This window comes from Triticum urartu, chromosome 7 (assembly GCF_003073215.2).
Source record: "Triticum urartu cultivar G1812 chromosome 7, Tu2.1, whole genome shotgun sequence".
Taxonomy (NCBI): Eukaryota; Viridiplantae; Streptophyta; class Magnoliopsida; order Poales; family Poaceae; genus Triticum; species Triticum urartu.
The window spans coordinates 109975464-110047552 of NC_053028.1; the positions used below are offsets into that span (position 1 = coordinate 109975464).

The 72089-nt window shown below is 46.8% G+C and overlaps 1 pseudogene; it reads left to right on the forward strand.

Moving 5' to 3' along the window:
• Positions 1–25907: 25907 nt before the first annotated feature.
• LOC125526146 lies at positions 25908–26046 on the forward strand (annotated as a pseudogene).
• Positions 26047–72089: the final 46043 nt, after the last annotated feature.

Here is a 72089-nt window from a genome sequence, read left to right on the forward strand (position 1 = left end):
CACGTATGTATTGATGAGAATCCCGTAATAAGGGGGAGACGATCTCTACTTTGGCAAGACGTGTCAGGAAAACCGCCTTGCGATATGTGCAGTGCTGGTTGAGAAAAACGGTTCGAAATAATAACCGGGCCATGACATGATGTCATGCTGTCGAAACATGTCAGTAGATTAGATTTGTGGAAATATTATTCTCTCTACGGTGGTATGTGGAACTTGTTTTGCAGAGCCAAACACTATCCTTGTGTTCAAAATCTTCTATGGATTATTCGGAGGAGGAACCCGCCTTGCAATGTTCAAGACAAAACTGCGCGCCGGACTCATCGTCATTGAAAGCCTGGTTCAGGGGCTACTGAGGGAGTCCTGGATTAGGGGGTCTCCGGGCAGCCGGGCTATATCCTTTGGCTGGACTGTTGGACTATGAAGATACAAGATTGAAGACTTCGTCCCGGGTCCGGATGGGACTCTCCTTGGCGTGGAAGGCAAGCTTGGCAATACGGATATGAAGATCCCGTCCCTTGTAACCGACTCTGTGTAACCCTAGCCCCCTCCGTGTCTATATAAACCGGAGGGTTTAGTCCGTAGGAAAACAGACAATCATACCATAGGCTAGCTTCTAGGGTTTAGCCTCTACCATCTCGTGGTAGATCAACTCTTGTAATACTCATATCATCAATATCAATCAAGCAGGACGTAGGGTATTACCTCCATCAAGAGGGCCCGAACCTGGGTAAACATCGTGTCCCCTGCCTCCTGTTACCATCCGCCTTAGACGCACAATTCGGGACCCCCTACCTGAGGTCCGCTGGTTTTGACACCGACACACACCCTCACCAGTTGTAGTGATTTCAGTCCCATGTTTTGCAAGGTTGATCATACGCAGTTAGTCCCGGTTGGTGGCTCCATATAAAATAACAAGGTTAATATATACATGGCTTAAATGTCTTGACATAGATGAATACAGCAGAAGCATCGGAGAAGATAAGAGAGAGATGGTGTATGACATAAAGTTAGAGGTACTATGTGGTTTCTCTGATGGAAGGACTCCTTATGCCGAGCCAAGTCGAGATGAGGACTGCAGTTACATGAAGGCGATGTGTTAACTGGCAAAATTAAGAATGTGAATAAAAATAGGTTCACAGTTTACCTAACCTGCAAGCAGAGTGAAATGCAGAGATGGCCATTCTAGAGAAATAACCATGATCCATTGGTGATGGAACTTTTGAAAATCCTGATGAGGTTGGTTTACATACAAGATGATTTGCATAGCATGCTCTCTTATCAAAAATTCAGGAAAGGGGTAAAAGGGGAAGTTGATGATATGTTGAGGGTTTAGAAATCAGATAATCCTATGAGAACAGTCTGTTGTTTTGGCATATCTGATGAACATCCAGGCACCTTTATGTTAGCATACATCAGGAGTACAAACCCACATCATGAGTACATTGGGTTATACCCAAAGGGCTTTAGATTTAGGAAGAAAGATTTTGATGACATTGATCGCCTGGTGTCATATTTTCAAAAACATTGATAGAACTATTTGTCACTATCTGATGAAAATCTATATAATCAAACATTGCATTCATATAAGCATTCACTCTAGCAAGCATTGTAGCAATGAAAATACAATCAATGCATAGAGAAATAAAGAAAATAATAAGAAAAAGCAAATAGAAAGCAAAACAAAACTTCAAGGAAATGTAAATAGAAACTCCTAAGGGAATGTAGGACTTAACTACAAATAATAAAAGTGGTTTTTGCCCTAAATTAAACTTAGTAGCAAAGAAAACTGCTAAAATAATAACTTAACAAAAAAGAAAAATAAACTAATTTGGATGTTTAGTCCCGGTTGGTGGCTCCAACCGGGACTAAAGGCCTACCACATATTTTCACACCCGTATTAGTCCCACCTCGCCAAGTGACGAGCTAGTCGACCTCCTTAAATATCTAAGTCATCACTACAAGAAATATTCTAACTTGTGACCATCAATATTGGTCGCTGAATGTTCATTCTTTTTCGTTTGCGACCTTTTTATGACCAAAAACAATTGGTCAAAAGTTGACCATCTTTAGTGAAACTTAACGACCTTCTGTGTGATATGCGCGTAGAAGGTAACGACCAAAACAAAAGGTCGTTGGTTCTACGACCAATTGTTTTGTTCACTGGCAGTCATCCCAGGCCACGTCAGATCCGACGTGGCAATCTGAGTTGGCAAAATTGCAAACAATTGAATTGCTCGTTGATAAGAATCAGTCAGCACTAGAGGGAACGGATGGCCGCCTCAGCCGCCGCGCCTCCACGGCGCGAGAGGCGGAGCGCGAGGCGCAGGGGTGGAGTAGAGCAGGGGCCAGTGGAAGGGATGGGGTGCTGGGGCTGGGGGAGGTGTCGGCGGGAGAAGGGTTAGGGATTGAGCGATGTGGAGGCGGCAGCGGTGGAGGGGATGATCTGAATCGGGGGAGAGGATGAGAGGGGATAGGAGTAAGGCCGTAAGGGTTTGAGCGATGTGAGGGGGTTGTGGGTCTGAGAGAGATGGGATTTTTTTTCTTTTGCAGGAAATGCAAAGGCAACAGCCAACCACATACGAGGCCACGGTTCCTCCCTTAGACAAATCCTGAACATCCACACCTCCTACATCCAACGTTCCAAAACCCTCTCCTCATCCCACACTTCTCTCTCTCTTTATTGTTCTTTTTTCTCAAAACTTTCGCAACAAAAATTAGGTTTTTTCTGAATAAACTGCCAAATATTTGTTCCAAAATGGAAATAATCTATGGCCGCATGCATGCCATAGTTTGTTCAAATGGTCCAATATTGTGCACAAGGGTGCATCTTGGAATGGAAAACAATGTTGCCTAATGAAGTTTTCATTTTTTTTGCACGAAAAATTCATTTTCCATTTTTTGAGTGCCCAAAATGAGTTTTTTTTGTGAAGGACCTACAATATATTTGTTTGAAAATTGGACCAAATCATTTTTCTAAAATATTAGGCCATATTTAATGTAAACCAAATGCTTGGGTGTCAGAAGCTTTGATCCGCCTCTCGTGAAAAAGACAAATTTTCGCCAATTCAGTTGGAAGTGGGTCAAATTTGAACTGCGGCTGCCTCATAGTTTACTCATGGTTTTTTCAAAAAAACATTTCTAGGTACAAAAGTATCTATTTCATTAGAGAAACACCAAAATTTTTCCAAGATTGAACCACTAGCTAGGAACGGTCATGCCCGCCGTTGTGACCGCATTTTGAAGTGGGCATGAAAAATTCAAAAAAATTGTGGAAAACCTTCGCATTGTATCATTATATGTGGCCAAGTGTGACTGGTACAAGGACAACATCAGTGCACATACTACAATTTTCTTCACTACACAGAGCCTAACTAAGAATGCAATAACCGACCCTAGGCTAGTGCCTTTTCCTATACTTCCTGAAAACTACAGCCACATCTCCTATAATTCATGGGATGATGCAAACCTGCTACTTGGCCATTGTTTACACATTCTTAAATCTGACTGCTCCAGCATTCATAATATACATGTATCCGGTTTCTGACTTGGAGTCTTCCGGATCTATGTCGAAGCTAGCATCGATGTAACCGTTTACGACGAGCTCTTCGGCACTTCCATAAACAAGAAACATATCCTTAGTCCTTTTCAGGTACTTCAGGATATTCTTCACCACTGTCAATTGTTCCATTCCAGGATCACTTTGGTACCTCCCTACCAAACTTATGGCAAGGTTCACATCAGGTCTGGCACACAGCATGGCATACATAATAGAGCCTATGAGGGAGGAAGGGAGGGTGAGAAACAGAGTTTGCGTAAGGGATGGCACTCACATTTTCTCTTTCTGCTGCCGAGGTCGAGCGTTGAGCTGTGCTCAATCTCATACCTTGCAATATAGGCAAGAACCCCTTCTTGGACTGATCCATATTGAACTTCTTCAATATCTTGTCAAGGTATGTGCTTTGTGAAAGACCAATGAGGCGTATCGATCTATCTCTATAGATCTTGATGCCTAATATGTAAGCAGCTTCTCCAAGGTCCTTCATTGAAGAACACTTATTCAAGTAGGCCTTCATGCTTTCCAAAAGTTCTATATTATTTCCCATCAATAGTATGTCATCCACATATAATATGAGAAGTGCTACAGATCTCCCACTCAGTTTCTTGTAAATACAGGCTTCTCCATAAGTCAGTATGAACCCAAACGCTTTGATCATTTCATCAAAGCGAATGTTCCAACTCCGAGATGCTTCCACCAGCCCATAGTTGGAGCGTTGGAGCTTGCATACTTTATCAGCATTCTTAGGATCAACAAAACATTCCGGCTGCATCATATACAGTTCTTCCTTAAGGAAACCGTTAAGGAATTCCGTTTTGACGTCCATTTGCCAAATATCATAATCATACAATGCGGCAATTGCTAACATGATTCGGACGGACTTCAACTTCACTACGGGTGAGAAGGTCTCATCGTAGTCAACCCCTTGAACTTGTCGCGACAAGCCGAGCCTCATAGAAGGTCACATTACCATCCGCGTTCGTCTTCTTCTTAAAGATCCACTTATTCTCTATGGCTTGCCGATCATTGGGCAAGTCTGTCAAAGTCCATACTTTGTTTTCATACATAGATCCTATCTCGGATTTCATGGCTTCAAGCCATTTGTTGGAATCCGGGCCCGCCATCGCTTCCTCATAGTTCGAAGGTTCACCATTGTCTAACAACATGATTTCCAGGACAGGGTTCCCATACCACTCTGGTGCGGAACGTGTCCTCGTGGACCTACGAAGTTCAGTAGCAACTTGACCCAAAGTTTCATGATCATCATCATTAACTTCCTCTCTAGTAGATGCAGGCACCACCGAAACATCTTCTTGAGCTACGCTACTCTCCGGTTCAACAGGTGGTACCTCATCAAGATCTACTTTCCTCCCACTTACTTCTTTCAAGAGAAAGTATTTCTCCAGAAAGGATCCATTCTTGGCAACAAAGATCTTGCCTTCGGATCTGAGGTAGAAGGTATACCCAATAGTTTCCTTAGGGTATCCTATCAAGACACATTTTTTTGATTTGGGTTCGATCTTTTCAGGTTGAAGTTTCTTGACATAAGCATCGCATCCCCAAACTTTGAGAAACGACAGCTTAGGTTTCTTCCCAAACCATAATTCATATGGTGTCTTCTCAACGGATTTAGACGGTGCCCTACTTAAAGTAAATGCGGTTGTCTCTAAATCATAACCCCAAAATGATAGCGGTAGATCGGTAAGAGACATCATAGATCGCACCATGTCCAATAGAGTGTGATTGCGACGTTCGGACACACCATTATGCTAAGGTGTTCCAGGCGGTGTGAGTTGTGAAACAATTCCACATTTCCTTAAGTGTGTGCCAAACTCGTGACTCAAGTATGCTCCTCCATGATCTGATCGTAAGAACTTTATTTTCCTGTCATGTTGATTCTCTACCTCACTCTCAAATTCCTTGAACGTTTCAAAGGTCTCATACTTGTGTTTCATTAAGTAGACATACCCATATCTACCTAAGTCATCAGTGAGGGTGAGAACATAACGATAGCCACCGCGAGCCTCAGCGCTCACTAGACCGCATACATCAGTATATATTATTTCCAATAAGTTGGTTGCTCGCTCCATTGTTCCGAAGAACGGAGTCTTGGTCATTTTTCCCATGAGGCATGGTTCGCACGTGTCAAATGATTCATAATCAAGACACTCCAAAAGTCCATGTGCATGGAGTTTCTTCATGCGTTTAACACCAATGTGACCAAGGCGGTAGTGCCACAAGTATGTGGGACTATCATTATCAACCTTACATCTTTTGGCATTCGCACTATGAATATGTCTAACATCACGTTCGAGATTCAATAAAAATAGACCATTGACCAGCGGGGCATGACAATAAAACATATCTCTCATATAAAGGGAACAACCATTATTCTCGGATTTAAATGAGTAGCCATCTCGCATTAAACGAGATCCAGATACAATGTTCATGCTCAAAGCTGGCACTAAATAACAATTATTGAGGTTTAAAACTAATCCCAAAGGTAAATGTAGAGGTAGCACACCGACGGCGATCACACTAACCTTGGAACCATTTCGGACGCGCATCGTCACCTCGTCCTTCGTCAGTCTCCGCTTATTCCGCAGCTCCTGTTTTGAGTTACAAATGTGAGCCACACCGGTATCAAAACCCAGGAGCTACTACGAGCGCTGGTAAGGTACACATCAATAACATGTATATCATATATACCTTTGGTGTTGCCGGCCTTCTTACCCGCTAAGTACTTGGGGCAGTTCCGCTTCCAGTGACCATTTCCCTCGCAATAAAAGCACTAAGTCTCAAGCTTGGGTCCATTATTTGGCTTCTTTTTCCTAGCAAATGACTTACCGGGCGTGGCAACTCCCTTGTCGTCCTTCTTAAAGTTCTTCTTACCCTTGACTTTCTTGAAACTAGTGGTCTTATTCACCATCAACACTTGATGTTCCTTTTTGAATTCCACCTCCGCTGATTTCAGCACTGAATATAACTCGGGAATGGACATCTCCATCCCTTGCATATTGTAGTTCATCACAGAGCTCTTGTAGCTAGGTGGAAGCGACTGGGGGATTCTGTCAATGACCGAGTCTGTAGCGACCAGACCTCAAACGGTCCAATCTCTGTGCTCAGGCATCATCCTTGGATCAGTAATGCTGACACCACACAGTACTTGAAGGATTTATAACATAGTAGCAATCACACACTTATTACATCGAGTGTCTCAATAGAGATCTTATTACAATAAATATGGCTTAAGGCCATCTAATAATGATAACAGCGGAAGGCTTGGAAGATAAGTGAGTCCATCAACTCCAATGGCATCACTGAGTATAGAACCACGACCTAAAACTCCTTAACCGTCGTCTGGAAAGTCTGCAACATAAACATTGCAGCCCAAAAACGGGTCAGCACATGGAATATGCTGGCAATGTAACACATAGGGAGTAATGGAATGAAATAGCTATACTATATGCATATTTGGCTGGTGGAAAGCTCTATGGTTACAGTTTTGCGTAAAGCCAATTTTTCCCTACTGCAAAGGAATAAAATTATTTAACTATTATGGTGGTTGTTGAACATTGAGAATGGTTGGCAGCATCCTGAATCCCAATTAAGTAACATCATTAAACAAACCCGTCAAATTAAATTTTATAGTAACATGTTAAGATTCACATGATAATCCAGGTACTAGATACTCAAGACATCCATAACCGGGGACACGGCTAATCATGATTAGTTTATACACTCTGCAGAGGTTTGGGCACTTTTCCCCACAAGACTCGATCGCCTCCGTTTGGTTTTTCGCACTTCACGATGTTTGAGAAATGGATGACCGAGACATAGTCTTTCAGAAGCGCTAGCACCTTACGATGGGTAGACCGTACCACCTACATCCCCTACATCTGCTAGTCTACCACTGTAACAGTTCGCACGACTTAGTCAACTATGCTAGAGCCCATAATAGCTTGTGGCTGCACACGGAAGTTTCTAGCCTGAAAAATCTCATGATCCCTTTGAGCCTGGGTGGCGGTCGAAAATAAAACAGGCAATCCTGGAATACCCAGGTACCTCAATCCACCCAAATGTGTATTTAAGTTGCCACCTTAGATAAACCATTGATTTAAAAATCTCACATCTGTCATGGATATCACTCATCCAATCCACGTCTACTAGCATAGCATAGCAGTAATAAGAAAACGTAGAAGTAACTCCCAAAGGTTTGATAATAAACAGGTAATAGGTACTACCTCAACTACTTCCCAAACCCACAATTTAATTAGATCCTAATCATGCAATGTGTAAGGATTGATCTAATGCAATAAAACTGGGTAGTAGAAGGTATGATCAAAGTGTTACTTGCCTAGCTGATGATCTGAGAAACCTAGTGATTCGAAGTAACAAGCGGCGCACTCCGGGTACTCTATCGCAAACAAACAAGAATACTATAAGTACTCAACTAATGCACAGGTATAACTCAAATAAGATATCTAACCAGAAAGTTCAACTTAAGAACTCCGGTTGGCAAAAAGAATCAAATCGAACAAAGGAACGAAAGATAAACGGCAAAACAAACAGGCTTCGTTTACTATTCTGGATCTAAGGCAATTTTTACAGAAGCAAAAAATTGTTTAAGTTGGTTAAACGGAAAGAGGGTTTCGAGACGAAACTCCAGGCGCTTGAATCGACTGATTCCAATAAACGAGCGAGAAGTTATACTAAAACGAAAATCGGATCAGAAATCGCGATCGGAAAAATCGCAGATTTAATCTGAGAAAAAGAAAAACGACAAAGAGTTTAACGAACGAATGTTCGTTAACTGGGTCTAAACGACGAGCATGTTCGTTAAAACGAACGAACAAGCGAACACTCGCTAAATAGAATAAACCGAAAAAAACCGTTCTAATAAAAAAATGGATCTAAAAAAATAAAATAAACTACGGCTTTTAAAAAAACGGGCGGTTTTCTAAAGAAAACCGCCGGCGACGGCGGCTACCTCGGGCGGCGGGTCCGGCGAGCGGGCGGGGCGGCGGGGCGGCGGGGCAGCGGCGAGGCGGCGGGGCGGGCGGGCGGCAGCGCGGATTAGGCGCTAGGGTTTCGGCCCGGGTGGGCTGGCTCGGGCCCCGGGCGGCGGCTTATAAGGGCTGCCCCGGGCGGAGTGCAGAAAAACAAATAAAAGAAATACTAAACGGACTGCAAAAATCCCGAAATAAATTTTCCCCGGCTTCTAAAATCAAGCCTCATAGGATGAACATTTATTTGGGGCCTAAATGGAATTTTGGAAAAAGCGCATTTTTCCTAAATTCAAATAAAATAGCAAATAAAACCAAATAAAATATTATTTGATTTTTTTTATTAAATCCTCAATATTTCTTTATTTTGGGAAAGTCATTTTATTCCCTCTCTCATATTTTTGTAATAGAAATTATTGAAGATAAAATAAATAAAATCAAATGATCCTATTTTCAAAATTTGAGACAACTCAAATATGAAAATAACGAAATCCCGAACTCTCTTTGAGGGTCCTTGAGTTGCGAAAAATTTCTAGGATCAACTAAAATGCAATAAATATGATATGCAATGATGATCTAGTGTATAACATTCCAAAATGAAAATTTGGGATGTTACAAACCTATCCCCCTTAAGATGAATCTCGCCCTCGAGATTCGGGTTGGCTAGAAAATAGGTGAGGGTGGTCCTTCAGCAAATCTTCCTCTTGTTCCCAGGTGGCTTCATCCTCCGTGTGGTGGCTCCATTGAACCTTGCAAAACTTGATAACCTTGCTGTGGGTGACTCGACTGGCACATTCTAGAATCTTAACTGGTTTCTCCTCATAGGTCAAATCATTGTCCAACTGAATTCCTTCCAGTGGTACCATATCTCTCAGCGGTATGTCAGCCATCTCCGCGTGGCACTTCTTCAACTGGGATACATGAGACACATCGTGAACTCCTGATAGTACTTTGGGTAATTCCAACTTGTAGGCTACTTCTCCCGTACGTTCCAACACTTTGTATGGGCCTACAAAACGCGGCGCTAGTTTTCGCTTAACTCCAAAGCGCTTAACTCCTCGAAGTGGTGATACTCGAAGATAGACTCGGTCTCCGACTTCGTAACCTGTCTCCTTGCGTTTAGAATATGCATAACTCTTCTGCCTAGATTGAGCTACCTTTAGCCTATCGCGAATTAATTTCACTTTCTATTCAGATTCCTTTATCAGATCCGGTCCAAAAAACTGGCGATCTCCAACTTCATTCCAGGACAATGGGGTCCTGCACCTCCTTCCATACAGGGCTTCGAAAGGGGCCATCTTCAAACTGGATTGATAGCTGTTGTTGTAAGATAACTCTGCATATGGCAAATTCTCATCCATACTAGATCCGTAATCTAGAGCACAAGCTCTTAGCATATCCTCCAAGATCCGGTTGACTCTCTCAGTCTGTCCATCTGTCTGCGGGTGGAAAGTTGTGCTAAACTATAGTCTGGTTCCCAAAGTCTCATGCAACTGATTCCAGAACTTTGAAGTAAACTGGGTTCCTCTATCCCATACAATGCTCCTTGGAACTCCATGCAGACATACGATCCTGGTCATATATATCATTGCCAACTTTGCACTGGTATAGGTAGTCTTCACTGGAATGAAATGAGCTACCTTTGTCAAATGATCGACTACAACCCATATCGAGTCATAGCCTGAACGTGTTCTGGGCAATCCTGTAATAAAATCCATGCCTAGCTTATCCCACTTCCATTCGGGTATCGGCAATGGTTGTAGCAATCTTGCTGGCTTCTGATGCTCTGCCTTCACTCTCTGACATACAACACAAACTGCTACGTACTCCGTAATATCCTTCTTCATTCCGGTCCACCAGAAAATATCCTTCAAATCCAAATACATCTTGGTATTTCATGGGCGAATCGAATATGGTGAATCATGGGCCTCTTGCAGAATTAGCTTCCTAATCTCCAGATCATTTGGCACATAAACACGGTCTTCAAACCATAAGGTATCATGCTCATCCTCACGAAATCCCTTAGCTTTTCCTTTGCTAATTTTCTCCTTAATAGAAGCAATCTCCTTGTCAGTCCTTTGGGCTTCTCTGATTTTATCCATCAATGTAGACTGAATCTCCAATGCTGCTACATAGCCTCTCGGGACTATTTCTAAACATAACTCTCGAAGATTTTCGGCTAACTCCCTTGGTAATTCTCCCGTCATTAGGGTGTTGACATGGCTCTTACGGCTTAATGCGTCAGCTACTACGTTAGCCTTTCCGGGGTGATAATGCAATTTCATATCATAATCCTTGATGAGCTCCAACCATCTCCTTTGTCTGAGGTTCAACTCCTTCTGTGTGAAAATATACTTCAAACTCTTATGATCCGTATACACTTCGCAATGGTTTCCAATCAGAAAATGTCTCCAAGTCTTCAGTGCATGCACTACGGCTGCTAACTCCAAATAATGCGTAGCATAATTCAACTCATGAGGCTTAAGCTGTCGTGAGGCATATGAAACAACTCTCCCTTCCTGCATAAGCACTGCTCCAAGTCCTCGACGTGAAGCGTCGCAATACACCTCATAATCCTTGGTCTGGTCTGGCAAAATCAACACTAGTGAAGTAAACAAACGTTTCTTCAACTCCGGAAAACTAGCCTCACATTCCTCCGTCCATATGAACTTGGTATCCTTCTTCAACAACTCAGTCTTAGGCTTCGCAATCTTTGAGAAATTCTCAATAAACCTCCGGTAGTATCCTGCGAGTCCAAGAAAACTCCGGATCTCTCCAACTGTGGTTGGTGCTTCCCACTTGGTCATGGTATCAACTTTAGTGGGATCTATTGCTATACCTTCTCCGGATATAACGTGTCCGAGAAATCCAAATTCCTTCAACCAAAACTCATATTTGCTAAACTTGGCATATAGTTGATGTTCCCTGAGCTTTCCAAGAACCAAACGCAAATGTTCCTTATGCTCCTCTTCATTCTTTGAGTAAACCAGGATATCATCAATGAACACTACGACGAACTTATCCAAGAACTCCATAAACACTTTGTTCATCATGTTCATAAAATATGCAGGTGCGTTGGTCAGACCAAATGACATAACGGTATACTCGTACAGCCCATACCTGGTGGTAAAAGCTGTCTTGGGTATATCCTGTTCCCGAATCTTCAACTGGTGGTATCCTGATCGCAGATCGATCTTGGAAAATACCTTAGCTCCTTGCAATCGATCAAACAGATCATTGATCATCGGTACTGGGTACTTGTTCTTGATAGTTACTTCATTCAATCCTCGATAATCTACAACCATCCTTAACGATCCATCCTTCTTCTCCACTAGAAGTACTGGCGATCCCCAAGGTGAAGAACTTGGGCGAATATATCCTTTATCCAGTAACTCCTTAATTTGCTTCTTAATTTCCACCAAATCCTTTGCAGGCATCCTATATGGTCTCTTTGATATTTGCCCTGTGCCTGGCAATAGCTCAATCAAAAACTCAATATCTCTATCCAGTGGCATGCCTGGCAACTCTTCTGGAAATACTTCGGGGAAATCCTTCACTACTGATACTTCCTCTTGCACAACTCCTGTTAAGCAATTTACTTGAGTCCTCTTTGGCACATCTCGGGATACATGCTTGATCCTTCTCCCTTCTGGGGTGGGAAGCAAAATTGACTTACTAGCACATTCAATATTCCCTTCATACTTTGATAACCAATCCATGCCTAATATCACATCCAATCCTTGGGATTCCAATACTATTAGGTCTAAGGGAAAACATAGTTACCAATCCTTAATGGTAACCGATCACACCATAGACTAGCCATATATTCTGCTCCAGGCGAGGTTATTAACATGGGTGACCTAAGGGCTTCGGTTGGAAGTTTATACTTATCCACATATCCCTTTGATATGTATGAATGCGATGCACCAGTATCGAAAAGAACGAGTGCAGTAAATGACTTAACCAAAAACTTACCGATTACTGCATCCGGCTGCTCTTCAACCTCCTCCACATTAACGTGGTTCACCTGTCCCTGTTGAAAGGGTTCGGCTTCTTCCCAGAGCTTCCATTGCCATTTCCATTCTGTGATTCAGGACATTCATTGGCAAATATGTCCGATCTTCTGGCACTTAAAGCAAGTGACTTGGCTTAGGTCTTTCTTGGCTGGGGTTGATGGGTTGGTACGGTTCTGGCCGTTGCTTCCTCCATTCCCATTACCATTCCTGGGGCCATTGTGATTGTGCGAGCTTCCTCCTCCATGGGTATGCTGAAAATGTCCTCCCGGTCTAGGGGTAAATCGTGGCTTCTACTGAGCTCCTGAATTGTTCTTTCCTTGTGCATACTTCCTCTTGCGATTTTCAATTTGTTGTTGCTTCCCTTCAATCATAAGAGCACGGTCTACCAAGTCCTGGTAGTTGTTGAAGGTTTCTACCATCAACTGCATGCTCAACTCATCATTCAGTCCTTCCAGCAACTTCTCCTGCTTAGCTGCATCCGTAGCAACGTCATCTGGGGCATAACATGCTAATTTACTAAAGTCCTCCACATACTGGCCAACGGTCCATCCTCCTTGGCGCAAGTTGCGAAACTCTCGCTTCTTCATGGCCATAGCTCCTGCTGAAACATGGGTAGTTCGAAAAGCCTGCTGAAACTGGTCCCATGTGACAGTATCGACAGGGAAAGTGGCTGTGCAATTCTCCCACCATGATGCTGCGGGTCCTTCAAGCTGATGTGCGGCAAACTTCACCTTCTCCGCATCCGTGCATCTTGCTGTGGTCAACTCTCTAGCTGTCTTGCGGAGCCAATCATCTGCTACTATCGGCTCGGTGCTACTGGAAAACACCGGCGGATTCAGCCTAAGAAAACGGGCTAAGTGATCAACAGGTGGTGGTGGTGGTGGGTTGTTGTTGTTGTTCCCCTGATTCTAATTCTGGACTAGCAACTGCATCAATGTGTTTTGCTACTGGATCAACTGGGTGAGCTCCGGTGGAAAGGTAAATCCGGGGTCACGTCTCGGAGGCATCTGAGGGTTTAGAAAAGATGAGATTTAAGAATAGAGGGGGGCTAAAGAGAAAACATTACGCATATGCACATGAGGCAAAAGCAAACAATTCACTTCATTCAATCAAACAAGGGCATACAATCGATCTAACTATCGCAAAAGTGCTCGGACTACTATATTTACATGGTGGACTACTACTACTGATGAGGTGGGCTACTAGAAATATTCTTCGGTTGCAGACTCCATGATATCTGCTCCAGCTTCATCAACATATGTAGTGACCAGACCTCAAACGGTCCAATCTCTATGCTCAGGTGTCATCCCTGGATCAGTAATGCTGACACCACACAGTACTTGAAGGATTTATAATAGAGTAGCAATCACACACTTATTACATCGAGTGTCTCAATAGAGATCTTATTACAATAAATGTGGCTTAAGGCCATCTAATAATGATAACAGCAAAAGGCTTGGAAGATAAGTGAGTCCATCTACTCCAACGGCATCACTGAGTATAGAACCACGACCTAAAACTCCTTAACCGTCGTCTGAAAAGTCTACAACATTAACGTTGCAGCCCGAAAACGGGTCAGCACATGGAATATGCTGGCAATGTAACACATAGGGAGTAATGGAATGAAACAGCTATACTATATGCATATTTGGCTGGTGGAAAGCTCTATGGTTACAGTTTTGTGTCAAGCCAATTTTTCCCTACTGCAAAGGAATAAATTTATTTAACTATTATGGTGGTTGTTAAACATTGAGAATGGTTGACAGCATCCTCAATCCCAATTAAGTAACATCATTAAACAAACCCATCAAATTAAATTTTATAGTAACATGTTGAGATTCACATGATAATCGAGGTACTGGATACTCAAGACGTCCATAACCGGGGACACGAAAAATCATGATTAGTTTATACACTCTGCAGAGGTTTGCGCACTTTTCCCCACAAGACTCGATCGCCTCCGTTTGGTTTCTCGCACTTCATGGTGTTTGAGAAGCGGATGACCGAGACTTAGTCTTTCAGAAGCACTAGCACCTTATGATGGGTAGACAGTACCACCTACATCCCCTACATCTGCTAGTCTACCACTATAAGAGTTCGCACGACTTAGTCAACTATGCTAGAGCCCATAATAGCTTGTGGCTGCACACGGAAGTTTCTAGCATGAAAAATCTCATGATCCCTTTGAGCCTGGGTGGCGGTCCAAAAGAAAACAGGCAATCCTGGAATACCCAGGTACCTCAATCCACCCAAATGTGTATTTAAGTTGCCACCTTAGATAAATCATTGATTTAAAAATCTCACATCTGCCATGGATATCACTCACCCAATCCACGTCTACTAGCATAGCATAGCAATAATAAGCAAACGTAGAAGTAACTCCCAAAGGTTTGATAATAAACAGGTAATAGGTACTACCTCAACTACTTCCCAAACCCACAATTTAATTATATCCTAATCATGAAATGTGTAAGGATTGATCTAATGCAATAAAACTGGGTAGTAGAAGGTATGATCAAAGTGTTACTTGCCTTGCTGATGATCCGGGAAACCTAGTGATTCGAAGTAACAAGCGATGCACTCCGGATACTTTATCGCACATGTAAAACTCAAATAAGAGATCTAACCAGAAAGTTCAACTTAATAACTCCGGTTGGCAAAAAGAATCAAATCGAACGAAGCAACGAAAGACAAACGGCAAAAGAAACTGGCTTCATTTACTATTCTGGATCTAAGGCAATTTTTACAGAAGCAAAAACTTGTTTAAGTTGGTTAAACGGAAAGAGGGTTTCGAGACGAAACTCCAGACGCTTGAATCGCCTGATTCCGATAAACGAGCGAGAAGTTATACTAAAACGAAAATCGGATCAGAAATCACGATCAGAAAAATCGCAGATTTAATCCGAGAAAAAGAAAAACGACGAACAGTTTAATGAACGAACGTTCGTTAACTGGATCTAGACGACGAACATGTTCGTTAAAACGAACGAATGAGCGAACGCTCGCTAAATAGAATAAACTGAAAAAAACCGTTCTAATAAAAAACGGATCTAAAAAAATAAAATAAACCGCTGATTTTAAAAAAACCGGGCGGTTTTCTAAAGAAAAGCGCCGGCGACGGGGGCTACCTCGGGCGGCGGGTTCGGTGAGAGGGCGGGGCGGCTCCGGCGAGCGGGCGGGGCGGCGGCGGCGCGGCAAGGCGGCGGGGCAGCGGCGAGGCGGCGGCGCGGGCGGGCGGCGGCGCGGATCGGGCGCTAGGGTTTCGGCCCGGGTGGGCTGGCTCGGCCCCCGGGCGGCGGCTTATAAGGGCTGCCCCGGGCAGAGTCCCGCTCCGGTACGGCCCGAAGTCGGTTCGCGTTTTTTTAATAATAACACGCAGAAAAAGAATAAAAGAAATACTAAAATAACTCCAAAAATCCCGAAATAAATTTTCCCCGGCTACTAAAATCAAGCCGCACAGGATGAACAGTTATTTGGGGCCTAAATGCAATTTTGAAAAACGCGCATTTTTTCCTAAATTCAAATAAAATAGCAAATAAAACCAAATAAAATCTTCTTTGGTTTTTTATTAAATCCTCAATATTTCTTTATTTTGGGAAAGTCATTTTATTCCCTCTCTCATATTTTTGTAATAGAAATTGTTGAAGATAAAATAAATAAAATCAAATGATCCTATTTTCAAAATTTGAGACAACTCAAATATGAAAATAACGAAATCCCCAACTCTCTCCGAGGGTCCTTGAGTTGCGAAAAATTTCTAGGATCAACCAAAATGCAATAAATATGATATGCAATGATGATCTAGTGTATAACATTCCAAATTGAAAATTTGTGATGTTACAGAGTCATCTGGAAGATTCACTCCTAGCTGAGACAAGCGGTTGTGCAACCCAGACATTTTGAGTATATGCTCGTTGACAGAATTGTTTTCCTCCATCTTACAACTGTAGAAATTGTCGAAGACTTCATATCGTGGAACATCTCATATGCTCCGTGTTGCTCAAAACACATTTGCAGCTCTTGGAACATCTCATATGCTCCGTGTTGCTCAAAACACTTTTCGAGCCCCCTGATTCTAAGCTATAAAGCATGCCGCACTAAACTAGGGAGTAATCATCACTACGCGACTGCCAAGCGTTCATAATGTCTTAAGTTGCTGGGAAAATGGGTGCGTCACCTAGCGGTGCTTCAAGGACATATGCTTTCTTGGAAGCTATGAGGATGATCCTCAAGTTACGGGCCCAGTCCATATAGTTGCTACCATCGTCTTTCAGCTTGGTTTTCTCTAGGAACGCGTTGAATTTGAGGGTGACATTAGCGTGGGCCATTGGATCTACAAGATAGATTGTAAAGACAATTTTAGACTAAGTTCATGATAATTAAGTTCATCTAATCAAATTATTTATTGAACTCCCACTCAGATAGACATCCCTCTAGTCATCTAAGTGATACATGATCCGAATCGACTAGGCCGTGTCTGATCATCACGTGAGACGGACTAGTCATCAATGGGGAACATCTCCATTGTTGATCGCATCTACCATATGACTCATGTTTGACCTTTCGGTCTCTCGTGTTTCGAGGCCATGTCTATTCAAGCTAGGCTCGTCAAGTCAACCAAAGTGTTTCGCATGTGTAAATCTGGCTTACACCCGTTGTATGCAAACGTGATAATTTATCACACCCGATCATCACGTGGTGCTTCGAAATGAAGAACCTTCGCAACGGTGCACAGTTAGGGGGAACACATTTCTTGAAATTTTAGTAAGGGGTCATCTTATGCTACTGTCATTCGAAGAAATAAGATGTAAACATGATAAACATCACTTGCAAATCATAAAGTGACATGATATGGCCAATATCATCTTGCGCTTTTGATCTCCATCTTCGAGGCGCGGCATGATCACCATCGTCATCGGCATGACACCATGATCTCCATCATCATGTCTTCATGAACTTGTCTCGCCAACTATTACTTCTACCACTATGGCTAATGGTTAGCAATAAAGTAAAGTAATTACATGGCGCTTATATTGACTCATAGGTCATACAATAAATCAAGACAACTCCTATGGCTCCTCCCGGTTGTCATAGTCATTGACATGCAAGTCATGATACCTATTACAAGAACATGATCAATCTCATGCATCACATATATAATTCATCACATCCTTTTGGCCATATCACATCACATAGCATTCCCTACAAAAATAAGTTAGACGTCCTCTAATTGTTGTTGCATGTTTTGTGTGGCTGCTACGGGTTTCTAGCAAGAACGTTTCTTACCTACGCAAAAGTGCTACCTCTTGAGCATGCGTTGGTTTTCCCTTGAAGAGGAAAGGGTGATGCAGCAAAGTAGCGTAAGTATTTCCCTCGGTTTTGAGAACCAATGTATCAATCCAGTAGGAGACAACACACAAGTCACCTAGTGACTGCACATACAATCAAGAACCTTGCAACCTACGCCATAATGGGGTTGTCAATTGATAATCTCCAAGTGCAGGGAATCATCATAGAAATTCCCAATTGTGGAAGTGATAAGTATGGAGTGTCGAACCCACAAGGAGCTAAAGGTAATATCAATATTCTTTCAAGCCCTATCTTCCACTGATACGACTCTATGTACACCAAACGTTTGCTTCCAACTAGAAACGAGAAATAAAACTATGTTGTGGGTATGAAGAGGATAGCTTTGCATGGTATCGAAGAGATAAAATATAAAAGTAGGTGTTGTTATCATAAAGTTAGAATATATTACTAAATATTATAAATAGCGAGTGTGGAATAATGATGGGTCGGTGTGCGGAATTGTCTTAGGCAATTGTTAACAAGACCGATAGTCGCCACTGCAATTTCATATGAGGGAGAGGCATAAGCTAACATACTTTTGCTTCTTGGATCATATGCACTTATGATTCAAACTCTAGCAAGCATCTGCAACTACTAAAGGTCATTAAGGTAAAACCCAACCATAGCATTAAAGCATCAAGTCCCCTTTATCCCATACGCAACAACCCCCTTACTCGGGTTTATGCTTCTGTCACTCAAGCAACCCACTATAAGCGAATCATGAACATATTGCAACACCCTACAGCGGGAATCCCTCACGCTTGCGCAACACGGAGGGCACAATAGGACAGCACGAAAATAAAACATACAACTCGTACCAATCTAGATCATCAATCAACCCATGGACAAAGGATATCTACTCAAAACATCATAGGATGGCAACACATAATTGGATCATAATATGTGGCATAAAGCACCATGTTCAAGTAGGGATTACAGGGGGGTGCGGGAGAGTGGACCGCATAAAAGAGATGAGGATGGTGATGTTGATGAAGACGATCACCGCGGCGATGATTCCCCTCCCGATGGCACTCCGGTGCCACCGAGAGAGAGGAGGATAGGTTCTCCCCCTTGTGCTTCCTCCTCCATGGCCTCCCCTGGATGGGGATAGGTTCTCCCTCTGGTCCTTGGCCTTCATGGTGATGATGGCCCCTCCGGGATCCTCCTCCATAGCCTCCGGTGTTAATGGCCGCTCTAGCAGGGTGCCAGAGAGGGCCTAGATTGATTTCTCGTGGCTACAGAGGCTTGCGGTGGTAGAACTTCCGATCTAGGTTATTTTCTAGGGGTTTCTGTATTTATAGGAATTTTTGCCGTCGGTTTCACGTCAGGGGGGTCTCCGAGTCGTCCATGAGATAGGGGCCCACGCCCAGGGGGGTGGGGCGCGCGCCCCACCCACGTGGACGACTCGAGACTCTTCTGGCCCAACTCTTTTACTCTGGGGGCTTCTTTTGGTCCATAAAAAATCATCAAAAATTGGCACATCAGTTGGACTCCGTTTGGTATTCCTTTTCTACAATACTCAAAAACATGGGGAAAACAGAAACTGGCACTAGGCTCTAGGTTAATAGGTTAGCCCCAAAAATCATATAAAATAGCATTTAAATGCATATAAAACATCTAAGATTTATAATATAATAGCATGAATACTTCATAAATTATAGATACGTTGGAGACGTATCAGCATCCCCAAACTTAATTCCTGCTCGTCCCCGAGTAGGTAAATGAGAAAGGAAATAATTTATGAGGTGTGAATGCTAGCAAGTTTATAAGTTTCATCAATGATAGTTCCAATCACTTTTTCTAGCATCACTATATATCATAACAATAGCTCAACTCATGAAACTTCTCATGATCAAGTAACAAGCTATTCACATGTTAAAGTATAGGTCATAAACTTTCTTGAAAACTAACAAACAGTGCTCTTAGTCATCAAAAAATTGCAATTCATCTTATTTTCGGGAAGGGTCTATGTAAGAGCTTTGATTCAGCAAACTCCACATACTCAACTATCATTTAATCTTTCACAATTGCTAACACTCATGTGATATTTATGGGTTTAAAGTTTTAATCAGAGAGAAAGATAGGGGCTTATAGTTTCGCCTCCCAACCTTTTACCTCAAGGGTAATGTCAACAATAATACTTTATGAGAACCTACATCCAAGTGGACATATATATCCGGATTGATCCAACACAAAGTGCTTGCCAAAGGAAAAAGTGTAAAAAGGAAAGGTGATGACCACCATGACTCTTGTATAAGGGTAGAAGATAAAAGTAAAAGATAGGCCCTTCGCAGAGGGAAGCAGAGGTTGTCATGCGCTTTTATAGTTGGATGCACAAAATCTTAATGCAAAAGAACGTCACTTTATATTACCGCTTGTGATAAAGACATTTATTATGCAGTCTGTCGCTTTTATTTCTTCCCTATCACAAGTTCGTATAAAGCTTATTTTCTTCGCACTAATAGATCATACATATTTAGAGAGCAATTTTTATTGCATGCATCGATGACAACTTACTTGAAGGATATTACTCCATCCATAGGTAGGTATGGTGGACTCTCATGACAAAACTGGTTTAAGGAATGTTTGGAAGCACAAGTAGTATATCTACTTGGTGCAAAGAATTTGGCTAGCATGAGAAGGAAAGGCAAGCTCAACATGTTGGATGATCCAAGACAATATAACATTTCGGATATAGGAAAACATAACCCATTAAGTTGTCTTCCTTGTCCAACATCAACCTTTTAGCATGTCATATTTTAATGAGTGCTCACAATTGCAAAAGATGTCCAAGATAGTATGTTTATATGTAAAATCTCTCTTCCTTCAATATTCTTTCATGAATTGTTCAAGTGACCAATTCTGCGTTTGCTAACTTACAATAAGTTTACTACCTATACTTATTATGTGTCAAGTCATTACTCCCCATGTTGTAAGCATAAGAAACATATATAAATTCAGATTTATGATATTCAATTCATTTAACCATTTACTCATAGGATATATGTGAAGCACGTGAGTAAATGACAAACTACTCCAAAAAGATATAAGTGAAGAATACTGAGTAGTCAAATAATTAAATAGCCATGGGAGGATTCTTTTTCATTCAAGATTTCATATCCAATGGTTTTATTAAAACAGCAAGTAAAATTGAAAATACGCTCCAAGCAAAACACATATCATGTGACGAAAAAAATATAGCTCCGAGTAAGGTATATTGATAGTTATGAAGACAAAAGAGGAGATGCCTTCCAGGGCATCCCCAAGCTTAAGCGATTGACTCTTACTTGAATATTACCTTGGGGTGCCTTGGACATCCCCAAGCTTAGGGTCTTTCCACTCCTTATTCTCCTCATATCCATATCTCACCCAAAGCTTGAAAACTTCAATCACACAAAACTTAACGGAACTTCCTGAGATAGGTTAGTATGATAAAGAGTAAACATTCACTTTGGTACTATCAAAGACAAGGTTCATAATTGTTCTCTCATAATTCCTACTGTACCATATCATTTCTACAATTTATATTGAGAAATATAAGCCATGGAAACTAGAAAACAAGCAAACTATGCAATGAAAACAGAATCTGTCAGAAATAGAACAGTATGTAATGATCTGAACACCAACCATACTTCTGCTACTCCAAAAATTATGAAATAAATTGGCAGACGTGAGGAATTTGTCTATTAATCTTCTGAAAAAGGAATCAACTCAATCTCACTCTTCTGTAAAAAAAATGATAGTTAATCTCGTGAGCGCAAAGTTTCTGTTTTTTATAGCAAGAACACATTAACTTTCACCCAAGTCTTCTCAAAGGTCTTACTTGGCACTTTATTGAAAAAAGCTATAATACATGATTAATACAGTAGCTTAAATGATGATAACACACAAAAACAGTAAGGGTAAATATTGGGTTGTCTCCCCACAAGCGCTTTTCTTTAATGCTTTTTAGCTAGGCATGATGATTTCAATGATGCTCACATAAAAGATAAGAATTGAAACATAAAGAGAGCATCATGAAGAATATGACTAGCACATCTAAACCTAACCCACTTCCTATTCCTAGGGATTTTGTGAGCACACAATTTATGGGAACAAGAATCAACTAGCATAGGAAGGAAAACAAGTATAACTTCAAAACTTTAAGCACATAGAGAGGAAACTTGATATTATTGCAACTCCTACAAGCATGTATTCATCCCTCATAATAATTTTCAGTAGCATCATGAATGAGTTCAACAATATAACCATCACATAAAGCATTCTTTTCATGATCTACGAGCATAGAAATTTTAGTACTCTCCACATAAGCAAAATTCTCCTCATTCGGAATAGTGGGAGCAAACTTCTTCTAATTCCACTTTAGATGATAGTATTATTCATACTCCAAAAGATGTAAGTGAGGTTCATGTAGAATTATACAATTAATATAGACTAACCAATATCCAAGCTCAAATATATTAGTGAAGCACACGAAGCATTCTATAAAACCATATTCAAAAGGTTTAAGTGAAGCACAAAGAGCAATTCTATAAGATCATACTTAAAAGATATAAGTGAAGCACATGAAGTATTCTACAAATCAATAAAGGGATGTCTCATAGACGGCTTCCTCAAAATTCTAACACAAGTATGACTGCTGTTGCCACGATAGGAAGATCTTTTTCTTTTCAATTCAACTCAACATTTTTCAAATTCAAAAACTTGCGCAAACTCATCCGTGTACACCGAAAATCTAAAGCCTATGTACCAGCCATGACAGTTTTTAAATCTTCCAGCCATGTAAGCTAGGAGAGCCATGTATGCCAGGGGATGCTTGGGCATAAGTTTCAAATTCAAAACAGCGGGCATTTCAGCGTTGCAAAAATAGATCACAGGCAAGACATTTGATTGATCATCAAAGCACGAATTGAAATAAGTTTTCATGACATTTTCAACTACTTCCCATGGGTTCTGATATGTGAAGCAAGCCTATGCTTCGGCAATTCACGACATTGCACACACGTAGGTCTCCTAACTCTACTAAGGTCTTTAAGTACAAATTCAAATAAGGTCCATAAGTTTCCATCACAGACTACTTCGGATTTTGGTTTCTCCAAAAAACCCCAATGCTAAGGGGTGCACTTAAATGAACAGACCACACACGTCGCGCACGGACAAAACATGCTACCAGCCCACAAGTAATCTAAACCATGATTCATTCCCCATCAGTCAATTATCTCCTCGCACTGGAAAACCGGGAGATCGCCCTTGTTTCCCATCATGGTCACAACATCGTATGCAATCTTCTTCCGAAGGTGATCTAGCTTCTCTCGTGTCTAACAAAAAAACATCAAGAAGCACGGCTTAGTCTACTGACAGCATTGTTCATTTTCGGTGTTCTTTCAGTTCATCACTCAAAGCATTTTTTTCTTTTTATGGGCTTAGCAATGAATGAAGCTAAAGCCCAGTGAACTTCGTTATGTAGTGGACAATGTACACCCCGATCTCCTCCTTGTTGGCAATGGTATTCCCATTAGTTGTCTCGCCATATGAAAGGCACATGAAGTAATTTTATTTCTAAATTATTTCTGGACAAACTCACCTCATACACGGTTCGTGTTGCGCAACTATTGGTAAATAAAGGTCCACCCAGTAGTCTCGACCAATCCAGCACCAAACATGTCGTTGAAGCGGTTGCAAAATCTGTACAGCAATCTCTTTGCCAAAGCCTCATGCTTTATCTTCATCTCATTTCCTGGATCTATCTCAGTTGGATCAAGCACCATAACTTCCTTCTTCTCGATGTATAGAATGTACAGCGACCAGCAGTCCATGAACGGCACTGGGGAGGATGAACTGCGATCAATAGCAAGTACAGGTTACTAGCCGTCACAGGTGACAGACATCATACGATGCAAAGGTAAAGACACAGCCCACTATGTTTACTTTCTTCAACCAGTCAATTTTGTAACCCATTAGTGCTTACCTTCTTCAACCAGTCAATTCTGTAACCCATTAGTGTAGAGTTCATCATCTCGATGTAATCCCTATCCACTTCGTTATCTGGCTTGCAAAGCTCATCCTGCATCATCATCGACACTTTTTCATGCATACTTCCCAGCAAAACAGAATTAAGAAAAAGGAATGCTAGTGGTATATCAGATGCAATCACATTTGCCATGGTGGTATGCTTGTAATTTAGCTGGAAACATGTTTTTTACAGATGCTCCCACCACTCACAAGCCTCTTGCATGCAATTTTATCAGATGTTTAAAGACACTGAAAGCAAACCCAGGTCGGTACAAAAAGACAATGTTAGGGCTCATGAATGTTGGCCCATGTGCTAGATCGAGTTGGACGCTAACATCTGGTATCAGAGCCAGCATCGCCATACCTTCCCGAGGGGCTTCTTAGGGGGATAGGGTGTTAGGGCTGCTGTCCACCAGTGGAGGCTGGCTTGGTTTAGTCCCACCTCGCTTATGGGAGGAGGCCATGACCAACTTATAAGGGAGAGTATCCCTCCTCCTTTCAGTCCGGGCTTTTGGGATGGAGTTGGCTCTTCATTGAATGTTGGCCCATGTGCGCATAAACGTCCAGAACGTAAGTAGACTGTGGGCTAGATCGAGTTGGACGCTAACAGACAAGCTATGTATACATAGCATGCCGACAAAATACAAAATCCCGATTCACACTTTATGACGGACATATTTGACTTCCTCATTTATACACGTAGATGATTTGAACAGTTAACTAAATATACGAGGATACCAAGTTAGCAAGCATCAATATCAGTAGGTATTTTTCTGGCAGCGTCTATGTTCAGCATGCAAAAATTATATTTCTAAGTCCCGACAAAGATCATGGCGGCCAGCTGAAGTATGTCGTAAGGGAAACACAGTAGCACTCAACAAAAAAATTCAGAACAAAGACACATAATGGTTTCAGGGCGCACCTTTTTGTCCATCCTGGACCCTTCGGATTCACCCTGTTGGTCGACTGTGCGGACCTCATCAGCGAGCCATCCCGCCGGCGTGGCCCGATACCCTCTTGCCGCCCCTGGCTAGCACCGCCAGCATGTTGCTCGTGTTAGAATATGATATGAGTTTTAAGTTAGAGATAGTAGATAGAGATATGATAGGTTTGAACCACGTGTAACTTGTCCTCTACTCCAGGTCTCTACCCCTCCGTTGTACCTCTTTATATACCCCCACAAGGGTCAGATCAATACTGTTAAACATGATATATAGTTAGGCGAGTAGGTAGGAGAATATTGTGTTTTATCTTTTGTATTCTTATCTCCTCCTATCGCCTCCATGTAAATATCTCACGGTTGATCTACAACCGAACCTTGTACTCCAAGCCACAATCAATATATAAACATGCGGGCTCCTATGTATGGGAGTTGAGACGTTTCACGCAACTTTCACATGGTATACACAGCCTACCTCTTCCCCTACTTCTAGCCTCCTTCCCCCCTGCCGCAACCCTCCTAAACCATCACCTTCCTTACCGCACCACCATGTCTTCCTCCAACCAAGTCGTCTCCCCCGGCCTCAACTACACAACCTCAGAACCCCTTACCAGAACCAACTACGTTCTCTGGCGAGCCCAAGCTCACTCCCAGATCATGGGGGCAGGGCTATATGGGTATATCGATCAAACAACCCCCAAGCCGTCCAAAACCATAGTCACAAAAACCACCGATGGGAAAGATCAGATCGCTCCCAATCCTGCCTACAAACCTTGGCTAGTCCAAGATCAACAAATAGTGGCCTATCTGCTCCGAAACCTCTCCAAAGAAGTCCTAATTCAGGTTGCCTCCCTAGAAACATCACATGCCATATGGTCTGCCCTCGCAAACATGTTCGCTGCACAATCTAGGTCTCGCATCAACAACTACCCCTTGCTCTTTCCAATGCCCAAAAGGGAACCCAGTCTGCCGCTACCTTCTTTGGCCACATGCGATCTCTCTCAGATGAGTTAGCAGCCGCTAGCAAACCCATAGGCGAGGATGAGCTCATCTCTCACATCATAGTCGGGCTTGATATGGACTATCAGCGCATTATCTCTGCCCTTGACGTCTGAACTGACACAGATTATGTCGACGATCTCTTCGCGATGGTGTCCAACTTTGATCAGCGCATGGAGATGTTCCACGGCACCGGGGCTGGCGCCTTCAAATCCTCCGCTAACGTGGCCTCTCGGGGTCGCGGCGGCAGTGGTCTCCATTCTCCCAAGAATGGTTGTGGCAACGGATCTCGTAATGGCGGAAATCAAGGAGGCGGCGGCGGCTATCACAACGGCGGTGGTGGTCGCGGCCACTACAACAACAGCAGCGGTGGCGGCGGCAGCTACCACCAAAACCCTGGTGGTGGTGGCGGTGGCTACCAGAACTCCGGCGGCAATAACAACTCCAGGCAGCGCTCCTTCTACAACAACAATAGAGGGCGTCCAGCTTTTCAGGGGTATGATGGCTATGAAAATAAATGTCAGATATACAAAAAAACTAACCATATTGCTAAGGACTGTGATTGGCGCTACGTGGAAGACAACTCTCGCAAGAAGGTTGCTGCAGCCGCCGTGGACAACTCCTATGGGGTCGATACCAACTGGTATGCTGACTGTCGGTGTCAAAACCGGCGGATCTCGGGTAGGGGGTCCCAAACTGTGCGTCTAGGCCGGATGGTAACAGGAGGTGAGGGACACGAAGTTTTACCCAGGTTCAGGCCCTCTCAATGGAGGTAAAACCCTACGTCCTGCTTGATTAATATTGATGATATGGGTAGTACAAGAGTAGATCTACCACGGGATCGAGGAGGCTAAACCCTAGAAGCTAGCCTATGGTATGATTGTTGATGTGTATGTTGTCCTATGGACTAAAACCCTCCAGTTTACATAGGCACCGGATAGGGTTAGGGTTACATAGAGTCGGTTACAATGGTAGGAGATCTGCATATCCGTATCGCCAAGCTTGCCTTCCACGCCAAGGAAAGTCCCTTCCGGACACGGGACGGAGTCTTCAATCTTGTATCTTCATAGTCCAGGAATCCGGCTGAAGGTATAGTCCGACCATCCAGACACCCCCTAATCCAGGACTCCCTCGGTAGCCCCCGAACCAGGCTTCAATGACGACGAGTCCGGCGCGCAGATTTTCTTCGGCATTGCAAGGCGGGTTCTCCTCCAAATTCCATCTACCTGTCGCATAAAGTCCGGTTTCTTGTAGATGTTGCGCTCCTTGGCTTCTGCGCCCAATAATGGCCGCTTCCCACGTGTCAAACGAATATGAAAGGTCTGAGTGTTTTTAAATTCACACCCCTAGCCGCGTAAATGAGCTGACCTATTTAAGGGGACGAGGATTTAGATCCAAACCACACCTTCCCCCCTTCGCGAGTGTTCATCAGAGCGCATTCGACAAAGGTCCATTCCACCATGGCCAGCCGTCACGACTCCTCCTCTCGCTCTTCCAGCCCTAAGCCTGGATATTGGGAAAGATGCTCCATCCCGCATAGCGAGCTAGTGACGCTCCAGACCAAGGGATTTCTCCCCTCGGCCTATATGATCCCGGTTCGAGCCGGTCTTGCCATCTATAACGGCGGAGAGCAAGCGGAGAGTACCCCTAATCCCTCCAAAGGAGAGCGGGTGTGCCTCGTCCCTTATTTAATAAGGGTGCTCAGATTTCCAATCCATCCATTTCTCCAGGGGCTGCTAGAGTTCTACGGCCTCCAGCTACATCATCTCAAGCCTCCCTCAGTATTGCATATCGCGGGCTTTGTAGCCCTCTGCGAGCTATTCTTGGGTGTTGAAGCTCATTTCGGACTGTGGAGGGAGCTATTTTGCCTCGTGCCCCGTTCCAAAAAGGGGTCAATGTATCAAGTGGGCGGAGCCAAAGTATGGCGCATCGCCGAGACCGGATATCTGTCTGGAACCCCAAAGAAGGAGTCCGAAGACTGGCCCTCGGAATGGTTTTATATAGAAGACGTCCCGCTGCCGGATCCTGTCCGGATCGGCCTCCCTGAATTCAACAGTGCTCCCTTAAAGAAGCGCCTAAGCTGGCGCCCACGGAGCCCTCAGAGGGAAAGTGACAGGGACGTTGTTTACCTGATGGGCCTGATAAGATTGTTAGCTCAACCGGACTGACCATGATCGGGGTCATGGCCGCATGCATCATGCGAGGGGTGCGGCCGCTACAGTATAGAGGCCACCCCATGTGGGATTTCAACGGGGAGGACAACACCACCCGCTACGGCCGTAAGGGGCCAGATTCGGCTGTGGCTCTAATAAAGACCTTGTCCGCTTTGTACAAGGGAGAAGAGGAGGATTTTCTCCGCGTCGACCCAAAGGGTGGATTTTCCATGTACAATCCACCAAGCTGGGTGAGTGGTCACATCTTGCCCATCCGTTTTATATCCCCATTGTTAAATATTCAATCTTAGTGATTTTGACGCAGGAACTGCGCCAGGCTGTTAAAGAAATAAACAGCCCTCCTCCACAACCCGAGGACCCAGGACGGTCCCTCGACCCGGACTCTCAAGAGGATCCGGACCTTTCAGTGGATCTGATTGATGGAGTGTTCCATCAATTGAGCAAGGACAACGCCCCAGTGGCTATTACGGCTGATTATCCAGGGCTAATCCCGGCCTCCCAGAAACGAGAGGCCGAACCTGTGGCGACAAGCCAACGAGGGGCCGCAGGGCCCCGTGGGCAGAAAAGAGGTGCAGTCCGGACCGGGGCGTCAGCGCAAAGGTATGGCGCACCCCCTTATCCCAGGTGTTATACCTTCAAGGCATATTAATACTTGTGCTCTCTTCAGGACAAAGAGACCTTGCCGAACTATATTCGGAGAGACCGCCAATCGCGCCTCCACCAGCCAAGCTCCAAAGCCTGGCCCGGAAGCGGGGCCGAACACAAGGCGCGCACTGGACGCTCCTCCGACGGAGGATGTGGACAGGTTGTCTGCCACCCACTCTGAGGTCGAGAGTGCCATGAACCACAGGCGTCGCCGGACAATTCTTCGCGACGCTTGTTTCTCCCAAGAGGCATTAGATGCCTTCAAATCGGGAGATGCGTACCTCCGTGCCGCTAAAAATGGTCTAGCCAGAGCCATGGAGCAATATGTAAAAGACATATGGGTAAGAAAATTTTGGTAATTATATATAGATACCAGTAGCCCCCGAGACTTGAAACAGTTAAAATAAGGGATTTAAGGATCATTTGTTATGCAGGTTCTTACAGAAAAGAATTCCCTACTGTCCAAGGAGCTGGAAGAGTGCAAAGCCCAACTTGGGGCCGCACTAGCCGTGGCAGGGGAGCCTAGGGAGACCCCCTCTGGTAATATACACTTCGAAAGATAAGTATTTTGCGAAGCACGGCTTTGGTGCGAATCTGACAAATGAAATTGCAGATGGTGCCGGATTGAATCCGGAAAGGAAACACCTCCTATGCCAGCTAAAGGCTAGTGAGAGGGTGCTGATAAAGGTGATGGGGGAGAAGAACGATCTCCAAGATGCCAACACCAAGCTGGGCATCGAGCTGAAAGATGTTCGTGCCCAGCTGTCAGACTCCGTGAAGGAGAATCAGCGGCTTCGGCGCGGCATATTTAGTAAGTGCTTGAACGAACCTTTTGAAAGAAGGTTCGGCGGGGAAGTTGACTAACAGAGCAATGTCTATAGGTGTGCTAACAGTTCGTCCTGTAGAGGAGATGCCCGGTTCTACGGGTGACCTTCTTCCCGAGCTCTCGCAACTGCTCGATCGAGTTCGGCAGGCGATGTAAGGCGTCGCCCAGGCCCTGTGGCCATCCGTCTCCATGCCCGAAGGTCTTGGAGAGCTTGCGGAGAAGCTAAAGGGAGCACGGTGGCGCTTCCCATTGTGGAAGATATCGGCCTGCCGTCAAGGCGCTAGGGAGGCCTGGGCCATGGTGAAGATGCGGTACGCAAAGGCTGACCCCAACCACATGGCCGAGGTCGGTCCTGTAGGGCCCGATGGGAAGGAGATCCCTGTAAGCTTAGTATACGGCCAAGTATAGTTGGCCGCGAAGTATTCCCAGCAGGACTGTAAATTAGACAGCCTGCTAGATGGTATTGAAGAGGAATACAATCAGTCAAAATGACTATGTAATTTAATTGACATTTATAATGCCTTCTAGCCGGATTGTAGATCATTTGTCATGGCCGACCTTTTCACTTCAGCCTCGCGACCTGACGGTCCGGAGTGTGTCCGAATTCCCATGCGGTTATATAGGAACCGGGGAATGCATGGAGACCAGGCATAGGGGTCATTAGTGCGTGAACAGACAAGTGCCCGACTAGTTATGTTATATTACATGGTTAGTAAGAAACATCTTCCAGGGAGAATAGTTCCCTTAGGGGTTCCTTTTCCTGGGAGGCATGCCCTAAGGTGCATGTCCATGCTGCGAAAAGAAACGTAGGAAAAACATCTGGGGGTGTATAGATAAAAATAAAAAAATATCATCTTTAGTTCACCGACCGAATATTCCCTTAAGAAAGCTAGCTTTCGGCTTCACCCAGTCTGAGGTACACGTCCGGCTGACCCGGCAGTAACAATCGCAAAGGTGCTCCCTTTACCACCTAGCTGAACAATGGGGAACGTAGGGGTAAGCACAGGAGCCAGGCAACCCAGCTTGGCCAAAACTGAAGTCATATCGATGCATATAATGGTGAATAAAAGGTACATGCGGAAGTGTGACACATGTGTTGGGCATGAAGCCCGTATGAATAAGCTTCTGTTTAAACAAGCCCCCAGGCTTAATGAGCGCGGATAGCGCGTCACTTTATGAGCCTTTAAAGGCTATAGGAGAGAGAGAGAGAGAAGAAGAAGAGAAATGTAAGACAGAAAATATATAAAAAAATGGACAGAGGAAGGAGACGAACATAGAGTCCGGCGCTAGGCATAGAATCTTCGGAGATGGGCTGCATTCCATGGGTTCGGCTCGAGTCGGTTATCCGATGCATCTCGCAGGTGGTACGCTCCACCAGTCAGGACTTGGTCAATTATGAAGGGACCTTCCCACTTGGGCTTGAGTTTGTCCTTTTTCTTGTCCGGTAGTCGTAGAACTAATTCGCCAATGTTGTAATTTTTGGCCCGTACTTCTCTGCTTTGGTATCTTCGAGCCTGCTGTTGATAGAATGCGGAACGGGCTTTTGCCACGTCACGCTCCTCCTCCAATGCGTCTAAGCTGTCCTGCCGATCGAGCTCGGCTTCTCTTTCTTCGTACATACGCACTCGAGGTGAGTCATGAATTATGTCGCAGGGCAAAACTGCCTCTGCGCCGTACACCATAAAGAATGGTGCGTATCCGGTGGTGCGATTCGGCGTGGTCCGCAGCCCCCAGAGTACGGAGTCGAGCTCCTCTACCCAGTGCGTGTTAGATTCCTTGAGGGACCGCACTAATCTGGGTTTGATGCCGCTCATGATAAGACCATTTGCACGTTCGACCTGGCCGTTACACTACTAGGGAAAAGGCTAGCAGCAGCGCGGGTTTTAGGCCTATCAGCAGCGCGGGTACCCGCGCTACCAATAAGGCGCTACAGCTAACTCTTAGTAGTAGCGCTGCCTGTACCCGCGCTACCACTATTGACTATAGCAGCAGCGCTTTTCAGGAATGCGCTGCTATTACTTAGCTGTAGCGATTTCCCGGTCCAGCACTACTGTTATATCTTTCACCATTTCCCCATTCCGGCTTCGATAAACTGCAATTTCCAGATACTAGGTACTACTAGATATCAATTTCATAAAGCATTATAGGTACTAGGTAGTACTCCCTCGGTTCGAAATTACTCGTCGTGGTTTTAGTTCAAATTTAAACTCAAACCACGACGAGTAATTTGGAACCGAGGGAGTACTAGATAACAATTTCATATATACTCAACATGCATCCTCAAGCAGTACAAGGTGACATCGACGACAATCATCATATTTAGTTCTAGATGATACCGACGATGATCATCATATGTAGTTCTACATGATATCGACGACGGTCATCATATGTAGTTCTAGATGATATAGCCACATACACATATGTAGTTCTAGATGATATTGACGACGATCATCATCCTCAAGCCTGGGCAGTGGGTGTTCCTGATAGTAATTAGGATGGCCTGTCCAGCACGAAGATTCTTGCCAACGAGGAATCTCTTCCACCCAACCGAGTTCAAGTGTGTGCGACCATCTGTACCCATGCGATAAGTACATGCGGTGATGGAGCCCCTTGCGGTAAGGCGTAGTCCAACTGAGCCTTCTTCATCAGGCTCGATACCACAACTCACAGATAGGTTCTTTGGCAATCTCTGAATAAGAAAAACATATCAATTAATAAATAGCCTAAGCATGTGATCAGACTCTACACTAAAGTATATCATCGACTAGATTCCACAAAGCATATCATTGGACTCTACACTAAGCATATCATCGGATTCACTAAGCATATAATTGGATAATTTGCATTTGTAAGTATAACAATAAAGCATATATATATCATCAAATTACTACATGCAGTACGTATGACATACCATTTCATGCCAATCGACCATGGTACTTGTCAGGCAGGTCACGAATCTCACCCCGACAAAGTCATCACGTGGCGGAATTATGTCCCATAGGTTGCACACCTCCTCCTCGCTCAGCCTCATTCTTTGAGCTATGATGGCTTCATGAAGTGGGTTCTCATCATCTTCATTGAGTGGGTCCTCATTATCTTCATCATCTTCGTCATCTTCATCATCTTCCACCAAGTTGATATAAATGACAACCAGCTTGGGTCTTTCTGCTCTGAAGGAGAATCTGATCAACTCACCACCAGTAAGACGCATGCGAGCGAGGAAACGGGCCCATCCATCTCCTCCAATCTGCGACATATTGCATCCTTTCTCGACCTCCATAGTGTACGGCCCCCCAGGAGACTCAAATGTCCTAGTGTCTCTTGTCAGCTTGTTGAATTTCAACCTCACATTGCATGGGACGATCTGTGTAAGAAAAGAAAAATGACACAATGCAGTAATGCCAACACTAAAAATAAAATAGTTGTTACATTTCATCTAATTTCTTACCGCCGCATGATGAAAACTCGGATGGAAGTAGATGCCGAACAGCTTGCCAGTTGCAAGGCTGCTGGCGCACCTTGACTTGCACAGTCGACATAGTGGTGCTGGTGGTGGCGCCATTTTACTAAATCAACTAAATCAAAATGTTCTAAATCAACTAGCCTACTAAATAAACTAAATCAAAATGTTCTAAATCAACTAAATCAACTAGCCTACTAAATCAACTGGATCATATCAACTAAATCGACTAAATCAACTAGCATACTAAATCAACTAGCATACTAAATCCACTAGCATACTAAATCAACTAAATCAAAATGTTACATATGAAAGACTACTAAATCAAAATGTATCAGGGAGGAGGGATAAGGAGGGGCGACTCGAGGAGGGAGAAGATAGTAGGACGGAGGAGGAAGGCGGAGCGAGGAGGGGCCGGCCGGCGGCGAGTGGATGGAGGACGGATCGAGGAGGAAGGCAGAGCGAGGAGGGGCGGCCAGCGGCGAGTGGAGGGAGGACGGAGGAGGAGGCCGGTACCGAGTCCAGCGAGGAGGATGAGGCGACAGCGGCACAAATCGGGGGAGGGGCGACGGGGGAGGACCGGCGGCGCGGGGGGTGAGGAGGAGACCGTGAGTCTATGTGAGTGTGATCTATGGATGAGGCTAGTGAGATCTGTAGTTAATATAGCAGTAGCGATTATTGCCTGAATGCGCTGCTCCTACGTTACGTAGCAGTAGCGCTGTCTATTTTAATGCGTTGCTGCTATAACTGGCCTCGCGGCGGCGTCGTGGGAATTTTAGCAGTAGCGCCGCTTGGAGTGCGTGCGCTACTGATAAACTTGTTTCAGCAGCGAGTTTCCACAGCCCACGCTACTGCTACTTAGCAGCAGCGCCTGATTTTATAGCGCGCTGCTGGTAAGAGTCTGTGTATAGGCTTTTCCCTAGTAGTGTTAGTTTGTGGGTGATAGACGGAAGCATAATTGAGCTTGATGGCCATGTTTTTGCACCAGAGTTTTACCTCGTCGGCCGTGAAGTTCGTGCCGTTGTCAGTGATAATGCTGTGGGGGACGCCGTAACGGTGTACAACCCCGGATATAAAGTCTATCACCGGTCCGGATTCGGCCGTCTTAACAGGCTTGGCTTCTATCCATTTGGTGAACTTATCCACCATGACCAGTAAGTATTTTTGCTTGTGGGTTCCGCCTTTAAGGGGTCCAACCATGTCAAGCCCCCTGACCGCGAAGGGCCAAGTAATGGGGATAGTTTGGAGGGCAGTGGGTGGCATATGGCTTTGGTTTGCAAAGAGCTGGCAACCGGTGCATCGTTGGACTAAGTCATGAGCGTCTTCCCGGGCTGTCGGCCAATAGAAGCTTGTACGGAAGGCCTTGCTTACAAGGGACCGGGCTGCAGCGTGATGACCGCCGAGTCCAGCATGAATTTCAGCCAGGAGTTTCCGCCCTTCCTCTTCGGAGATGCACCTTTGAAGGACTCCTGTAGTGCTTCTCTTATAAAGCTCTCCCTCGTGGACTCTGTAGGCTTTGGATCGTCGCACTATGCAGCGTGCCTCATTTTGGTCCTCGGGGAGTTCCTGCCTAGTAAGGTAGGCGAGGAATGGTTCTGTCCATGGGGCGATGACGGCCATTATTACGTGGGCTGACGGTGTTATTTCATTGGCAGAGCCTCCGCTTGTGTCAGAGTGTTCGGTGTCGAGCAGTGCGGTTGGGTCCGGGCTGTTATTGTTCGGCTCCCCCTCCCATACTACGGATGGCTTGAACAGCCTTTCCAAGAAGATGTTGGGGGGACTACATCGCGTTTTGCGCCGATGCGTGCCAGGACATCTGCCGCCTGATTATTTTCCCGGGCTATATGGTGAAATTCAAGCCCCTCGAACCGAGCTGACATTTTTAGGACGGCGTTGCGATAAGCTGCCATTTTTGGATCCTTGGCATCGAAATCTCCATTTATTTGGGATATTTTGAGGTTTGAGTCCCCGCGCACCTCTAGGCGTTGAATGTCCATGGATACTGCCATCCAGAGACCATGTAAAAGGGCCTCATATTCGGCTGCGTTGTTGGAGTCTGTGTACATAATCTGGAGTATGTATTGAACTGTATCTCCTATGGGGGACGTCAAAACGACGCCAGCCCCTAGTCCGGCCAACATCTTGGAGCCGTCGAGATGCATGATCCAATTTGAATATGTGCCATACTCTTTAGGGAGTTCGGCCTCCGTCCATTCTGCGACGAAGTCGGCCAAGACTTGTGACTTGATGGCTCGCTGTGGCTTATAAGTTATGTCGAACGGGAGGAGCTCAATGGCCCATTTTGCAATCCGGCCCATTGCGTCACGGTTGTTTATAATATCGTTAAGTGGTACTTCCGAGGCTACTATTATTGAACACTCTTGAAAGTAGTGTCGTAGCTTCTGGGATGCCATGAATACCGCGTACGCGATCTTTTGATAATGCGGGTACCGTGATTTGCAAGGAGTGAGGACAGTGGGCACATAATAGACCGGCTTTTGAAGGGGGGATTTGTGTCCGTCCGCTTCTCGTTCGACGACGAGCACTGCGCTTACAACCTGATGTGTTGCTGCAATGTATAATAGCATTGGTTCGCCAATATTTGGCGCGGCCAGGACTGGGTTTGTTGCCAGTATGGCTTTTATTTCCTCGAGTCTGGCCGTGGCTGCATCCGTCCATTCGAAGTGTTCGGTGCGCCGAAGGAGGCGGTAAAGGGGTAGGGCCTTTTCTCCCAAGCGGGAGATAAAGCGGCTTAGAGCCGCCACGCATCTGGTTAACTTTTGTATTTGTTTGAGGTCCTTTGGGATATCCAGTTGTGACAGAGCTCGGATCTTGGCTGGATTTGCTTCGATTCCTCTACCGGATACAATGAAGCCCAAGAGCTTTCCGGCTGGAACACCGAAAACGCATTTTTCCGGGTTGAGCTTGATGTCGTATGTTCGGAGGTTATCAAATGTGAGCATCAAGTCGTCTACTAGAGATTCGACATGTCTTGTTTTGACGACCACATCATCTACATATGCCTCCACTGTTTTGCCGATCTGGCTTGCCAGACATGTCTGAATCATGCGCTGATATGTAGCGCCAGCGTTTTTGAGCCCGAATGGCATTGTGTTGAAGCAGAATGGGCCGTATGGTGTGATAAATGCCGTAGCGGCTTGGTCTGATTCTGCCATCTTGATTTGATGGTAGCCGGAATATGCGTCGAGGAAACACAATGAATCGTTTCTTGCGGTAGCGTCGATAATTTGATCGATGCGGGGGAGAGGGAAGGGATCCTTTGGGCAAGCCTTGTTAAGGTCTTTAAAATCAACGCACAGGCGCCAGGATTTGTCCTTCTTTGGTACCATCACCAGGTTTGCTAGCCAGTCCGGATGTTTTATATCTTTGATGAATCCGGCCTCCAATAGCTTTGCTAGCTCCTCTCCCATAGTCTATCTCTTAGGTTCGGAAAAACGCCGAAGAGCCTGTTTGACAGGTTTGAATCCTGTTTGGATATTTAAGCTGTGCTCAGCCAGCCTGCATGGGATTCCTGGCATGTCTGAAGGGTGCCAGGCGAAAATGTCCCAGTTCTCTCGTAGGAACTCTCGCAGTGCGGCGTCTACATTAGGGTTTAACTGTGCCCCGATGGAAGCTGTTTTATTTGGGTCCGTTGGATGGACTTGGAATTTGACTATTTCGTCCGCCGGTTTAAAGGAGGTGGACTTGGATCTTTTGTCAAGTACCACATCGTCCCTATTCATCGTAGAGCGCAGCGCAGTCAGTTCCTCAGCCGCTAGGGCTTCGGATAGTGCCTCGAGGGCCAGTGCGGCTGTCTTGTTTTCGGCGCGGAGTGCTATGTCCGGATCTCTAGCGAGAGTGATGATCCCGTTAGGCCCGGGCATCTTGAGCTTCATGTACCCGTAATGGGGTATTGCTTGGAAGATTGTAAACGCTTCCCGACCTAGCAGAGCATGATAACCGCTGCTGAACGGAGCCACATGGAACGTGATCTCTTCGGACCTGTAGTTATCCGGCGTGCCGAACACCACATCTAGTGTGATTTTTCCTATACAGCGCACTTCCCGACTAGGGATTATTCCTCTAAAGGTTGTGCTACTTCGCTCAATGCGGTTCCAGTCTATTTCCATTTTTTGAAGGGTTTCCTCGTAAATGAGGTTCAATCCGGTGCCGCCGTCCATGAGTACCTTGGTAAGACGAAAGCCGTCCACTATTGGAGTGAGGACCAATGCGGCTGGTGCTCGGGCTGTTTGGAATTTAGGTTCATCACTGGCGTTAAAGGTAATAGCCGTGTCACTCCATGGGTTTATTGTTGCTACTTGGTAGACTTCGGCAAGGCTGCAGAGTGTCCTTTTTCGCATATTATTTGATGTGAAACTCTCAAAGACTGTTAATACCGTATTGGTGTCTCTGGGGTGGCTTTCTGTGGCCTCCGGAATTAGGAGGTTTTCGCCAATTTTGGCCACCTGCCGGAGTATCCAACATGCTCTAAGGCTGTGAGTTGGTGTGGCGTCCTCTGTACTGTGAATTTTACAGGGTCCATTAAGCCATCCTTCCAGTACGGTTCCATGCCCTGTAGAGGGTTTTTGCTTTTTGGTATTTGACCCGGGTGTCTGGTTATGATGCACCCTTTTATTTCGGACTGGGTTTGTATTTAGGGCCGGATTGTGCCAAAATTTTATTTTGGTTTTCCAGGCGCTTTCCATCGCAGAGTACTTTCGTACAATGGACGCCAAGTCAGCGAAGCATGTAATATCACGACGACTTATGGCATTGAGTATTCCCTTGTCCGTGCAATTGTTGCAGAAGATTGAGATTGCATCTTCCTCGCGGCAGTCCCTTAGCCTGTTCTTAACCAGGAGGAATCTGGCCCAGTAATGATGTAATGTTTCGTCGGGCTCTTGCCTGATTTTGGATAGATTGCTTATGTTGGGGTGGGTGGGTAGAGTTAAATCCGAAGCCTCACCCCGTCTGAGGCTCAGAGGCCGAGGAATTTCTGAACTCGAAAATTTGGATCCCTGGGTATTGTCCAATGAATCCAGCCCGTCGCCTGACTCTAAGTTCAGGTTTTGAGTGATATCCTCCCCTCCACGGGTATCCGGCTTGGAGGGATCGGGAATCCGGACGTAGCGAGTCCTTAAGATAGACGAAGGGTCGCCGCACTGTCCCTCTACCACGGCAACGTGATGGGTGACTTGGGGAGAGTTAATCTCTCTCAGATCGGGTTTAGGTCCAATCTGGTCGTAATCCGTAGCGACTCCCAAGGCGGCGAAGCAATCCAAGAGCTCGTTTATGGAGGAGAGCTCCATTGGATCTAACTGCTCGGCGAGTTCCGAGCTGACATGAAGATTGTTTTCGATGGCTCGAGAGGTCATCATCGGCGCAGAAGTCGAACAGGCGGTCATAAGAAAACCACCTAGCCGGAGGGTTTGGCCGACAGCCAAAGCTCTGTTAGCCATGGTGCCGTCTTTAAAGACGGGGCGAGGCATCCTTCCTGATGGCGACGACACAGAGGAACTCTCAATGAAAGCACCAATGTCGGTGTCAAAACCGGCGGATCTCGGGTAGGGGGTCCCAAACTGTGCGTCTAGGCCGAATGGTAACAGGAGGCAAGGGACACGAAGTTTTATCCAGGTTCGGGCCCTCTCGATGGAGGTAAAACCCTACGTCCTGCTTGATTAATATTGATGATATGGGTAGTACAAGAGTAGATCTACCACGAGATCGAGGAGGCTAAACCCTAGAAGCTAGCCTATGGTATGATTGTTGATGTGTATGTTGTCCTACGGACTAAAACCCTCCGGTTTACATAGGCACCGGATAGGGTTAGGGTTACATAGAGTCGGTTACAATGGTAGGAGATCTGCATATCCGTATCGCCAAGCTTGCCTTCCACGCCAAGGAAAGTCCCTTCCGGACACGGGACGGAGTCTTCAATCTTGTATCTTCATAGTCCAGGAATCCGGCTGAAGGTATAGTCCGACCATCCGGACACCCCCTAATCTAGGACTCCCTCACTGACTCTGGCGCCACCAACCACATCACCCACGAACTCGAGAAGGTGACGATGCACGAGAAGTATGGTGGTAGTGATCAGATTCATAATGCAAATGGTGAAGGTATGAACATAGATCATGTTGGTCATTTAATTATGAAAACCCTGCTTCGTGATATTCATCTTTGAAATATCTTGCATGTTCCAGAAACCTCGAAAAATCTTCTTTCTGTCCATCGCATTGCTCTTGATAATCATGTGTTTCTGGAATTTCATCCTTATTTCTTTTTTATCAAGGATCATGTCACGAAGCAAGTTCTCTACCGAGGTAGATGTGTGCATGGGCTATATCCGTTGATTCCTCAGTTCCGAAGATTCAATAAACAAGTTTGTAGTGTCATCAAACTCTCCCCGGAACGGTGGCATGCACGCTTAGGACATCCATCCTTTTTTATTGTTCAACAAGTGCTTAGAAATAATCAGCTCCCATGTGTCGGTGAGCGTAGTTCTGAAACTATTTGTGATTCTTGTCAACAAGCAAAATCTCATCAATTGCCATATCCAGTGTCCACTAATGTTTCTACCAAAGCCTTGCAGGATGTATGGGGCCCGGCCCCCTCCTCTGTTGGTAGACACACCTATTACGTTAGTTTCATTGATGATTACAGTAAATTAACCTGGATTTACCTTCTTAAAAAACGCTCCGATGTGTTTCAAGTTTTTCAGAATTTTCAAGCACTTGTTGAACGTCAATTCGATACCAAGATTCTTGCCGTCCAGTCAGACTAGGGCGATGAATATGAGAAATTAGACTCTTTTTTTCAAACACTTGGTATTTCACATCACGTTTCATGCCCACATGCACACCAGCAAAACGGTTCTGCCGAACGTAAACACAGGCACATTGTTGAAGTAGGCCTTGCCCTACTTGCTGGCGCCTCCATGCCTCTCAAGTTTTGGGATGAGGCATTCCTCACTGTTGTCCATCTAATCAACATCCTTCCCAGTCATGTCATCAATAATGAAACACCCATGCAACGACTACTTCACACCCAGCCAGAATATAACTCCCTTCGTATTTTTGGCTGTGCCTGTTGGCCTAATCTTCGCCCCTACAATCCTCGTAAACTTATGTTCCGTTCCAAACAATGCGTTTTTCTTGGCTATAGTGCAAAACACAATGGTGTCAAGTGTCTCGATGTTTCCACTGGTCGCGTCTACATATCCCGTGATGTTGTTTTTGATGAAACAGTCTTTCCCTTCGCTCATCTTCATCCTAATGCCGGTGCCCTTCTCCACAAAGAGATTCTTCCCCTTCCCTCACACTTATCCGGTATTAATCACGGGGATGATATTTTGAATGATCACTTGGCTAACCCTTCAGACCATGCATTTGAGCCTCCTGTTACAGGACATGATGGTGACGCAGCAGAAAAAAAAATCTAGGTCAAAATGGTCCAGCAGCCTCCTCCAACAGGCCATATTTCATGTGTTCCCCGAGTGGACACAACCATGCTCCCGTATCTGCATCGGGATCAGGGGTGCCAGACCTGGCACGATCCTCCTCGGGATCCTCGCCTTGCTGGGAGGGCAGGGGCAGCGAATCTGCGCCCAGGGCATCGCACCAGCCTGCGGCTACCACGTGGCCGCGGTCGGACCCAGCGACCCACGCGCGTGCGGCCTCGGGTGAATCACCGCGTCATGACGCGGCTCCACAAAGCCCCTCGCAGCCTGCGGACCGGTCGCCTGTGCGGTTTCCTCCTGAGCCACGGGTGTACGTCCGGCGGGCCCGAGCTGAGGCGGGATCTGGTGTGGCTCCTGTTGGCTTGCCCGCCTCTGATGTAGCGTGTACCCCGCCTCCGTCCGCCACAACCGATCCTGCGGGCGACAGCGCACCCTCGGGATCGCCGGGGTTTGCCCCCTCTGAGCAGGGGGGTCTTGGATCTTTTGTGCCTGCGTATTCTGCAGCGAACCAGCAGCTTTCTCCACCACGCACACGTCTTCGGGCAGGGGTAATTAATCTAGTAAATTATAAAGTCAAGTATGGCCTAACTTGCTCAACAGTAGAACCAAGCACTTTTCACGAAGCATGTACTGACCCAAAGTGGAGAAAGGCCATGGAAGAAGAGTTTCAAGCACTTCAGAGAAATAGAACTTGGCACTTGGTTCCTGCACTTCCAGGTAAAAACCTAATTGATTGCAAGTGGGTATTCAGAATAAAGAAAAAGTCAGATGGTACAATTGACCGTTATAAAGCCAGACTCGTTGCAAAGAGGTTCAAGCAAAGGTATGGCATAGATTATGAGGACACATTTAGTCCTGTTGTCAAAGCTGATACTATCCGTCTTGTTATATCCATTGTTGTTTCTAGAGGATGGTGCCTTAGACAGCTAGACGTAACGAATGTGTTTCTTCATGGTGTTCTGGAAGAGGAAGTGTATATGAAACAACCTCCTGGATTTTAGGATAAGCATAAACCGTTTCATGTGTGCAGGCTGGATAAATCTTTGTATGGACTAAAGCAAGCTCCTAGAGCATGGTACTCTCGGTTGAGTTCAAAACTACAAACACTTGGTTTTCGTCCATCTAGATCTGATACATCATTGTTCATTTATAATAAGTCAAATATGGTCCTATTTGTTCTTATTTATGTTGATGATATTATTATCACCAGCTCATCCAATGATGCAGTCACAGCCTTACTGAAAGATCTTACCTCGGAGTTTGCTCTCAAGGATCTAGGAGATCTGCATTTATTTCTTGGTATTGAGGTTAAGAAAACTCAAGAAGGTGGTCTCCATCTCTCTCAAGAAAAATATGCATTTGATCTCTTGAATAGGGTAGGTTTGCAAGGTTGTAAACCGTCACCTACGCCATTATCCAGCACAGAAAAGTTGTCTCTTGCAGAAGGTGAAATTCTGAACCAGGAAGATGGCACCAAATATAGGAGCCTGGTAGGCGCACTCCAATACTTAACATTAACCAGGCCTGATATTTCTTTTGTTGTGAATAAAGTTTGTCAGTTTCTTCATGCTCCCACTTCATCACATTGGACTGCTGCAAAGCGTATATTGAGATATGTGAAAAATACTTTGAGTGTTGGTCTCACTTTTAATAAGTCATCATCCACACTTGCCAGTACTTTCTCTCATTCTGACTGGGTAGGATGCTTGGATGATAGACGCTCCATGGATGGCTTTGCAGTTTTCTTTGGGCCGAACTTGATATCATGGTGTGCAAGGAAACAGTCCATAGTTTTCAGATCAAGTACTGAAGCAGAATATAAGGCGTTAGCAAATGCCACAGCAGAAATCATCTGGGTCAAGTCTATGTTGAAAGAACTTGGGCTGACTCATACACAGACTCCATGTCTGTGGTGTGATAATCTTGGTGCTACATACTTGTCAGTTAATCCTGTTTTTCATACTCGCACAAAGCATATTGAGATTGATTATCATTTTGTCAGAGAAAGAGTTGCCCACAAGGAATTGGAAATTTGATTTGTGCATTCAAAGGGCCAAGTTGGGGAGTAGTTAGGAGAATATTGTGTTTTACAAAAGCACTTGCTACAAAACCATTTGAGGAGTTTAAACGTAATCTTAACTTGGTCAAGTTATGATTATGGGAGGGTGTTAAACATGATATATGGTTAGGCGAGTAGTTAGGAGAATATTGTGTTTTATCTTTTGTATTCTTATCTCCTCCTATCGCCTCGATGTAAATCTCTCACGGTTGATCTACAACCGAACCTTGTACTCCAAGCCACAATCAATATATAAACATGCGGGCTCCTATGTATGGGAGTTGAGACGCTTCACACAACTTTCATAAATACAACAACACAATATTCAATCATCCTATAGTTTTCCACATGGTATTATAGCGGTTTGTCCAACGACGCCGATCCGGACCTTCCATCACTTCCACAGGGCGCCGCCCCCGGGGAGATTAATCTCCTCTTCCGGGGGCGCGACACCCGATTTGACCAATGATTAGATCGATTCTTTAGATTAGTTTAGGACAAAATTTCCTTTAGCCACGAAATATATCTGATCAAATACCATCCGGTGAAATTCTATTCAGAAAAATCGATGCGAACGGTGGCGAAGCGCTGCCGACCTCCACGTACATCTCTGATGAGCAGCGCGCCATCTACTTCAACATGCAGGCTCCGATGTGCACGAACAGGTACTTGCAACCTCGTACAGATCGGCAGTCCGGGGATACATGACTCCGGGGCTCCGGCTGTATGTACGGCACGCATGACATGCATCTGGCTTATCCAGCCGGACTGCAGGCGCCGGTGCGAACTTCGTCCACTCCATCTGATCAGCGCGTACATGCAGAACAGCGAGCACGGCGGCTCGCGTCTACACCAGCACACACCATCTCCATCGATTCACCCGATCACGGGAGGGCGAACTTCAGGGCGAACTTCCGCGCGCACGGCATCGCCGTCTTCAGCACCGGAGCTTCTTCAGCATCTCCATCGAGCCATCAGCCCTAAAATCCAGCGGATGCGTGTGGCGGCGCCACCGCCAACCTACTCCGGCAGCCGACACATCGGCGAGCCATACAAGTCCACAGCCAGACACGAGCCGTCCGAGCGAACTACATCGAGCGCCCGAGTCTTTACCGAGCCCGCCCCGCAAGCTTCGTCGAGCACACCGTGGGCTACAATGCCCGCATACATGGCGTAGCCTCCCAGGATGTGGGGAGATTAATCTCCTCTTCCGGGGGCGCGACACCCGATTTGACCAATGATTAGATCGATTCTTTAGATTAGTTTAGGACAAAATTTCCTTTAGCCACGAAATATATCTGATCAAATACCATCCGGTGAAATTCTATTCAGAAAAATCGATGCGAACGGTGGCGAAGCGCTGCCGACCTCCACGTACATCTCTGATGAGCGGCGCGCCATCTACTTCAACATGCAGGCTCCGATGTGCACGAACAGGTACTTGCAACCTCGTACAGATCGGCAGTCCGGGGATACATGACTCCGGGGCTCCGGCTGTATGTACGGCATGCATGACATGCATCTGGCTTATCCAGCCGGACTGCAGGCGCCGGTGCGAACTTCGTCCACTCCATCTGATCAGCGCGTACATGCAGAACAGCGAGCACGGCGGCTCGCGTCTACACCAGCACACACCATCTCCATCGATTCACCCGATCACGGGAGGGCGAACTTCAGGGCGAACTTCCGCGCGCACGGCATCGCCGTCTTCAGCACCAGAGCTTCTTTAGCATCTCCATCGAGCCATCAGCCCTAAAATCCAGCGGATGTGTGTGGCGGCGCCACCGCCAACCTACTCCGGCAGCCGACACATCGGCGAGCCATACAAGTCTACAGCCAGACACGAGCCGTCCGAGCGAACTACATCGAGCGCCCGAGTCTTCACCGAGCCCGCCCCGCAAGCTTTGTCGAGCACACCGTGGGCTACAATGCCCGCATACATGGCGTAGCCTCCCAGGATGTGACGTGAAGAAAACCAACAGGCCAGGTACGTGCATGCGTCAATATGAGCTTACACGTACGCGTCAACAGACGCACCGGCGGCTTCGATCGCGATCGATCAGATCACACGTCGTCAGCTGTGCCTCGAGTCGCTACACCGACTTCTCAGTTTTCGCGATGTCGACTACGCCAACAAAGATCGGCGCCGCGCCGGCAGACTGCACCGAGCGATAGAACCATCTGCACCGAGCCCAAAAACTACGACGTGCATCGACTACACTGCACGCGCACGGACGCGATCTCCACCAGGCCGACTCCATGCATCGAGCTCCTGCGGCATCGACACGACCAGGTCGGCATGGAAAGCGTGCAATTTTTCATCGACTTATCCGGCGCGACACAACATGACACTTCGTCACCGCGAGGGACACCTTCAAGCAACGCAACATGGTGGACACGTTGCTGCAACGCCATCGCCGACACTTCATCATCAAGGTCTTCATCAATGTGGTCTTTACCAACACCTTCGTCAATACACCACCGCTGCCTTGTCCATAAGATGAATACCTAGCGTCCTCTGATAGAATTTTCTGCAAGACGCGACCATGACGACGACGACGGCACCGACCGCGTCATCCACGATGGCACGACTGCATCTACACAGCGTCACTACAGTGACGACCCTACACGGCCATATGGTTTTGGCAAACCGATGTGTGCTCGATGGGCTTCCTCCGGTCTTGGCAAAACCAGCGGACTCGTCGCCGACGACACCCTCTGACATCCGCAAGGTGCATCGTCCACGTCTGTAGCTCCGTCATAGCGCATTTTTTTGCGCCTTCAGACTTTGTGCGGCTTCATCATCCACGACGACCACACCATCGACCATGACTACCTCGACCACGGCTATATCACCATGATCGGCTACCTCGACATTGACATTAACGGCTACGTCTACAGCAACATATCGACAACAACTCCAGTCAACTGCATCCGCATCGTCCCAGCGTTCACGCCGCTCCCGCTGTGACTGCGGGAGGGATGAGAGGAGAGACAAGGAAGGCACCAGAAGGGGACATAGTCACCACCCTAAGTGCCGACCCATCAGAGACGCAGTTGACGATGGTGCAGCGGAGAAGGCAATAGAAGCGCAAGACTTCAAATTCAGTCGCAATCGTCCCCTTCTGTCACAACCCTAGTCAGTGTTGCATTAGAGTGATGCATCATGTTTAAAATTTTCCAGAAACTTGAAATGAGGATGAACCAAATCCCCGGCACCACTTAAACCAACTAGGGTTACTAAAATATTTTCCCAATGAACCTGAAATACCCTTCTAAAATGTTCATCATCTTTGCCTTGGTCTAGAACCTCTGACAAAAATGGTGCACACTTTTCTAGGACAACTTTGGGTCACTGGATTAAATCATATGTTATTTGCATTTGGACATTTAAATGCTATTAAATATTTTCAATGTCCAAATAATCATAAACTTAAATGTTTACTGTTGGATATATTCCAAACAATGGGCTTGAGCAAGTTTCATGATTTTTGAGTGTGCCTAAGTATTTTTAATAAAGCCCTAAAAGCTGCAGAAGAAATAGAAAACAGGAAATAAAAGAGAGAGAGAGAGAGAGAGAGAGAGAGAGAGAGAGAGTGCCTGGCCTCACCTGCGCAGCCCACCTGGCCGGCCCAGCTGGCAGCCCAGCCCACCACCGCAGCCCCCTCTGTCGCCTGCCTCCTGCGCCAGTAGGCAAGGGCGCGTGCCCGGCGCGCGAAGCCACACGCCGGCCACCTCCACCCTGCCTGTGTGCCCCCTCGACCGCCTGGGCGTCCCTGGAGATGCCACGCACCCTCTTGAAGACGCATTCGACTGTCGTGGAGAGCTGGAGCGCCTCCTCATGTTGGACTCTTCAAGGGCGCACTGGAGCACCTCCTCGAGTGAGGCCTGGTACTCAGCCTCCGCCTCCACGTCCTCCTCCTTTACCACCAGCGTCGGCAGTGGAGGGAGGGCCTCGACCTGGAAGGCACCACAGCGGCGCACATCGTGCTCCGTAGAGAACCAGACGTGCCAGTTGGGGCTATCTAGCGTGTACGCGGGATCACGGTGATGCCGCCAGCATGAGAAGGGAACGTCGATTGTAGATCTCTACCGCATGCGCTCGCTTAGACTACTGCATGCTCGACACTAGAATGAGGTGGAGGTTGTGATGCCACCTGTGGGGAAGGTTGACATCCGGCCACGACAGTGGCACGCGGTACTCCTACTGGTAAGGCTGGTGCATCCGATGTATAGATAGTCCTATGGCCGATGAGCCCTCCCCCTGTGCCCGCTCGTCCACCTTGCTGACCGCACGACCGAGCTGGCCTTGTGTCGTCTTTGCTTGCTGATGCGGAGCATCCCACGACCATCCACATGGACGCCACCTCAACTATCCAAGCTCCAAGTGGACCAATGACAAGGGCTAGGGCACGTGCTATTCAATCCGAGGTGACATCACTCCTACTTGAGTTTTCCCCCTCTTCAAGTGAGACATGGCTACTGCCTAAGTCCGAGATACTATGTGTACCAGGTACAACGCTCAAGACTCGGAGCTGAGGACTGTAGAAGAAGAGACAGGCGTCAACACTCTGGACAGCCCGGAACTTCCGGCCAGAGCCCGGAACTTCCGGCCCCCGGACCTTCCGGCCGACCCGGAGCTTCCGGCCGCCGATGACTTCGACCAGCCCAGGCGCCAACTCTCGGGTTAGCCCGGACCCCGTCCCGGACCTTCCGGCGCCCGGAACCTCCGGCCTGCCCGGACCTTCCGGCCCCCGGATGCCAGCACATCCTCCACCGCGCCAACTCTCTGGTTAGGCCGGACCCTCCCCGGAACCTCCGGCGCCCGGAACTTCCGGCCTAGCCCGGAACTTCCGGCCCTGCCTGCGCGCAGCCACTTGGGCCGAGGCCCGTGTACCCTTTCGTCACCTAGACTATATATACTCTATCCCGTACAACTTTCTAGGGTTAGCAAAGTTGTAGCTCATATGTGAGGATAGCTTTGCTCATCCATATCGGATCTACTCCACGAGAGAGACCGCGGCCCCTCTACGGAGAAGATCCACCTTGGATTCAAGACCCCTTTACGGGAAGATCCCCTTGTGGATTCAAGACCTCCTCTCGGAGAAGAACCGGCTACCTTTGTATCGTCCTTAGTTGTCCGTGGATTCGTGTATCGTTCTATGTACCCGAGGATCTAGCACATGTGTGACTTGTTCTTGTTAGTTTGAGTGTTCCTCTTGTGTTTCCCCTTGTGTTTCCCCTTTTTCCCTCGTTCCTCTTCCGTTCGTCGTTCTTCACGGGATCCGCTCCTTTCGTGAAAGATCGGGCCACTAGGGTTCTACCCTACATCATCTTGGTATCTAGAGCAAGGTTGATCACGATTTCGGAGCCTCCCCGTTGTGTTTCTAGCCTAATTTTGTTGTTTTTCGTCCTAATCCGAAAATCCCCACCAAAAATAGCCCCAATTTTTTTTGTGATTTGTTCGTGTGTTGAGATTTTGTTGGTTTTGATCCGTGAATTTGTGTGTGGCTCGTAGATCTAGCCTCCCCACCTTCTATTCCTCCAATTTCTTCTTTTTCCCCTTCGGATTTGGGCTTTCCCCCAAGTTTTTCCGCCCAAATCCACGATCCCCAAGTCCCAGTTCTTGGCAGAATCCCGACCACCGGAACTTCCGGTCCAGCCCGGACATTCCGGCCCCCGGACCTTCTGGCCTTCCCCGGAACCTCCGGACCCCGGACCCTCCGTCTTGCCCGGAACATCCGTCTTCGACAGAAAGTTTGCACTACTTCCACATCTCCGCCCAAATTTCCACCAAATTTTGTTCCGGTGCTCACCATATACCATATATACTTCCGCATACCTCCACCATTTCCGCATAACCCAACTATTTTTTTGGACGCTCTCCGACACAATTGCTACTTTGAGGTTTGAGAATTTGAGTTGCGGTACCGTATCCTTTTGTGTTTCGGCTATCTAGGTACGGTTCGACATCGACATCACAGCTGCTCATTTTCGCCACGGACACGTCATCAACAACGACCACCTCGACTACGACTTGGTATTCGTGCCACCATTTTGACACCATACCGGAAGCAAGACCGGTAACCTCATCTTGGTATTGGACATATCACTCTTGACATTACATTGATAGCCATCATAGCCTTACTCCTTTGCGTTGCTTACCCATCGAGACTAGCCATTGAGTATTGCTGGCAACAAGACTTGTGCACATTAGTGATCATACTTCCCATAGCATACATACATCATTGTTGCCATATTGTATCATCTCTTGTGTCACAAAGTTGTCATCGCATACTCACTTGCTATCTTGGTTCGTCAAGCATTGCATGAGAAAAGAGCTCAAACATCAAAGAGCCAAACAAGCTTTTAAGCAAAGAGGAAGGATAAGCAAAGAGCTTTTAAGCAAGAACCATAGCATCATACAACATTAAGATTGTCATACTCGATCATCTTGGATCATATCATAAGCAACACCTTGCATACAGTATTTGGGATAGAAGTCGTTACATTTTTGCTAAGTAGGTTGTGCACAAGTTCTTGTATCCGCCTATCGTGGCAATCGTGCTAGCGTCTCTCTAGTGTTGTGCCAACAAGAGCATTTCGTGATTCCACATTTTGGCTCACCCTTGTTGCACAACCCCACTATCTTTTTGCGTGTGTATGTTTCCGTGTACCTTATATGCTTGGTCTACTTGTTACATTGCATCTTGCGAATCTTTTCCAACATTATTGAAGCTCACTTACAATTACATCCAATTTTGTGCCACCATCCTAACCAAGCTCCACCAGAAGCTTTTACTTGTGTAGGTGTGAGAAACTGACAAGAACTCGTATCAATTGTGCTATTTCCTTGTCCTACATTGGAGTGATCCTAGATCCACTTTCAACTTCGGTCAAGGTACATTTGGTACTCGTTCTTCTCTTTCTACCACTCACATTTGTCTTGGAATGATGGATAGGCCAAGCACTTCTACGAACCCACTCTTCATGGAGCAAGACGACGACATGAACTCCTTCATCACCAAGAGCCACCTCTTTGGTGCACAACGTGCTTTGCATCAAGAGCAACAAGCTATGAGTGAACGCATCGACAACCTTGCCGCCGACTTACGACTTTCCGAGCAACGTACAAGGGACTACTTTGACCACAAGCTCGACGATCACAAGCAAGAGAATGACGCAAGGATGGACGAGATTCGCGCTTTGTTGCTCAACCGCTCTTCTTCCACTTCAAGAAGGAGCCGTTCAAGTCGCCATTCCGACTTTACCCTCTCCGATCTCAAGTACACCGACATCGAACACTCTTCGTCAAGCCGCGCGCACCGACCGTCAAGCAAACCTCAATCCACTTCGAGACACCGACTCTCAAGAGCGCCGACGACGTCAAGCCGAAGAAGCCTTTGCGCTAGCTCGAGAATGACAACAACAACGCCAACATGATGAGGAAGAACGCGCGCGTCTACACCAAAATGCACAAGATGCCGAGGCTCAATGTAAAGAACAACAACTCCGTGCCGCTCAAGCACTTGAGGCGCAACAAGCTCTACGCGATGCGAGTCGAGCCGTTGCCAACCGAGGCCGTCAAGTCCGTGAAGAAGAGGAAGCACTTCGCGAAGAAATTCACGAACGATGACTTCAAGCTTGCATGCATCGTCTAATTCCTCCTCGAGCTCGACGCGCTCATCCACAAGCTCGCCAAGACCATCTCATCAAGAGCATGAAAACAATGACAATCCTCTGCGACAAGAGCAACACGAGGTTGACAATCCTCCGCGACAAGAGCACCCCGAGTTGAACAATCATCTACAACATGGGCGTCATCATCCCCGACCCCAACACAATGAAGAGCAACGCTACGGCAAGCTCAAGTTCACCATGACCAAGTTCAACGGAAGCAACGATCCCGAAGAATACCTTTCATGGGCATTGAAAGTTGACAAGATCTTCCGTTTGCACAATTATGAAGAAGAGAAGAAGATCGCGATGGCATCCCTTGAGTTCCAAGACTATGTCCTCATTTGGTGGGAACAAATCATAGAGAGCCGTGAGGCAAGAGGTGAACCACCCATCACTACTTGGGCACAAATGAAGATGTCATGAGAGCACGCTTCGTGCCTACCTACTACAACCGCGACCTCTTCAAGAAACTCCAACAACTCAAGCAAGGAAACAAGAGCGTTGAAGAGTACTACAAGGAGATGGAGATTGCCATGATACAAGCCAATGTCACGGAAGATGATGAGCAAACAATGGCACGTTTCTTGAATGGACTCAATCATCCTATCAAGAAGATCGCCGACTTTCAACCATACTCAAATCTCATCGAGCTAGTGCACCAAGCTACCAAAGCGGAACGCCAAGTGCAAGATGATTTCAAGTACGCCAAGTTCTCATCCAAGTCCTATGGCTTCTCCAATAACCAAGCGTCAACGACTCCAACACTGACTACAAGACCTACTACTTCCAACATCGACAAGTCGACTTCCAAGAAAGCTTCGCCAACTACAAGCAACCCTACTACGGGCAACTGCAAGCCGAGAGCTTCATCATCATCAACCCCAACCGATGAGACCGTCAAGACGAGTTCCTTCAAGTGTTTCACTTGCGGAGGCCGAGGCCACAAGTCCTACGAGTGCACCAACAAGCAGACCATGGTCTTCAACGATGATGGCACTTATGACTCCATGAGTGAAGGTGAAATGGAAGCACTTGAGCAAGTCGCCATGCACCGCCAAGTGAACAATGAAGAACAACAAGTCTTTTGTGATGAAGACTCAAGTCCCGCACTTGTTGTCTCAAGAGTCTTGACTCTCCAACATCACCAAGAAGAAGACCAACGATGCAACATATTCCACACCAAGGCCGGCATCAATGGACGATCCATCAAGGTCATCATCGATGGAGGGAGTTGTCACAATCTCGCAAGTGAAGAACTTTGCTCCAAGCTCCAATTGCCCAAGACGAAACATCCACATCCATACAAAGTGCAATGGCTTAGTGACTCCGGCACCATCCAAGTCGAACACCGAGTACAAGTCTCCTTCAAGATCGGCGCCTACGAAGATACCTTGGAGTGCGACGTTGTTCCAATGACCGTTTGTCATCTTCTCCTTGGACGGCCATGGCAATTCGATAGAGGAGTCATCCACAACGGTCGAACGAACCACTACATCTTCAAGACGAAGGGCAAGGAGTACATCCTCCGTCCAATGTCGCCAAGTCAAGTGATCGCCGACAAGCATACCACCCATCATGGAGAGAATGGTGAGAGAGTGAGCCACCAAAAAAAGAGTGAGCGCCACAAGCCCAAATTGAGTGCCTCCACGATGAGCGAAAACAAGAACTTAGTTCTATTTGCCACCAAACGTGAGATGAGAGAAGTGTGTGAGAACCCATCTAGTGTCCTACACTACGTCATCGTGTGCAAGGACAATGCACCACAGACTAACACCTCTCACACTCTTCCTCTAGTGTTATGTTCTCTTTTGCAGGAATTTCAAGATGTTTTTCCCGATGAGCTACCTCCGGGACTACCTCCTCTACGAGGCATTGAGCACCGAATTGACCTCATCCCCGGAGCACCACTTCCAAACAAAGCTCCCTACCACGTCAACCCTGAAGAAACCAAAGAAATTCAAAGGCAAGTAAAACATCTCATAGACCATGGACATGTGCGTGAAAGTTTGAGCCCTTGTGTTGTTCCGGTCATTCTTGTGCCAAAACGTGATGGTAGTTTTCGCATGTGCTCCGATTGTAGACCTATCAATGCTATCACCGTTCGTTATAGGTATCCCATTCCACGCCTAGATGATATGCTTGATGAGCTTAGCGGTGCCACTATATTTTCCAAAATTGATCTTAAGAGTGGTTACTATCAAATCCGCATACAAGAGGGTGATGAATGGAAAACCGCCTTCAAAACCAAGTTTGGTTTATATGAGTGGTTAGTCATGCCTATGGGTCTTTCGGAAGCACTGGGCACTTTTATGCGCCTCATGAATCATGTCTTTCGCCCTTACATTGGTATATTTGTTGTGGTCTACTTTGATGATATTCTTGTGTTTAGCAAATCTATCCAAGAGCATGTCACCCATGTCCGCACCGTTTTGCAAACTCTTAGGAAAGAGCGTCTCTATGCTAATATGGAGAAATGCCTTTTTGGTGTTGATAAGCTCGTTTTCTTAGGATTTCTTGTCTCTTCTAAGGGTGTTCATGTAGATGAGTCCAAGATCAATGCTATTAAGACTTGGCCGCAACCAACCAACTTGCATCAAGTGCATAGTTTCCTTGGCCTTGCGGGTTTCTATCGTCGCTTTGTAAAGGATTTTAGCACCATTGCTTCGCCTTTGCATGCTTTGAGCAAGAAGAATGCGCCTTTTGTTTGGGGACCATCCCAAGATACCGCATTTAATGAGCTTAAGAATTTGCTTACTCATGCTCCTGTGCTTTCTTTACCCAACTTCGACAAACCTTTTGAAATTCATTGCGATGCTAGTGGTAATGGCATAGGAGGTGTGTTAACGCAAGAGAAGCGCCCCATAGCTTACTTTAGTGAGAAACTTTCCGGAGCGCAACTCAACTACCCCATCTATGACAAAGAGCTATATGCTTTAGTCCGCGTTTTGCATGAATGGGAACACTACCTTCGTCCCCATGAGTTTATCCTTCATACCGATCATGAGACTCTCAAGTATCTTAAGGGACAAACTAAGTTGAACAAGCGTCATGCTAAATGGAGTGAATTTATTGAGTCTTTTCCATATGTCATCAAGTACATCAAAGGTAAAGAAAACATAGTAGCGGATGCTCTTTCCCGCATTTGCATGCTTGTCACGCAACTTGAGTTAGATGTCATTGGCTTCGAGCATATCAAAGACTTATATGAGCATGATACAACTTTTGCCATTCCTTATGCCAAGTGTTTGTCGAATACATCTTGGGAACGCTATTACATCAAAGATGGCTACCTTATGAGAGCTAACAAACTTTGCATTCCCGAGTCCTCGCTTCATTTGTTGCTTTTGCAGGAATCTCATGGAGGAGGCTTAATGGGACACTTTGGACGTGACAAGACGTTCGCCACGCTCTCGAAGAGCTACTTTTGGCCAAAGATGTTTCGGGACATCAATCGCTTCACCAACTGGTGTTCTACATGTCGCAAAGCTAAGTCCAAAGCTCAATCTCATGGTCTCTATATGCCTTTACCGATTCCATACCAACCTTGGGAAGACATTAGCATGGACTTTGTACTTGGTTTGCCTAGGACTCGCAATGGGAAAGATTCCATATTTGTCGTTGTGGACCGTTTCTCAAAAATGGCACACTTTATTCCTTGTAACAAGATAGACGATGCTTCACATGTAGCTAATCTCTTTTGCAGGGAAATATTGCGTCTACATGGTGTGCCAAAGACTATCGTCTCGGACCGCGACGTCAAGTTCCTTAGCTACTTTTGGAAGACCCTATGCGCCAAGCTCGGAATCAAGCTACTCTTCTCCACGGCGTACCATCCTCAAACCGACGGCCAAACGGAGGTGAAAAACCGCACACTCTCCGCTATACTTCGAGTACTCATCAAGAAGAACATCAAGGAGTGGGAGGAGTGTCTACCCATCGTCGAGTTCGCCTAAAACCGAGCAAGACATTCATCAACCGGCAAGTCCCCTTTCGAGGTCGTCTACGGATTCAACCCTTTGTCACCATTGGATATTCTACCTCTACCACTCCAAGAGCGAATCAATTTGGACGCAAGTGCACGAGCGACCCATATCAAGAAGGTGCATGAAAATACAAGAAACACCATCGAGCGCCAAGTACAACGCCTTGCGACCAAGCTCAACGTCAACAAGCAACCTATGGTCTTCAACATTGGTGATCTCGTGTGGCTACACCTTCGCAAGGAGCGCTTTCCACAAGAATGCAAGTCTAAGCTTCGCCCTGGAGCCGATGGACCCTTCAAGGTGCTCGCACGCTACAACGACAACGCTTACAAGATCGACCTCCAACGGGACAAATACAACGTGAGCGACATCTTCAACATCAAAGATCTCTCTCCCTTCCATGGTGATGAAGAATACGATCCGAGGACAGATCTTCCCCAAGGGAGGGGAGATGATGCGGAGCATCCCACGACCATCCACATGGACGCCACCTCAACTATCCAAGCTCAAAGTGGGCCAATGACAAGGGCTAGGGCACGTGCTATTCAATCCGAGGTGACATCACTCCTACTTGAGTTTTCCCCCTCTTCAAGTGAGACATGGCTACTGCCTAAGTCCGAGATACTATGTGTCACCAGGTACAACGCTCAAGACTCGGAGCTGAGGACTGTAGAAGAAGAGACAGGCGTCAACACTCTGGACAGCCCGGAACTTCCGGCCAGAGCCCGGAACTTCCGGCCCCCGGACCTTCCGGCCGACCCGGAGCTTCCGGCCGCCGATGACTTCGACCATCCCAGGCGTGCCAACTCTCGGGTTAGCCCGGACCCCGTCCCGGACCTTCCGGCGCCCGGAACCTCCGGCCTGCCCGGACCTTCCTGCCCCCGGATGCCAGCACCGCTCCACCGCGCCAACTCTCTGGTTAGGCCGGACCCTCCCCGGAACCTCCGGCGCCCGGAACATCCGGCCTAGCCCGGAACTTCCGGCCCTGCCTGCGCGCAGCCACTTGGGCCGAGGCCCATGTACCCTTTTCGTCACCTAGACTATATATACTCTATCCCGTACAACTTTCTAGGGTTAGCAAAGTTGTAGCTCATATGTGAGGATAGCCTTTGCTCATCCATATCGGATCTACTCCACGAGAGAGACCGCGGCCCCTCTACGGAGAAGATCCACCTTGGATTCAAGACCCCTTTACGGGAAGATCCCCTTGTAGATTCAAGACCTCCTCTCGGAGAAGAACCGGCTACCCTTATGTATCGTCCTTAGTTGTCCGTGGATTCGTGTATCGTTCTATGTACCCGAGGATCTAGCACATGTGTGACTTGTTCTTGTTAGTTTGAGTGTTCCTCTTGTGTTTCCTCCCGTTTTCCCTCGTTCCCCTCTTCACGTTCATCGTGTTCTTCGCAGGATCCGCTCCTATCGTGAAAAATCGGGCCACTAGGGTTCTACCCTACATCACTTGCCCTTGCTGAAGAAGCCGACCATGGCGTCTAGGGTTTCTATCCGCGGCGAGGCAACACGCATGGCCAGATGTGGACAAGAGTGGGGAAGTGGATAAGCTCCCCGCACGCTTGCAATTTCAAATGGCGTGGACTCCAGACGCTTCCACTTGCTGCCATGCGGGTCCGAGGTGGGTGGGTCACATTTAATTTGACGGCAGCGGTTATTGGGCGGCTGACACACGGGCCCGAGGAGACACCGAGCGGACACGCGGCGCGTCCGTCTCATGTTCATATGGATGCCAATCGGACGGAAATTTGGGTCTGAAATGCATCCACACGAACACAACGTGGACGAGATTTGTGTTTGTGCCAGCACGTTGGGCTATCATTTTCGTTCATTTTGACCCAAACAAAAAAGAACGGACCAAATGCGTGACATCACTAATTGAGTACTCATTGCAAAGATCACTCCCACCTTCCCAAGTTGTGACAAGTGGTGTGCTGCATGTGCGCCACTTGTCGCAACTTGGGAGTTTTCCCTTTTTTACGTAGATCCGTTTATTTAAAACGTTTTATCTCTTAAACCGTGCATCCAAATCTTGAACCATTTTCGCTGTTGGATTTCTCGCGTCGAGATCTTCAAAACTAGATCCCGTGTTGATAGGTTTTGCCGAACTTTTGTTTTACGAAAAAAACCGGACGAAAAAACCGAACCGGAAGCACGGGTTTTTCCCTTTCCAAAAGAGGCACGCTCGTGCCTCTCGTGGAAGCAAAATCGTGCCTCTCGCGAAAGGAAAAAGAAAGAGAAAACGTGTTTTTCCTTTTTCGAGGAGGCACGGCCGTGCCTCTCGCTAAAACACAACTATGCCTCTTGTGGAAGCAAAACCATGCCTCTCACGGAAGAGAAAAAAAACAGAAAACACGTTTTTTTCGAGGGGCACGGTCATGCCTCTCGCGAAAGCACAACCGTGCCTCTTACGGAAGGAAAAAAACATGTTTTTCGTTTCTGAGAGGCACGGCCGTGACTCTCGTGAAAACAAAATCGTGGCTCCCACGGAAGAAAAAAAATAGAAAACGCATTTTTTTCATTTCCCAGAGACACGGTCATGACTTTCGCGAAAGCAAAACCATGCCTCTCGCAAAAGCAAAACCATGACTCTCGTGGAAGAACAAAAAATGAAAACACGTTTTTTCGCATAAAAAATCGATTTTTTTGTTCCAAAAGCTAAGGAAAACCAGTGAAAAACCGAAACGTTGAAAAGACCTGAAAAAATCGTTTTAAAAGCCGAAAACACGTGTGGAAAGATTAAAAAATCTGGAGGTAACGACCAGAGCGCGACACGTGGCGGATGGCTGAGAGTGCGTCAAGTGACGTTGATCGTTGTGAGGCTCTCGAAGGAGCGCTCGTTAATTAGTTGCTCCCCAAATGCGTCGACACGTTGGAATAGTGCTCATTACACACTAATAGGCCCAAAAGTCAAACCCAACGGTGCATACACGTACAGGCAGGGGCCATCCAGATCCAGCTGCCCACCACCCTTGATTTACCAGGACGCTCGTAGCCGAGAGAGCTTAGTAACTTTATTACTAGTTGCAGTTTGTCCTTCGCAGACGATTTGCAATACTACTAAAAACATTACCCGTGCGTTGCAACAGAAAATAAATTCACATACTCCTCTGCCCAATGGCATGGACACCTGATGCATCGTATGTTCATGATTCTTTGGGATTCCGCTTTAGAGACATCGATGAATATGGTGCAACATATAACTTTTGTTAGGCTCGAGTTTTGAGACCCTCAGATCAAAACTCAAGTGAACTGTCTTCAATAGACCCCCGGTTCATCGATTCTCCATCACCTGGTTTTCTCCAAAAAAGCACCATGCCGGCAAGAAATTCCAACCAGCCATATCCCAGGTCAGTCCATGATGGCAAATCGGAGCACGGGTCGATGGTGATCCTGCTCGGTCAGAAAAGCATGCCTTTTATATTATCTTACACACTAGTATTTATACTAATACAATTTCAAGAAAAATAAAAATTATTTACACTAATACAATAATACCCACGTAAGTCCCCTTTAAAACCCATGAATAGAAATGAAATAGAGAAAAGAAGAAAGGAAACCAGGTGTAAAGCATATACGAGTGAACAACACGGGAAAAATTGCAAGCATAAACTGAAACACAAACCCCACCTGTCATTCAATCATACCTAATAGAAATATTTTGTAGGTGCAACGGACATGTACATATATATAGCCACGTATTCCTTCTTATCCCATCATCATCATCATCATTGACGCCAGTCCCGACGTCGTACTTCGCAAGAGGCCCACTTCTCTATGCAGCCCACAATCTCCTCTTCCAATTATCAAGCAGAGCTTGCAATCATGTTTTTATGATGCAGCGTGCCCCCACACAATTTCCTCTTCCTTTTAATGACCAGCCCACAATCATCTTCCTTTAATTACAATTAAGCTTGCCCACAAATCCCCATCTTCCACGTTGGTGCAAGGCACACACGTATTACACTGGTACTATTGAATCTTATCGGAGAGAGGTGGTACTAAGACACAAAAACAAACTTGTTCGGTGGGTTGTAGCCCTACAGCTTACATGAGAGATTGCGAGGGGATCAGGCTCTCACCGCCGGCGCCCCAATCCGGGCCGCATCTTCGCGCTGGGGGGTCACACCTGATCCCATCGAGATAACCTACTTCACCTGCGGCGGCGCCGTTGGAGAGAAAGGAGGGGTCTACGGGATCGGGAGGGGGCCGTGGTGAGCCGAGGCATGAGATCGGGCGGGAGGAGCGCCGGTGGTCGCAATGGCGAGTCTCGTTTTCTCTCATGATGGATCCAGGTGTGTGGATCGAAGGGCGGCTTCGATTCACCCCTCATTCAAGATGGGTGGTTCTCTTCGATCTAGAGAATGACATCCTTGCCGGCAATTATCTTCCAGTCGAAGACGTGATTGAGGTAGGTCTTCAATTCAAGCTTGATGATTATAACATAGTTGTTGGCGAGTATGTGCAGATAGACCTACGTTCGAAGGCACCCAAGGTGATTGATCTGACGGAGCCGATTCAGGCAAGACCGGGAGGATGTTTTTGGGCGCTTCTGGAGAGCGACGACGAAGATCAAGCGAAGTGTGTCCCCTCCAGGGTCATGGCTTTGCCGGCTGTCGGGCCGTTGCCGGAGCCCATGATTAAGATCGTTCGGCGTCGCTCACATTTTGAAAACTCCAAGCCGGCTATGAAGCCCTGGATCGGACCGATCCCTAAGGTATGTAGAGAACCTATGACCTTGTCTCAATTTTTGCCGGATGATTGGACTTTGGTGATGCGAAAGAAGAAGAAGGGAAAGATTGGCCGGTCGCCGCCGCCGCCAAGATCGCCGGTGGCGAGTTCGGGCACTGTTTGTGCGGCCAGACAGGCCTCGCCGCCGATCAGAGGGATCAACGAGATCCATGCCAAGAGGTCTCGCCGTTTGAATTCGATCCTGGGCCTCAGTGGCCCCGATCAGGCATCGGGAGACGTGGGCCGGCCTGCCGATGGGCATGAGGCCCATCACACGGCAGATCCACCTGGGCCGTTAACTGGGTGTGTGGCCCAGCCTAACGAGGCTTCTGTGGAGGCGACCGTATACGTACAGAACTGCATGCGTGCGATCGATCTCCAGGTCACGTATGCTCGGTCGCCGTCGCTGTGCCCTAGTCTGCGCAGGGGAGGCACGCCGGGGTTTCGCCATTGTGGCCCGGGGAGAGCGGCGCGTATTCCGCCTCTAGGGTCCATGGCAGGCCGTGGGGCTGCGGCGCCGCCCGCTAAGAAGCAGCCGACCGCTGCTGCTGATGGTCGGGGTGGGTCTGCTCCGCAGCCGGGCGGTGCGGCACTGCCGCCAGCGGCGGGCGCGGGGCCTTGGGGCAGCCTGGACAGAGGCCGCTGACGGGCGGTGGTGTGCCGCCGGGATCCCAGGGTCGCGGCGTTGGCCTTGTGGGCGCTCGGCCACCGGGGCAAGTACCCGTCCATGCTACGGCCGGAAGAGGCGGGCTCAGGCCTCCGGCGCCAAGTACGGCATCTGTGGCTCAGCCGGCGGCGGGTCGTGGTGGGCCCCGGCCTCAGGCGCCGAGCGTTGCCGGTGTCGTTCTGGCTGGCCGAGGTGGAGGGCCTCGGCCTTCTGGGGGTGTGCCGTTGCCGTCGAGCAATCAGCCGCGGGCCGCACCTCCGCCCCATCACGTTGCGAGGCCGGCGCAAAACCGGTCGGGTCCGACTCAGACAAGACAGCATTCTACCACCAGAGAGCCCAATGATCCGCCCCAAAGCCAGTGGGGGGATGATGGGTATGATGTGTATGGTGAGGGACGGCACCGTGGCTCGTCGTCCACGGGAGGAGGTCGTGGCTATGCCTGGCAGAGCGATGGGTCGGCGGAGAGACCGTTTCTCGGCCCTACAGGCGGTTTTGTTGAGGGAGCCTCAGGCCCGGATCATCGTCAGAGAGGTGGCTTTCGGGGCCATCGCGGAGGTCGGGGAGGAGGCCGTGGGAGGTTTCGCCGACCGCCCCCGCCTAAGGCAGTTGTTGAGCACACGGCGTCAGCACTGGAGCCCCACCACGCGCCCACTGAACTTCCTCCTCAGGCAATGGAGGTGGTGACTACTTTGGCCAGTGTGGAGGTTCCTGAGGATGGGACTATGGCTGAGGATACCGGCAGGACTGATGCTGACAGGCTGTCCAAATATGCGCGCAAAAAGGAAAAGATGCTTTGCTACCGTTGTGGGGAGAAGGGCCATTTCATTGCTGAGTGCGTGGCCGAGCTATGTGAGACATGCGGCAAGCCGGCTCATCCCTCCAGTGAGTGCCCGTTCTTGCGTGACCAGGCTCCGTCACTGACTGTGTATGGAGTCTACTGTGCTGAGCTTATGTTCTTTTAATCACCGGCCGCGCGAGAGATTCCGGATGAAACCCCGAGCTTGACCACCGGGGTTGTGAAGGCTACCCAGGGAGAGGTGACTGAGGCTCAGATCGTGCGGAGGCTTCAGGAGCTGGCTCCGGGGGACTTTCGGTGGGAGCTGGTGGTTCTCGAGGATAAGGTCTATAAGGTCGATTTTCCCATGGTGGATGACTTGCAGCATTTGTTGAGCTTTGGTTTGTGTAGAGTTCCTGGCACTTCGGGCATTCTGGAGTTCCACGAGTGGAAGAAGGTGGAGCCTAAGGGAAAGCCGCTTACACAGGTCTGGTTGCGGTTTGTAGGGGCCCCGTCTAAGCCTTTGCAGGATGTTCGAGTTGTGGCCAGTTTGGGTACGTTGGTTGGGAAAATGGAGAGAGTTGATATGGCTTTTACTCGGGCTCATGGGGTGGCCCGGCTTTTAGTCAGTGTTCTGGATATTGAGTTCATGCCTGATGTGGTCAACTGGACCTATAGGGGTGAGGTGTTCCCCCTAGATATTGAGTTTGAGGACACAGATCTGTTTGCAGATGCGGTTAATGGGAATGATGTTGATATGCATGAGGGTGATGGAGATGCGGGAGCCAATGGGCCACAGACCGATGAGCCGACATGAGAGGGGTCGAACGGGTCTCGCCCAGATGCTCAGTTACCCGGGGAGACGACCGGGGTTGAGCCGGCAGCATCGCCATCGGTGCCTATGACCTCGTTGCGGTTCGGGTCCTTTGAGCCAGCCTCAGCGCCACCTAGACTTTGGAGTGACCGGGTGGATTCTGATGATTTGTTTGAGCACACGCTTCCTCTGTTGGAGTTTGAGGGGGCTGGCGGTTCTGGACACTTGGTGAGGGCCTCATCGGCGAGGACTCTGGTTGGAGTTGGGGTGGGGGAGCCGAAGGTCGCTTCTCTTTCCCTTCCTCCTCTGGTGGTCGAGGCGCCGGTGCGGATTGCTACCTGTGAGCTGGTGGTGGGGGGCGGGGGGTCGGGGCAGGAGGCCTTGACGTCTCCCCTCCATATCCCGACGCCTGTGACGTCAGTCACGTTGGGGTCGGCCAACGCCGGGGGAGGGAGCCCGAGGCAGGTGGCCTCGGCTCCTGCTACTCCGGTGGAGGCGGCGACACCTGCGCCATCTGCTGCGTTGGGGGAGGGGCTGGGGCAGGAGGCCCTGGCTCCTCCTTCTTCCCCGGTGGTCTGGAGGACCGCCTCTTCTTCGCCGACAGCTCTTCCGTCTGCACAAGCGGATGGGGCGGGAGGAGGGCGCGGGCAGGTGGCCCCCGTCATCCCCGCTCTGTCCGCACCGGTGGTAGTGGACCCCGGCGTGGGGCACCTGTCTGTGGGGCTTGGGAGCCTGCAGCCACCTCCTCTGGTAACCTCGGCTGACCCTTTGAGGGACTCAGCGCCAGGTTTTACTAGGGAGGAGGTTGTTGCTTTTGGCGGGATCCCGGATCCCGTCTCGACAGGGAGACAGATGAGTGCTCGCATCCACGAGCTCCCGGAGGTGGATGATATGCAGCAGCGGTGCGCTATGAGGGCGGCCAAGCTTCAGGAGGCTGCATCATCTTCTGGTATGTCTGTCAACATATCTAACTCTTTATTGCATTTTTCTAATGAGGAGATTATAAATAATGCAATCCAGTTAGGAGTTTCACTAGGCACCACGGATAGTGAGATCACTAATTCGGTCAATGATCTGTTACATTTGGAGGCGGAACGTGTCTTAGAGACTATTCGTAATCTTGCAGCAGTTAAACCGATGAATGATGATGAGATTGATGCGTTAGGGGTTAGAGTGCTAGATAATATGTGTGCGGATCTAGCACCTCCAAATCATGTGTCTGAGGACGATGATGTACCCATCGAGTATGATGCTGATAATTTAAGTGAACCCGTTTATGAGGACCGAGCGGCAGAGCCTAGTAAACCAAAACGTAAGTGGAAACAGAAGATCTATCCTGATTCTGCAGTTCATAGGAGTGCTAGGATTCGAATCACTAAAAAATTCCATGATGAATTATGAGAGGAATCTTTTGGAATAGCAGAGGTCTGAAGGACTTGGCTAAAAGAAGGTTCCTTGCTGAGGCAGCTCTAGAGCAGAAGTTAGATTTTGTTGCTCTATCGGAGACTGGTAGAGAAAACTTTGTGCCCCGGTTTCTTTCTTCTCTTGTGGGTGGTATTGATTTCGATTGGCATTGCCTCCCTCCGCGAGGAAGATCGGGTGGTATCTTACTTGGTGTGAGATGCGATTCGCTTGAAGTCCGAAGTGTAGTGATGGGTGACTTCGCGGTGAAGTTTCGAGTCAGGTCTAAGATAGATGGTTTTAATTGGGCGTTGGTGGCGGTTTATGGTGCCGCATAGCCCGAGCTTAAACCGGAGTTTCTGGCAGACCTTGTTCGAATCTGTGGGTCAGAACAACTTCCAATTTTAGTTGGAGGTGGTTTCAATATCATCAGAAGGAGAGAGGAGAAGAATAATGATAACTTTGACGGCAGATGGTCGTTTATGTTCAATACCATTATTGAAAGCTTGGATCTGAGGGAGATAGAGCTTTCTGGTAGAAAGTTTACCTGGGCTAATGCTCTGCCAAACCTGACTTATGAAAAACTTGATCGAGTTCTTGCGAGCGTGGAGTGGGAACAAAAGTTCCCTCTGGTTATGGTGCAAGCTCCCTCGAGGGGAATATCCGATCACACACCCTTGTTCGTGGACTCAGGGGAGCCGAACCACGTGGGTAACAAGAACACCTTTTCTTTCGAGATGTCATGGTTCGAACGCGAGGGGTTCTTGGACTTGATTGCCAGGGAATGGGCTAGAGGTGCAGGAGGCAAGACTGCGATCGAGCGTTGGCAGAATAAGATTAGGCATTTGAGAAGTTTCTTACGGGGTTGGGATAAGCACCTCAGTGGTGTGTATAAGATTGAAAAGGATAGACTCCTTTCTCTCATTCAGGCCCTGGACATCAAGGCCGAATCCACTATTTTACTGCCCACGGAGCTTCAGGTTAAAAGTGAGGCGGAGAGGAGGTTGAAAGAACTGCTCCGCGAAGAAGAATTGAAGTGGGCTTTGCGTGCTAAAGTACGCAAAGTGGTCCAAGGTGACGCGAATACTCAATTCTTCCATTTGATAGCTAATGGTAAGCACAGAAAGAAAGCTTATATTTCATCTTGAACAAGACGAGGGCACTATTTTAGGTCAGGAGAACCTAAAAACATATATTACCGAATATTACAAGCAGTTATTTGAATCTCCGAAGGATAATTGTGTATCCCTCGTTGAGCCCAGGACTGAGGATGTGCCTCAGTTATCGGCTGCTGAAAATGATATTCTTGTTGCCCCATTCTCAGAGAAGGAGGTGTTTGATGCTATTGCACAGATGAAAAACAATAAGGCTCCCGGACCGGATGGATTCCCGACAGAGTTCTATAAAAAGTGCTGGCACATTATTAAGGGGGATTTGCTACCTATGTTCCATGATCTGTTTTCTGGACAGCTTCAGTTATTTCACTTGAATTTTGGAACTATCACACTGCTTCCCAAGAAAACGGATGCTGTGAGAATTGAGCAATTCAGGCCGATATGCCTCCTCAATGTTAGTTTCAAAATTTTCACCAAGGTAGGGACTAATAGGCTCACACAGATTGCGCGTTCTGTGGTGCAACAGTCCCAAACTGCTTTCATGTCGGACAGAAATATCCTTGAAGGGGTGGTCGTCCTGCATGAAATGCTCCATGAAATCCATTCCAAAAAATTAGATGGAGTAATTTTTAAGGTGGATTTCGAGAAAGCGTATGATAAGATCAAATGGCCATTCCTCCAACAGTCATTGCGTATGAAAGGTTTTGATGAAGCCTGGCGCCGACAGGTTGAATCTTTTACGCAAAAAGGTAGTGTGGGAATTAAAGTTAATGATGATATAGGTCATTACTTCCAGACACATAAAGGCCTAAGACAAGGAGATCCGATGTCCCCTATCCTGTTTAACATTGTGGTGGATATGTTAGCAATTTTGATAGGAAGAGCTAAGGAAAATGGTCAAGTAGGTGGATTGGTACCTCATCTCGTTGATGGAGGTGTATCCATCCTTCAGTACGCTGATGATACAATTATCTTTATGGAGCATGACTTGGCCAAGGCGAGAAATATGAAGCTTGTGTTATGCCTATTTGAACAATTGACCGGGTTAAAGATTAACTTTCATAAGAGCGAGCTGTTCTGTTTTGGTAGAGCCAAAGACGAACAGGAGGCTTATAGGCAATTGTTTGGATGCGAGTTGGGACAGTTACCCTTCTCTTACCTGGGTATTCCAATCTACCATCGTAGGCTGACAAACAAAGAGTGGAAGTGCATCGAGGACCGATTTGAGAAGAAACTGAGTTGTTGGAAGGGTAAGCTCATGTCATACGGAGGCCGATTAATCCTGATTAATTTGGTACTCACGAGTATGCCCATGTTTCTCCTATCGTTCTTTGAGGTCCCAGTTGGTGTTAGGAAGAGACTGGACTTCTATCGATCGCGTTTCTTTTGGCAGGGTGATGAGCTTAAACGAAAATATCGACTTGCTAAGTGGGATATCATCTGTAGACCGAAAGACCAAGGGGGTCTCGGTATTGAGAATCTAGAAGTTAAGAATAGATGCCTTCTTAGCAAGTGGCTGTGGAAGCTCTCAACGGAGAATGATGCCATGTGGGCTCAAATCCTTCGTGCCAAGTACCTCCAGACAAAAACTTTGTCCCAGGTTACAGTCAGGCCGACTGATTCACCTTTCTGGAAAGGTCTGGTGAAAGTCAAACAATCTTTCTTTAATAGGATGAAGTTTGTTATTAGAAACGGCTCTAGTACACGTTTCTGGGAGGATACTTGGCTCGGCGAGACACCTTTGGCCATCCAATATCCATCTTTATACCGTATTGTTCAACGACGTGAAGTGTTCGTTGCTTCGGTATTTCAATCTATCCCCCTTAATATTCAGTTTCGACGGACGCTAGCGGGCAATCGTTGGGAAGACTGGCTCCGTTTAGTTAGGAGACTGATGAAGGTCCAACTATCTCAACAACCCGATGAATTACGCTGGAAATTGACTAAGTCTGGAGTATTCACTGTTAAATCAATGTATATTGATGTTATTAATTCGAACTCCATTCCTACCTCTAAGCATGTTTGGGCAGTCAAAGTTCCTTTGAAAATAAAAGTGTTTATGTGGTTGGTCCATAAACAAGTTATTTTAACCAAGGACAACTTGATCAAGCGTAATTGGACAGGACCTACTAGGTGTAGTTTCTGTGATCGGGATGAGACAATCAAACACCTCTTCTTTGATTGCCCGTTGGCCAAAGTACTTTGGCAGACGGTCCACATTACTTTTAATATCAATCCACCGAATTCTGTTAACGCGTTATTTGGGACATGGCTTAATGGGATTGAGCCTAACTTAGCGAGACACATTCGGGTTGGAGTTTGTGCTTTGATGTGGACTATCTGGACTTGCAGAAATGATTTGGTTTTTAACAGAATATCATGTATCCATTTTTTGCAGGTTTTATTCCGAACTACGGCTCTGATCCGTACCTGGTCGCTACTCACCCAGACGGAGGCCAGGGAGCATTTGGTTACTGGGTCTTTCCGATGGGAGATGGTAGCTCGGGATATCTTCAACCGGTTTGGATGGCGGTCATGTAATAGGATAGGCATGTAGTTTACCTACCTAGTTTTAGCCAGCCGGTTGTGGCGTCTTCTCTTGGCTAGTGGATGTTTCTAGCCCTTTTTGGCTCTGTGTGAGCTCTCTTTGCTTTTTATTACTTTTGGAGACCTTGGAACCATGTTGGCACTGCTTTTTTGGTTAATAAGATGGCCGTATGCATCTTTCTGATGCAAAGGCCGGGGAATTCCCCCTTTTCGAAAAAAAGAAAAAGAAAAAAAAATGAGAGATTGCGAGGTCGATCCTTTGTACAGAGAAAACATACGCTAATATATTTTTTCACTGTAGGCTTGTCTCGGAAGAAAAAGGCCACACGTGTCTTTGACTTACAGGCATGACTATATATGGATTAGAAGCAATAACCTCTTTATTATTATAGCAAAAAGTCCGTGAGGAGAAGAAAACATATCACAGCCATTGGCGGCCAACCACAACACCTCGACGAGATGTTGTGAAACAATAACTTTGTTGAGATCAACAAAAGACTCTATTACCATGACACGTAAATGTCTGTAGTTTGGCGTCAATGATTTATTATGCACTCGTATGAACCGGGATCAATAGCGTCTGTTGTCATTTACTTTGTATTTACTTTATTATTAGATAAAGATTGGACAGGCAAGCATATATGTTTTTGTGGTATGTCCTAAACTGTGTATATATGTTAATGGGTGTGTCTAGGACACATCTAGATGTGTTCTACTTATTGCACATCTAAGTGAGTGAATCAAGCATAAGAGAAAAAGGAGAAAGAGAAAAAAAAATATTAACACGAATCTAAATGTAACGTCGATGACATATGACTTAGATGTGCAATACTTATGGCACATCTAGATGTGGTTTAGCAAAACTGTATGTTAATCCAACATTGCATAATCCTTCTCCATCTATAGTGTTTGTTTCCTTTCCAGTACATAGTCAAATTCAATCTTAAAACGAAAATATATAGTACAGTATCAAACGTGTGCATAATTTAGAGAACAAACACTTATGTGCATGCTAAACCGTCCGCGTGACGGACCGGAGGATATTTACGGGAAACTGCACATTTATTTTAAGAACAAAACGCGACGTGGATGGAGATATTTATCGATCAACAATGAGTGTAAGCTAGCTGACACGTAGAAATCAATCATATCGCTGGCGGTCCAACATATATTAAGACAAAGAACCCCTTCAAGAATAACTGGACCCTTAATAAAGGCCGTTCGAGACATGTCGACAATTTTAGCAGCAATAGGGCAGCCTCCCGCGTCTGTGTTTCGTGAACTGGTCCACTCCTGTCCACGGACGCGGAGAAAATTTGTTGGTTGCCGTTGAAGATGCTCTAATGGTATGTTTGATGATTCTTGCCCTTTAAAGCAACCTGGTAAAATCGTGGATGTCGTGACATCACCCTGATGGCAGCTATCTTTCCAAAGCATCAGCTCTGACGACTTGTAGACTACAGGCTCTGCTCTGATAGTTCTGTAACAGCGGCCAAAATCTCCTAGAGCATTATTCTAAAGGCGTGGGAAATCTTGAGCTTTAGCTATGATCGTTCAAAGACAATCATGCCTGTCTGCCAATAAACCAATGGTGGAAATCCACCAGGGAGCTCTAGGGCGATCATGTAGACCTCTGAAGTGAAGGGAAATTGACAATGTTGATCTCTCTACAGGCATAAGTTCAGGGAGTTTACTCTGACCAAAAGTAGGAATACTTGGTTTATCCTGGTTCAGGCATAAAACCTTTGGTACCCACGAGAGGGCTCTGGCTAGTAGACGGAACAAGTTCCTCTACTAGATACCTTGTAGGGATTTTGTCTGAATTCTTGACGTGCTCAGCCTACAACCACAAGCTTACCACTGCATAGCAGAACAAATTCAGATGTTACTATAATCGACCCGTACTCACAAAAAACATGCTCGACTCAGTAGTTCTGCACAGGACACACTCTATGTTTTTAATCAGGTTTGGGCAAAGAATCTCGGCATATCCCTCTTATGGGCCCAAGCTAGCGTCCTGTTCCTAGATAAGTACTTCATGAAAGAACTTCGTCTGGAATCATGACGTGCCTCATATACGGCCACAAGCTGACTTCTGCTAGGTCATCAAGGCAGGTCTGTTTTCATTCGAACAGAGAGAAAACAAAAGGAGATCAATTGTCAATACCTTGAAGAGCTCGGGGACTACTGACAGTGCGATGCCTCTTGAGCGTAGGTACGGAGAAAAGAGTCCCAACGACAGTATGGCTTCTCTTCTTTCCCAATATATTTTATTGTTTCATCTTCAATGAACACCGTGTGGATGGCACAACATGTAATGCATACCAAGGATAAGCCTCTACTCTATATAATACATGTGCGTCCCCTCCAACAAGGGCAAGACACTTCAGCAATTCTTTTCAGCACATTTCTGGTAGTTGGCAAGAGGGTTGCTGCAGTAAATAGCTAATCAGACCTAATCAGCAAAAGATGCTCAACAGTCATATATTCCACTTGAGCATCATTATATTTCCTAATAACTCTCAATCCTAGCACCTTGGCGCACACCATAGTACACGGGCTAGCATGTTTGTAATGCATTAGTAAACAAACTTCAAGCGGACTTTCATACTGGGGCTACTAATTTTGTATATCGATAAGAATGAAACATTCTTTGATGTTTGTCTCTACGATCTCTCTTGACCTCCGAGCCTACGACCACACTTCTCAGTACATTATGCTTTCTTTGATGAAGGGTATCCTCCCCTTTTATGGAGTGTAGTTTCAGTGCCATGTACAAGTGCAAAGGCTGCAACCACCAGTTTTAGATCATCCTATTTAAGATGTGAATATCTTCCATGTCACCGGCTTTTCTAGCTTTATAAAAAAACTTAAAAATGCACGCCTTGGTCTTAGCAATTGGATGGATCCTTGCATTTGCATGTTCACCATTGTCATTTCTTATAGTTGCATCAAACAACTCTGGTGAATTATTTTGGAAAAATGAGTTTCACGTCTCCAAGATTTTATTCGGAAATGTCCAAATACGCAAACTGGGATCAACAAGGTTCAGTTTTCTCCGTTCATTTTCTCCTTGCAAAATATTTTATTAGTCATATTGAACAAAGCTAATTACCAGCACAAGATAAAGATTCAAAACAAAAGACAACTTGGTGCCAAATTGGCAGCTACCCTTCTGGACGTTCACACTCTCGCGGTCGCTCCAATGGATAGTCAGAGCGCCCAACACAAAGTGGCCATTCCAACAGCACGGTCCTATCCCTGCCAGGTTGTTATCGTGATCCATGTCGTTCGTCTTGTCGATATGGCCATCCCTAGTGGCGAGGCAAACAAGAGGTGTGTATGCTGGTGGAGGAGCCCCCGGTGCAGTCTGAAGGCACATATGCTGGTGGGTGATTCGTCCTCTGTCCACTGACACCCTGGATAAATTATTTGATAAACATTGCCTTCTGTGTCCCAGAACATCAGTTGGATGGATACGATCTCCATTTTTACAATTTGTCACTGGACACAAACTCACGGCTTACATACGACCTTTCTTTGAGATAATTTCACGCATTGTACATGGCTAAGATATAAAAATTATTTTTAGCAATGTCTTCTCTTGTGTCAATATCTGGGTGCCCTAGTTAAGTGTTCAACATGTATTAGTGTTGGTGATATTTCTATTGTTCTTAACTCTATTATCAAATCAGAACAGAGCACTTAATTGGTTACTTAACTTCAACGAAACTTATTATAATATATATCTTACCCTTTAAGTTATATTATCAATGTTTCAAGACTTACCTGTTGGTTTTATATCTCTATCAGGTCAAAAATCAAGGGCATATGTAACCGTTATGTTTTTTCTGAATGATCCGGTTTAGGCCGGCTTCATTGATTTAGGAGAAAGCAAGCGGGAAACAGTGGGGATCAAGTGATCATGGGCACGAAAAACACGAGCTAAAAGGAGAGAAAAAATAAAAATGAAGGAGGGGAGGGGAGTGACTAATTATCTCGCAACATCTTCCCCAAAAGGGGGCTCAAGACAAGTTGCACCCGCCAGCCTCCATTGCTCAAGATCATTGTTTATGGCTCGCAGGACATCACTGACCCTTGGCAGCTTTGATCTGAACATGCAGGCATTTCTCTCTTTCCAAAATTCCCAGGAAATCAACATTAGCATTGATTTGAACCCCCCTTTGAACCTTGAGGGAGTCAAGCTGATCATCCTTTGGCAGTGGTGTGCCTCCCGCGGTTGCTTCATGGCCGTGCAGCCAACCCAGGTCGAGACCTTCTGCCAGATTGACGAAGAGAAGGGGCAGTCCCACAGAAGGTGCCTTGAGGACTCCAGGCTTCTCATGCAAAGGGGGCAGAAATAGCCATTTGGCCCACCACAGCCTGCCATGGTGCAACAGCCAAGCACATCTTGGCACTGCCGGGGCCCAGGCCTTCGAAATGACTGCCTTGTGGCCTGAGGATGGGGCAGACTGAAATTGCAGTCCATATGCAACGCTTGTTGAGTAAGAGTCTCCACCACCGGCCACCCATTTGATTTGATCAGCCTCTAGTTCTGAAAGGACAATCCCAACACTCTGAATCTGACGCCACAGCTACAGGAAGTCGCGAACAATGCTGACAGTGTGGCCGTGGTGCAGGTCGGGGATCCGTTGTTCATTCACTAGCGCAGCCGCCACGGTTCTGTTCTTCCTGCGAGCATGCTTGAAAAGATTTGGGTAGGCGCTGCAGAGCGGCGCCTATCCCAGCCATGAACTCTTCCAGAAGCTTACCAATCGGCCGTGTCAATGTTGACTGTGGTGGCCTTATCGAACAGCTCCTGGTCACGCTGATCACATAGCAGAGGAAAATCCATCCACGGCCTTTGCGGTTGCTGCCAAGCGAGCCGTAGCTAGCGTAATCGAACGGCGGTACTGAAGCGTTGCAGGTCCAGGATACTGAGTCCTCCCTTGGCGATCAGCGAGCAAACTTTACTCCAGGCGATTTTACATTTGCCGCCAGACACCACTTTTTTTTTTGCGGGAAACTGTCGATCTATTCATCTTCAATCATGGGCAGTACAATGAACACCAAAAATAATAAAAATTACATCCAAATTCATAGACCACCTAGCGACGACTACAAACACTGAAGCGAGCCGAGAAACTGCCGCCGCGCCTTGTCAACCTCTTTTAAAACTTTCTTAGGCACCTTGAGCATTGTTAGAGCAAACGTGAGGAGAGCAGTGAGCACTGCCCGCACGAGCACCCTATGGCTGGCTAGGCTCATCAGTTTTCCCTTTCATCCTGCCAAGAGCGATCTAACTATATCGATGATGAACTGGAAATGCACCATGCGCAGTCTCTTTAGCAAGATTGGCGGCCCCAGGTACATTGTGGGAAAATCTGCTATCTGACCACCGAACTCTTGTAGCACTTCCGACAACGGCAGGCCCGCCCAGTTTATAGGTACCACCAATGATTTTACTTGGTTTAGCGCCCATTGTATGGAACACCGCTCCACCGCAGATGCCGTCCACTGGTCCCTCGAGCCTATGCATACCTTCAAGAATGACGCCTCTAAAAGGGATACGACACAAGAACGCTGCCATCATCCGATCGATCGATCTAGAGTTTTCCTCGGAGGTGGCGGGTACGGGTCTAGAGCTTCTCCACGATAATACATTCAAGAAGGGGATGACGTAGGAAACGCCGCCATCGCCGGCTTTGACAACAAGCCAAGAGTAGGGTTTTCACCTCGATCGACATGGAGAACCTCCATCCAGTCTTGTGTGCATGAGACCGCCACCAATCACATACAACCGATTCATTCATCAGGCCCTCCATGTTGCCGTTGCCGATTCGAGATCCGGCCGGCCGCCGAGCGC